The 57,395-nt window shown below is 33.3% G+C and overlaps 2 protein-coding genes and 2 pseudogenes across 2 annotated transcripts; all 4 read left to right on the forward strand.

Annotated features, from left to right (window-relative positions):
• Nucleotides 1-7,316: 7,316 nt before the first annotated feature.
• Nucleotides 7,317-8,240, forward strand: LOC109702510 (olfactory receptor 4A16-like). Its single transcript, XM_020187829.2, has one exon. The coding sequence runs from the start codon at nt 7,317-7,319 to the stop codon at nt 8,238-8,240; it is 924 nt and encodes a 307-aa protein (XP_020043418.2).
• An 8,740-nt stretch (nt 8,241-16,980) lies between these two features.
• On the forward strand, nt 16,981-17,923 carry LOC109678879 (olfactory receptor 4A5-like; annotated as a pseudogene).
• Nucleotides 17,924-26,552: 8,629 nt separating this feature from the next.
• LOC109678877 (olfactory receptor 4A16-like) lies at nt 26,553-27,441 on the forward strand (annotated as a pseudogene).
• Nucleotides 27,442-40,460: 13,019 nt separating this feature from the next.
• Nucleotides 40,461-41,414, forward strand: LOC109678874 (olfactory receptor 4A15-like). Its single transcript, XM_020154281.2, has one exon. It carries the CDS (start codon nt 40,461-40,463, stop codon nt 41,412-41,414), a length of 954 nt encoding a protein of 317 aa, XP_020009870.2.
• Nucleotides 41,415-57,395: the final 15,981 nt, after the last annotated feature.

The raw sequence follows: 57,395 nt of genomic DNA on the forward strand, positions 1-57,395 counted from the left end.
GACTAGAGAGGAAAGGTGTTACTAACTAGTAAATAACTGATTTATCCACTATTAGAAGAGTCATTTAGCTATTTGAACCAAGAAGTATTCTCAAATCTGATGCTAACTTCACTTTCTTCCAAAGCATTTTTGAAAAATATTAGTGTATGGGCTAAGTGCAGTTACTAAATCAGACTCTCTTTAGCCTTACCAGAACTTTTATCGCAGAGGGTTTATTTTATTTTTAATTTAGACATTTAAAATAGCATGTAGTGATACTTTGTTATAATCTTCATTTTTAATGATTGAATGAGCACTGAACTCTTTTTGAATGTTTCTAAACATGAGTTCTCTGTAGCTTTGTTGTTGAGTCAATTGGTGTATGTTTATAAAACGTGGATATTCATGGTCATTGTCAAAACCTGATGAAAGGTGCACTGGTGAAGACTGTCTATGAGAATACTTAAGATCCTCCTTATTTCTGAGTCTACTGTTGCAATAGGTTGTCCTTCTATTCTGATTTATTTCTTTGAATTTCTCTTCTATTTTTCTTAATTAGCCTATCTGAGGATTTGTCAATTTTGTTTGTCCTTTTAAAATATCATTTTTGATTATTAATTTGTTCTTTTGTTCTTGTATTCAGTATTTGATTTATGACTATTCTAAACATTACTATTTCCTTCCTTCTGTTATCTTTGGGTTAATTTGTATTTCATCTCTATCTAATTCCTTTGATGGATACTTGGTAATTTATTTCACATTTTTGGAGGGGTCCAACTAGGGTTCAAACTTAGGCCTTCATGCTTATAAAGTAGGCACTCTATTGCTTGAGCCACCTCTCCAGTATATTTTGCTGCAGTTATTTTGGGGACAGGATCTTATAAATAATTTTCCCAGTTGGGCCTCAAACTACTATCCTGATCTCAGATTCCCAAGTAGCTAAGATTATAGGTATGAGCTACTGGTAGCTGGCTGAGATATTTTTTAAATGTAGGTTTTCATTGCAATAAGCATCCATGACTACTGCTTTAAAAACTTTTTATTAGGACATATTCATTATACAGGGGGGGAGTCATAGTGACAATTCTGATTAAGCTTATAGTGTACATTGGTAAGGCCATCCCCATCCCCTATTCCCCTCAATGCCATCCCTTCAACTTAAAGCAATTTCAATACGTTTCTTTGTTCTATTTCATATAAGTACATGAAGTTCATCCACAATATACTTCACCTTAATTTCCTTTATTCACTCCTCTTCCCACTAGTACCCCCCACATTGTACCTATTATACAGTCCTGTATTTCATTAATATTTAAGCTGATGTTCCAAAGAGTGTCTCAATATATGCCCACTGTGGTTCTTCTTTATTTTGGTCTGTTCAACCTTTTTCATTACTGTCCCATATAATTACCTCCCACTCACCATTTTTCAACAGCTTTCAAAACACTCCATTATATCTTCTACCTTCACATCTTATGTTATGTAATATTATTGATGCTGTATCATTCTCTTTTCCTTTCCCTCTTTCCCTGAGTTTCATATAGCAGTTCCACTATTACAAACATGTTCTATATCTGAGTTTGTACATGATCATGATTGTTTTTCTGTATATGTTTATCTTTGGATCTATTTTCCATGTATGAGATAAAACATGCAACCTTTTTCTTTCTGAACTTAGTTTGCTTCACTTAGCATAATGTCCTCCAATTGTAACCCATTTGCTTTCAAACCACATGTCATTCTATCTTATGGCTGAGTAACACTCCATTACATATATATATATATGTATATATATATATATATATATATATATATATATATATATACACACACATATATATATATCATGTTTCCTTGATCCATTCATCAGTTGTATGGCACCTGGGTTGTTTGCAAAGGTTGGCTATTATGAATAGTGCTGTGATGAACATAGGTGTACAGGTGTTGCTATTGTATCCTGTCTTACATTATTTTGGGTAAATGCCCCAGAGGGGTATCACTGGATCATATGGCAGCTCTATCTTTAGATTTTTGAGGATTCTCCATACTACTTTCCATAGTGGTTGTACTAATTCACATTCCCACCAACAGTCTAGGGATTCCTGTTTTGCCACACCCTCACCAGCATTTGTTGTTGTTATTATCCTTGATTATGGCCATTCTAATTGGGGTCAGATAAATCTAAGTGTTGTTTTGATTTGCATCTCTTTTATAACCAGGGAAGTTGAAGTATTCTTCATGTATTTACTAACCATTTGTAACTCTTCCTTTGAAAATTCCCTGTTTAATTCATGTGTCCATTTCTTCACTGAGGTGTAGATTCTTTGGGGTCTGAGTTTTCTTAATTCTCTATAGATTCTGGATATTAGTCCCTCATCAGATGAGTAGCTAGCAAAGAATTTCTCCCATTCTGTGAACTGTCTCCCATTCTGGTGACTATTTCCTTTGCTGAGCAGAAGCTCTTTCATTTGACACAGTCCCATTTTTTCATTCTTTCTCTTAGATGCTGAGCCTTTTGAATTCTGTTTAGAAAGTTTTCCCTATACCTATCTGTTCCAGTGAATTTCCTACTGCTTCCTGGAGTTTAGAAGTTTCAGGCTTTATATTAAGGTCTTTCTTCCACTTTGAGTTTATTTTGATACAGGGAGAAAGATGTGGATATCCTGTTTTCCCAACAGCATTTGTTGAAGAGGCTGTTTTTTCTCTATTGTGTGTTTTTGGCTCCTTTGTGGATGATCAATTGGCTATAGATGTTTGAGTTTATGTCTGGAACTTTTATTCTGACCCATTGATCTTCCTGTCTGTTTTTTGTGCCAATACCATGATGTTTTTATTGTTATGGCTTTGTAGTATGGTTTGATTTTGGGTATTGTGATGCCTCTAGCATTGGACTTTTTGCTCAGAATTTCTTTGTCTATTCAAGGTCTTTTGTGTTTCCACATATATTTCAAGATTGAAATATAGCATTGAACACGTAGATTTCTTATTTTCACAATGTTGAGTCTGCTGATCAATGACCATGGGAGGTCTTTCTATCATCTGATGTCTTCTTCAATTTGTCTCTTCAATGCTTTATAGTTTTCATTAAAAAGGTCTTTGGTTTCTCCCATTAAATTTATTCCAAGGTACTTTATTGTTTTTGAGGCTATTGTAAATGGGATTGTTTCCCTGATTTCTTTCTCCATCATTTCATTGTTGGTATATTGGTAGGCTACTTACGTTTGTAAATTTTGTATCCTGCTACATTGCTGAAAAAGTTTCTGATTTCTAATAGTTTTTTGGTAACAGTTTTAGGGTCGCAAAGGTATAAGATCATGTCATTTGCAAATACGGATAGTTTGACTTCTCCCTTCCCTATTTGAATCCTTTTGATTTCTTGCTCTTTTCTTATTGCTCTGGCTAGGAATTCTAAAACTATATTGAATAGGACTGGAGAAAGCAGAAAGCCCTGTCTTGTTACTGACTGATTGTTAGAAGAACAGTGCTTCTGTAGAAACAGATATTTGATTAATAATTGTAATTAAGAGATTGAATTAGTGGAATGAAAATAATTACAATTCTACCTGACACAAATTCAAGCCTTGGTAGAAAGTGTCAACTCCAACTGAAAATGCAAGGTGTGATCACTTGTCTTTTCAAGAATTAGAATATCAGCTGTAGGAGACTCTAGTTACAACATTAACTATAGAAGACTCCAGTTACAAGCCTTCTTTTCTTACTCCTTAGAGGTTCTTGGGCAGAATTTGTCCCACAGTCAGCATAAGGCTGTCCTTTGCAAGGATGTGGTTAAGGAAGGGGACAGAGGCTGCTTCCTTTTTTGGCCATTTTAAATATCATATTTAAATTACATATTTCCTAGAGTGAAACTAATACATTATTAGTTAAGATACTGCCATGTAATTTGGCAGTCAGCTAATCTTTCTTTACAAATATTTTTCATCTAGGGATTGTTCAAAGCAAGAAACCTGTTCACAAGAGATTACTCTGTTTGAATTTCTTCTAATTATTCTAATTAACCAATCTAATACAACCTTACAATCTCTTCATGTAAAGTAGTGATGATGTAAAAACTCATAGATTGTATTTACACTTATAAATGGAAGAATTATTTTCCTGGTAGAATGAATCAAGTGGTTTTTGAAAACTAAAATTCTGCCCAAGCTGAAGTAATTGGCCATGTTAGGTTTCACTAATTAGGTCAATTTTTACATAGCCATATAAACATAGAATCTTTGTTTTTCCAGGAGAGAATTTTCCAGCAGGTGAGAATATTCAACTATCTTTACATAGTAAATGTTATTACTTAAATATCTTTATATTTAAAGATACACTATTCTGAAAGATTGAGGTAAAGGGAAGACTATGTGAAATTATGGAAACAGTAGCCAGTTGGAGCTATTTGTATGTCCAGTCATCAACTTTACATAATCATGTGTTCTATGATCACTCATAGTAAAATATCTAATTGCAACAAGTGAAAGAAGCAATGATTTTCCAGGCCAAGGACAAGATCCAAGATGTGACTTCATAAAACAAATGATAGTGTATACTAGGATAAACATTCCTGTGATAGCTATAATCAATGTCATAAATCATGCATGCTCACCAACAGCATCTGAATTGTGGGAATGAAGCTAATAAACTCAGAAATTAGTTAGAACATACAAAGTATAGTTAGGTTTAGTAGTACTCTTTATAGGTGTTTATTTTCTTTTTTCAAAATAATGGCTAATATATCTTACACCTGTAATAAATAAGCAAATAAATTTATAACCATGTTTTCTGGGATATTATAATAGCATAATGTGTTAGCAAAGGGTTTTAATTGCTTGGGATATAGTTGAATAAGAAAATTCAATATTACATAACAAACTATTTGTGATAACATGTAAATAAACAACTGTCTATTATGTTCTGGATGCTATATGTAACTTTAAAATGATTCAAGCAGACATGTTAGTATCCATAGAGAAAACCACCCTGGTTGATGGACTTTATTTACTATAGCTTACAGATATTCATAAAGTTATTATTGTAAAGTACTATATGTGATTTTTGTTATTACTGTGTTATGTATTAAAAAACTCTGTTATTAAGGGCTTCTATTAGTTTATTTGATAAAGAAATATTAACTTAAAAAAAAAGAAATATTAACTTAATAGTTTTAGTTGAAAGTCCCATAATACTATTGTCAGTTTTTATAGTATTATTAAAGATTTAATACTATAATAAACAAACTATAAACAATAGCTCAAATCCTCTTCTTTTAGCCTATTATGTAAATAATTAAACTTGGCAATGGGATATGTATCCTAATCAAAACCTGATTGAGGAGAATAAGCAGCAGAATGTAGGATACAGCATGAAGTGAATTGTATCTAGACTACTTTGTAGTCCTATGTTCTTCCCCAGGTTGTGCCTCTATCACTCTGCAGCTTTCAGAATGACTGATCTTCTGAATCTGTTGAAAGCAGAATGTGAATGAGAGATGTTGAAAGGTCATCACAGTTGGATTGTAAGGACATCTCAGAATCTCTCTGCTTATGTCCTTTTCCAGTACTAAATCCTGGTACATGTAACCCACTTGTCTGATTCCAGTAAAATGTATTTCTTCTGAGGTAAATATTATCCATATTTTCAATGAAACAATTATTTCCTAAGAGATATAATTCTTTCATTTCTTCCAGAGGGGCATTATGAGTTAAAGGTATAATATTCTTGATATTCTGAAGCACATTTTTACTTCCTATTAAACTGACAGAGATACTGGTAATTTATTCTGATGCAATGTTCACTGGGAAACATTCAAAACATTGACATCAGTTATTAATTATTTACATTTTTCAGGTGCACAGAAGTGCTATAGTCATGTTACATGTAATAAAAAAATAACTCAAAGAGTTAGATGCTTGGCTTTCCAATGTAAAATTGATGAAAACATACATAAGGTCACATACCTTCCAAGTGAATGAACCTGGGAGTGTAACAGGACCAGTGTGACTCTAGAGTCTATGCTAATGTTCTGCTTTCACTTTTGGGGGATGCCTTGGGTTCAGTTTCAGTGTATACTGAATGAGGAAGAGAGAGTTTTTATTCGGTCACTGTAGTCAACAAATTTCATTTAACATTAGCTTGGGTATTTTCTTTGGGATAAACTTGGAAATTGCTTATTTTACTAAAAATTGTGAAAAATAAAAAGTCATAATCAGAATAGAAAAAAGTAGGTTTTCACAAATAGTGATATAGATAGAGTAGAAAGTAATCTGAAATTATCTATCTAAATCCATTTATCTTTTTATGTGCAAACTGAAGCACTTAAGTAATTACTTTTAGAAAATGACTCAAACAAGTGGGCTTTTCCCTTGACAATGCTGTTTTGGAATGTACAAATTGAAGTTCTGCTTTTTGAGCACTAGGTCTTAAGACATCTGATATATAAAACATGCCCCACTATTCACTATTTTACATTTCAGTTTGTATTTTCTCCAGCCTTATTACCTAGCTTACACCAAATTATTGAGAAAAAGATAAATGTATTGTTAATGGAATAGCTGTTAAAAGTCATGAGTTCATTCAGTTTAGTTAAAATGTATTTGTTAAAAATCAAGATAACAAATTTATCTGTTATGGAATTAATAAGGCAAGGACACAATGGACAGAATTATAATTCCTGAAAAAAGCTGACAGTCTTAAGAAGTAATAGGTCCAGGTATCAGTGTGCTGAGTAGTTGATGATTCGGTTCAAAATATATTATGTTATTATTCTATGAAAGACTGATCACTTTTTAGGGTATGATGCCATTGAATTCAGTGAAATTTTTATAGATATTTATTTATGTACATCTATTTATTAATTTATTTTGGTGCTACATGGATCATACTAAACAGTTATTCCCCATGAATACTACATAATAAAAGAATTGACTCTATGTCCATTCATATTTAAAATTAACTGCCAACATTACAGATGCTTCTTCAAAACAGTGACCCATTCCCTCTTCCTAATTTATGATAGCTGTTCCAAGGCATGACATATATTAAGATGGTATTAAATGTGTGAGTAACTTAATTTTAGCTAGTCTTCTGTATGAGCTATTTATATATATGGAACCATTAATCTCTAGGTGCAAACAAAATCATTTGAGAATTAGAATAGTCAAAGGAAGGTCTGTTGGAGTCCTTAGAAGATGAACTGAACAGATATTATTGAAGGTGGGTTTACCAGTGTAGAAAATGCTGATGGAATGTGCTCCATAAAAAAATGTATTCATGGTCCTCTTCACCATTTGCTAGCAGGAATTCTTCTGAACTCTCATCTCTAAAGCAAGTATTATAAAATGAGACCCAGGAATAATGTCACGGAATTTGTTCTCCTTGGCCTTACTCAGGATCCTGATCATCAAAAAGCATTATTTGTCATGTTTTTACTCATCTACATTGTGACAATTGTGGGCAACCTGCTCATTGTGGTGACTGTCATTGCCAGCCCTTCCTTGGGCTCCCCTATGTACTTCTTCCTTGCCTATCTGTCACTTATGGATGCTGCTTACTCCACAGCAATTTCTCCAAAGTTGATTATAGACTTGCTGTGTGATGAAAAGACTATTTCCTTCCCAGCTTGCATGGTTCAGCTCTTTATAGAGCATTTATTTGCTGGTGCTGAGGTGTTCCTTCTGGTGATGATGGCCTATGATCGCTATGTGGCCATATGTAAGCCATTGCACTATTTGACAATCATGAACAGACGAGTTTGCATCCTCCTATTGGTGGCGGCCTGGGCTGGAGGTTTTGCACACTCTTTTGTTCAAATTGTCTTTGTGTGCAGTCTCCCTTACTGTGGTCCCAATATCATTGACCACTTTGTCTGTGACATGTACCCTTTGTTGGAACTTTCGTGCACTGACACCTACTTCATAGGCCTCACTGTGATTGCTAATGGTGGAGCAATCTGTATGGTCATTTTTATCCTTCTCTTAGTCTCCTATGGAATCATCTTAAACTCTCTTAAGACTCAGAGTCAAAAAGGGAGGCACAAAGCTCTATCAACCTGCAGTTCACACATCACAGTTGTTGTCCTCTTTTTTGTTCCCTGTATTTTCCTTTATGTTAGACCTGTTTACAACTTTCCCATTGATAAATTCATAAGTGTAGTTTTTACAGTCATCACCCCTATGATGAATCCTTTAATATATACCTTGAGAAATTCAGAGATGAAAAATGCTATGAAACAATTGTGGTGTAGAAAGTTAAGTACAAAGTAGAATAAAATTGTATGTCTCATACTGAGCACAATTGCTATTATTTTTGAATAGGCAAAGATACCGTAAACTCAAACAAAAGATGGAGTTTTCAACTCAATGCATTCTCTAGAAGGCTTCCCTTTATTTTTACAAAGTTTTCAAACAGTAAATTATTTTTTGAAATTTATATCAATCTCATAGAGAACACTGGAAGATGAATTAAAGCTGGAGGTATTTATCCTAGTATATATAAAAATAAAACCTCACCTTGAAGGTTTATGTTTTCCGAATTTATATTGAATGAGACTTTAGATGAAACTGGTTTAAAGACTAGGAAAGAAGATACTTTTAAAAAAGTAATCTTCTGAATTAGTGGGAAATAATTTATTAATACTTAGATGAATTTTTGGCACCAAAAAGTGATTTTTAAATTCTGATGTCTTTATCAGCTCTGTGTGGCTACATTATATATTTTGTCATAAGACTATTTTTAATTTTAAATCATGGCATATGCATTTTTACTTCATGAACTTTGGATGACAGATGGTATTCTATTTGTTTAAAGATATTGGCTGTCTCACACTTATAATCCTGGCCCTTGGGAAGCTGGTGCATGAGCATTGGGATGACAAAGCCAGCCTGATCTGCATATGGAGAACATGTATACAAAACTAAACCAAGCCAAACCAAACCAAGCCAAACCAAATCAAACCAAACCCACCCCAAAACAAAACAAGAGAAATCAAAACAAATTGAGATAATAGATATGAACTGTTTTGTTATATGCAATTTGGTTGATGATGAAAACAGATTTTAGTTCTTGATTACAGCACTACCATGCCTGGCTTATTTGTTGAGATGATGTGTTCATAAATTTATTCCATTGGCTTTTCTTAGAATGTGTTCCTCCTGAACTCTGTCTTCAGTGTATCTATCACTAGAGAAGTGAACCACCCTACCCAGTTCTACCATTATTGTTAAAGTGTTGGCAATATTTAGGAATACTGTGTATTACAAATACTTCATTGTTTAAATATTATGAATTCATACCTTTTTTTGCATATTATTTCATTTGATGGATAGAAATTTCATTTTTAATTTTTATACCTTTATTTTTAAATTGATAAATGAAAATTGTTTATATTTATGATGAACAATATGTTGTTTTGAAAATGTGTACTTTGTGTAATGGTTAAATGAAACTAATTTTCATATGAATTAATAGTACTACACATAACTATTTTTTCTGGTGAGAACATAGTCTATCCTTGGCTATTGTTAGGTATGCATGATGCTTTATTTTTCATATTTATTAGCATATATTCATTGTACAGGGAGGATTCATTGTGACAATTGTGAATAGCCTTACATTGTACATTGGTTAGATAGCCCTCAATCTCCCTTCCTCAATTACCTCTCTACTCCACTTAAAGAAATTGCAGGAGGTTTCTTCATTTTATTTCACATATGGATATGAAGTCCATTAACTGTTTTCCCTCAATTTGATCTCCTCCATTCACCCTTGCTGCTCCTACAAGTATCTCTCCCTCACTGTATCTATTTGACAATTTATTCATTTTTAATTTCAAAGTCAGTGTCTAAAGGGGTTTCTTGATGTATTCCAGCTTGTTAATATATCTTATTTTGATCAGTTTGACCTCTCTTACTCTCCCTTGCCTTTTCCCTGCTATCTCCTACTATTCAACAGCTTTCAGTACATATGGTTATGCTCTCTACCTTCACTGATGTAATCTATTTCGATATTGTTGACTATCGTTCTCTTTTCCACCATGTTTGCAATACCTTTATTTTATTTTAAAGGTATTTTATTTTAAAGAGATATTAACTGGATGAAGTGATTCTTCTTTGTTGACTGTACAAAGGGGTTTAATTATGATGTTTCCATACAAGTGAATAACATACTTTGGTCATGGTTTACTTTGTTACTTTTCTTTTGTTTTTGGTAGTGTTGAGGGTTGAACCCAGGGCCTCATGCATTCTAGGCAAGTGTCCTATCACTTGAGTGACAACTGCACCTATTTGCTTTTATATCTTGTTTCTGAGGTAGGTCTTGATAAATTTGCCTGGGCTGGCATTGAGCTCTTAGTCATCCTGCCTCTGATTCCTGAGTAGGTGAGATTAGTGGTGTAAACCAACATTCCCAGATTATTACTGTGTCTTTTCAAATTTTAATTTATTTTTTATTATTGTTGTAATGGGGCACATTGTGACATTTACAAAATGTCTTACAGTGTATCATAGATTACTCTGTTTTATCCCTATTCTCCATCCCCATTTTCCCTTTCCTCTTTCCAAATTGTCCCAATTCTACTATTACTTTTATTTGAAAAAGTTATCTGTACTCCCATGTAAGTGAAAACCTGTGTTGTTGTGTCTGGCTTATTTAATTTAACATGATGATGTCCAGTTGCATCAACTTTATACAAATGTTATAATTTAATTATTCTCTGTGGTCTCACTTTTTCTCCTGATGGGAGGAAAGTATTGTGATGTTTTTACTTATCTACAAGTTAGGTGACCGGCTCATTACAGTGACTTTTATGACCAGCCCTTTTTGAGCTCCCCAGTGTTCTTCTTCCTTGCCTGTCACTCATGAGTACTTCTTATTCCATTGCCATCTAACTGGAGTTGGTTATAGCTTTATGCTGTGAGAAAAGTACAGTCTCCATTTCTGCAGCCCAATGTCATTAACCACTTTGCCTATGACATGTAACCCTTTTGGGAACTTGTGTGTACTGACACTGACACTACAGTCCTCATTCTTGATGCCAATTGAAGAGCAATCTATATGGTAGTTTTTATCCATATCCTAATTTTTTTGTTTCATTATCCTAAACTCTCTTAAGATTCATAGTCAGAAAGGAAGAGACAAAGCTCTGTTAACTGGTAGCTTCTACATCACTGTCATTGTGTTCTTTATGGTCCCTGAATTTTTATGTATGCTTAATCTGTTTCCAAATTTCCAATTGATAAACATATGACAGTTTTTATATGGTTTTTTCTCCTATGCTGAATATTTTAGTACACATCTTGAGAAACTCACAGATTAAAATTCTGGGGGAAAACTGGTATAAAAAGTTAACTACAGATAGGATAGGAATATTTCTATGCTGATTCTAAGGCAACAAACAGGTTGGAAATCATCCTAAAGGATGATGTAGATTTCACAATGAATTTTTTAGGGATGCCCCTCTTTTTTCACAACCCTCAAAAAGTAAATTTAAATCATTCTTTGAGATTATAATCAATCTAATAAAGAATTTTGGATGACTAATACAAGGCACAGGTTTTTGCATGTTACAAGTGAAGGTGGAACTAAACTTATCTTACAATTTTATCTGAATTTGGATTGAAATAGAACTTAGAAGTAAGTGGTTTATCTTTTTCAAAGCAGTAAAATAAGATACTTTTTATGTTTATCACCCGTATTCTTCGAAGAAATGTACTTAATACTCTGATTTCTGGGAGTAAAAGAGGAGTTCATGAATTGTATTGTACATTATTTTATCTGCATGGGAGATTTATGGACCTGCATTATGCACATTATTTTAGGTTACTTCTTCTTTTCATTAGGTCAATGTCTATGCATTATAAGTTCAGGGTATTTTCATGGCATGTAATATTGTGTTTATCTAATGACACCATCAATGAACAGTTTTGTTAGAGAGAAATTGATTGATGAAACCAGACAGTGCTTTTAGGAAGTCATATTAAACCCAGCTGTAAGCATGTTTTTGTGATATTAGTCAAAAGTTAATGAGCAAATTTTTCTGTTTTGGAAGATATTTCCATTGTACCTTAATTGTGATGAAGAAAGTGACAAAAATGTGTTTTTTGGGCATAAGCATGCTTCTTAAATGTTGTAATCAACTTCAATATTTTAATTATGAACTTAAAGAATGTATTTTTGTATAATAAAATTTCAGTTTTACATTTATATTTAAAAAATAAGCTTGTTATCAATCTGTAGTCATTTTGGGTCATCACAAGTTGGGAAGAAGATAGAAGTATGTTCACTGCAATATGGAAACATTACCTATTCTCTACAGCATTTCCTTTTTTGAGATAAATTTTCCCTTGTATATTAAAGTGCTCAATGTCACAATAAGTTATACATATAGATAAAAAGTTACTAAAATGATGTATATTAACATAACCACTGTCTCATCTATTAACTCTAATTTTTAGTTTTTATTACAGGAGCAGCTAAAACTTACTGATTTAGCATAAATTCCAAAACAATAAAATTTTATTACCTATAGTCCTAATGTTAATTATTCAAAGGCTATAATGCAGTCTCAATTTATGCCACAGTAGCTTAATAAATTGTATCAGATAGTGCTTCAGAATTAAAGGTTTGCTCTTGAATATTTTACTTCTTAACCCATAAAGATAGAAAAATATTTTTAAAAGAACTATATCTCTCATTTGGAGTTGGTGTAGCTAATCCATTTGTTTGGTAACTTCAAAGTGACAAATTTTAGTGTTGCCCAGGGACTGATGAAAATCTTTAGGTGGTTTAGGTAGGTATTTGTGTGACCCTTTATCACAGCACTTATGGTATTAGAGATCCAATATATATCAAAAACTCTTATTTGATTAACAATTGAAATTAAAGTACTGAATTAATACTATGAAGATCATTACATTTTCACCTAACAGATACTCAGTACTTGACAAAATGCCTACTCTCCAAACAAAAGTCCAAAGCTATTGCCTGTATTTCAAGAACAGAACTTTACAAGTGCTCTGGTTGTGATCCTCAGAGGTTCTTGTGCAGTCTGTTTCACAGTCAGTGTAAGACTGTCCTTTGCTAGGGTGTGGTTAGGTAATTGGATGGATGCTGCTTCTTCCATTAGACTACATGTAATATTATTTTTCTTGATTATGTATTTCATAATGTGAAACATACATTATAAAGTCAAGGTACATTAAAAACTTTGCTTTCAAATTACAGATTTTTTCATATAATTTGGCAATCAGCTAGTCTTTCTTTGCATGCATCAAATCATTTTTTACTAGGGATTGTTCAAGGGAAGAAACCTGTTCAGAAGAGATTGCCTTATTTGAATTTGTTCCAAATAGTCTGTTGATCTTACAGTCTTTTTCATTTAAATTAGTTATGATGTAAAAAGTCATAAAGGGTACTTGTACATGCAAATGGAAGAATTTGATAGAATGACCAAAGTGTTTTTGGAAAGCTCAAATTCTGCCCAACCTGCAATATGTAGTGTTCAGAGTTTATGTTTTCCTATTATATCCATCATTGCTTATTGAAGTTTGCAAAATGTCTCAATTTCCTGGCTTGAGACTCAGGGTATATGCATTCATGTTTGTAATTAGGAAGGAAGAGGCCTTACTTAGGAAGATGCTATTCGAATGACAGCAAGAATTAAGAGTTCTGTTTTTTACTTGTGAGAAATCTCATTTATTAGTTTTTCTAAGAAATTAAATACCAGCCTTTACCTTGTTTAATACTGAACCTAATAGGTAGGCACTGAAATGTTTTCATAAATATTTAGTCTAATGATGTTTTTGTTACTTTACTATAACTGACAGAGAATAATAAAACTTTTATAACAATTTTTATTGTTAAAATTCATGTTTGCTTATTTGTGCTGCCAAATAATTTACTTGGCCAAGTTAATTTCCAATAATTAGCTCATTTTTACATAGTCATCAAAATACAGTTTTTTATTTTGTCCATGGTGAAATGTTTCTTCTAGGTGAAAATATTCTGCTATCTCTATACAGTAAACCTTGATATATGTTTTTATTTCTTGGCATCCAGTTTGGACAATTTTATGCTTCTCTGAAGGGCTGTAGTAATTTGAAACTTGTACATAAATATAAAAACTATAGCCAGATGGATTTATTTGTAGATATCCTCATCAGCTTTACATTATCATGTATTCTATGAGCACACATGCACACATAGTTACATAAGACATTGATCTATCCAAGTGAAAGCAGCAATGATTTTCCAGATCCATCACAAGACCCAATTGACAATGATATTAGATGAAATTTCCTGTGATATATTAAAATACAATGTCCTGAACATATCATCTTTTTGGAGGGATGTAAATTGGGCTCATAAAGTCAGTGAAATAGAAATTAAATAGAACATGCAAGATACACTTGGTTTTGATATTATACTTGATAGGTGTTTATTTTCTCGTTGGCCAAGTAACACACAATTCATGTGACACATTTAACAAATAAATTAATGAACTTATTGCCTGTAACATTTTGCATAATGTGTTAACAAAGATATATAATTTCTCTCTAGATATTTAAAGTCAAAAATTCATAATTACATAACAAGTGTGATAAAATGTAAAGGAACAACTGAATATTATGTCCTCGAAGCTTATATGGAATTTTATGTAGGATCTTAAAATGATTCCAGCAAACATGTTAGTATGTATACACATTGGAAACCATGATGGGATGTATGGTATGTCATCTATTCTCACCTAAGGAAACTCATAAAGTTATTATTGTATAGTTCTATGTGTAGTATTTTTGTTATTATTGTGTTATGTTTTGAAAATTCATGTTGTTGAGGACCTATATGTTTTGTAAAAATTATTAACTTAATGGTATTTGTTGAAAGTCTAGTCATAGTATTCATCAGGTTTTTACATATTTAACTCTTAGATTATGAACTATGGCTTAAATACTCAATTTTTCACTTTGATATAAATACTTAAGCTTCCTAATAAGATATGTATTCTGATCAGGGGAATAAACATTGAAGAAGGTAAGATACAGCACAAAGTGAATTGGAGATAAACTACTCTGCAGTTTCATGTTCTTCAACAGGTTGTGCCTTCATCAGTCTGCAACTTTTAAAATGAACAATCTTCTGAATCAGGTGAAAGTAGTAATGTCAATAAATCACATAGTATGCTCATCAGACTAGCTTCTAAAGAAATCTCAAGCTCTCTGCACTTGTTCTCCTCTACTACCAAATCCATATGCATGGAATATTCTTGCTAGCTTCTAGTCAAGATAAATTTCTTAATAGGTAAATATTACTCTTACTAATATTTAATAAAATATATGTTTCTCAATGGATACAATTGTATGTTATGTCACAAAAGGACTTTGTGAGTTAAAATTATAGTATTCTTGATATACTGAAGCATATTTATAATTCTTATTAAGTTGGCCATGATCCTGATGATTTATTCTGATCAAGTGCATATAATGAAATATTAAAATATTAATAATAGCTACCATTTAGTTTTATTTTACCAGTTTCCCAGCATTGCTCTAAGCACTTTGCCTATAATTCAAAATTAGCCCTAAATGGTAGATGGTATTGGTGTCTCTATGGCAAAAATCCTAAATATCAAATGGAAGTTTATTGATTTGTTTAAGGTCATATACATAGTGAAGAAATGAATGCGGGATTGCAACTCAAGCAGTGTGGCTCCAGAGCTCACACAACTGTGGTGCTCTTTTCCTTCAGGAATGCCTGGGCCCTCTCTCAGTGTACAATGACTGAGAAGCAGCATTGTTACTTGATCACTGGAGTCATCACATCCCATTTATTATTGGCTGGTATTTTTAAAGGAGCAGTAATCAACTTGGAAATTGATATTTGACTATAAAGTAGAAAAAAAAGTCAACAGAAAAGAAAACTGTAGGTCTGTACTAATTTTGTTATAGATAGTTTTAATAGGATTCTGAAATAATCTCATTCAACACCTTTATCTTTCCATGTGTAATTGGAGGCATATTTGTAATTACCTTTAAATGACTCAAACTAAATTAGAACTAAAGTTCTAATTTTGAGCACTCGGATCTAGAAAGTCTTATATATAAGCCATGCCACACCATTCTCAAGCTTAACCTACATAATCTAAAAAGAAACCAATGGAATGCTAATGCAGTAATTGTTAACAGTCATGATTTGCTCACTTTAGTTAAAATATTTGCTAAAAATTAGAATAGTGAATTGATGTACATTGTGAGTTTGGTACAAGCAAAGATGCAGTGAACAGAATCATTGAGCCTAAAAAAGCTGATAGAGTCATTAGAAGTAATTGCTCCAGGTGGCAATGTGCTAAACACTTGTGTAGTTATCTGATGATAACCTGCAAAGTCCAGTGTATTAAGTTTTAATGAGCAATTTAAAAAGACTGAACACTCTTTGAGACATGAAAGAGTGACCACCTAATGTGTGGTGGGATGCAATTGAATTCTGAGAGATATTTAAGGGCTATATATTTTTGGTACTACACTGATAATACTGAAAAGTTATATGGAATTAATACTATGAACTATAAATCTTGTTATTTACTTAGAATTGACTGCCATATCTAAAGAGTAAGTTTGCTGAAATAAGAACACATTCCCAGTTCCTCATTGCTGACATCTGTACCAAGGTAGGACATATTTCAATAAGGAGATATTGAATATATGAATAACTCCTGGTTGTTTGGCTCCTTTGTACAGACTATCTACCAAGATGTGGATAAAGAGCCAAAACTACTAAGTACCCCCAAAATCATTTGATTTGAAAAAAATAGTTAAGGGAAGATTAATTGGGGTTTTCAGAAGACAAACTAAATAGATACTAAGTGTTTAATATGGATTCACCACTGTAGAGGATGGTGATGAATATGTGCTCCATGACAGAATGGATTCATGATACTGTTCACAAGTTCACAATTTCCTGGCAGGTCCTGTTCTCCTGAGCTCTGAGTCAAGCTTTAGAGAAGAGTAAATGGGACAGAGTAACAATGTCACTGAACTTGTTCTCCTGGGTCTTACTCACAATGCTGATAGACAAAAAGGATTATTAGTCTTGTTTTTACTCAGCTACATTGTGACAATGGTGGGCAACCTGCTCATTGTGTTACTGTTCTTGCCAGCCCCTCCTTAGACTCCCCAATGTACTTTTTCCTTACCTATGTGTCACTCATGGTTGCCAGGTATTCCACTGCTATTTCACCCAAGATGACCATAGATTTACTTTTTGAGAAAAAGTCCATTTCCTTCCCAGCTTTCATGGGCCAACTCTTTATACCACACTTTTTTGGTGGTGCTAAAGTTTTTCTTCTGGTGATGATGGCTTATGATTGCTATGTCGCTATCTGTAAGTCACTGCACTATCTGACCATCATGAATAGATGAGTTTGCATCCTCTTGTTGGTGGTGTCCTGGGCTGGAGGTTTTGCACACTCTATTATGCAAATTATCTCGTGTGTAGTCTCCCTTTCGGTGGGCCCAATATCATTGATCACTTCATCTGTGACATGTACCCATTGTTAGAACTTTCTTGCACAGACACCTACTTCATAGGCCTTGCTGTGGTTGCCAATGGTGGAGCATTTTGTATGGTGTTCTTTATCCTTGTCCTAATTTCTTATGGCATCATTTTGAACTTTTTGAAAACCCACAGTCTGGAAGAGAGGCATAAAACCCTATCAATATGCAGCTCCTACCTCACAGTGGTTGGCCTCTTTTTTGTTCCCTGTATTTTCATGTATTAGACCTGTTTTCTACTTTCCCATTGATAAATCCATAAGGGTGGTTTTTACAGTTATTACTCCTATGTTTAATCCTTTAATACATACCTGGAGAAATTCAGAGATGAAGCATGCAAGAAAAAACTCTGGTGTAGAAAGTTAACTATAGGTAGAATAAGTGTATATCTCTCATACTGAATACAATTGTTATTATTTTTTGAATCAGCAAACATATAGTAAATTCTAACCAAATAGGAGGTTTTCAACTCAATTCATTCTCTAGAATTCTCTGTTTTTACAAAACCATCAAAGAGAAAATTACCTTTTGAAGTTAGTGCCAATCATGTAGACAACTAGGATATACATGTATTTGTCCTATTCTAAGTAAAAAAATCAAGATCTCCTTGAAGCTATTATTTTAAATTTATATTAAATTAAGACTTAATTTAAAGTCAATTCAATATGAGACTTTAAATGAAACTGTGTTTTTTAATAGAAAACAAACTACTTTTTGAAAACTCATCAATACTCAAATTATTGGCAAATAATTTGTTTAATACTTAGATGAATTTTTGGTACCAAAAGAGTGATTTTAAATATTAATGGTTTTTATTGTATTAGCATGTCACCTTTCTGCAGCTGCACTACACATTTTTGTCTTGATTGCTGACCTTTTTTATATCAATGATATGCATTTTCTATTCATGAAATTGGGATAGCATATATTTTATTTAGTTGAAGGCATTAGCAGGGCCTTACAAACTGGCTGACACCTGTAATTCAGACACTTGGAAAGCAGAGGCATGAGGATTGTGAGTTCAAGTTCAGCCTGTGCTTCATAGTGAGATCCTGAATCCTAAAACACAACACAACACAACACCATGCAACACAACAAAATGAAACATTGACAGTGAACAGTTTTGTTCTATAAGATGTGGTTGATTTTGTGAGAATCTGGATATTTTGTTTTAGAGAACCAACTAATTCTATTTCTAAAGGCATTTTTGTGATTCTCCCTCTAGTTATCACATATCTTTTTGCCATTCTTTGAAGAGTGAGTAACACTTTCTATTTTGTCCTCATGATGCTGAGTAAATAAATGTGTCATTAGGCGTAAGCATTATGTTCCCTGAAAGTTTAATTCAACTCAAATACTTTACTCATATGCTTTAAATGATTTGATTTGGCATAAATAAAATTTTATTTCTTGATGTTATGCAAAACCCCCGTGTTCTTCAGTTGCAGCCATCTTAGAGTATCACTGAAAAGCAAAAGATAGGATTGCTTTCCTTGTGAATGGAACATCTTCTGTGCTTTGTAAGACTTTTCCTTCCTAATGAAGAAAATTATTTCATGTAAATAGTGTATTTAAACATTTGCTTTTATAGATGATTTATAGATGATTGCATTTTCTATAAGTTGTCTTATAAATTGCACTCATGCCAGCGGTGAATAATAGTTCCAGGATATTTGTAATTTTTTCCACTATTTTATTTTCATATTTTTATCCTGGTATTTAATATACTCTTTACTAAGCCTCTTTTTATTGACTCTTGTTTTTTAAAATAAGGAAAATTTACGTTTTAAAAAATAGTTGACATTCATTTGAATTTAAACCCAACATCTTCTTATTAATGTTGTGTAGTATAATAGTACTAATGTACATTTTGGTTTATTTCCACAATTCCCCTTTCTACTTGTTTCCATTACCTTTTCTTCCATGTTGATTTTTGTTTGTTGGTGTCAGGATCTAATTCAGTGCCTGTGTATGTTAATTAGGTCTTGTACATCTGAGCTTCATACTCAGTCTCCATACATTTTTGCTTTGCATTTTTACATTTCAAATTTTTTTCTTCTTCCTGAATATCGTTCTGTAGATTTCTAGAAAGCATGGCTTGGTTAAGCACATTTTGCCTCATTTCAGTAAGGAGTTAAATTAATGGTTAATTCTATATTGATATTTATTTTCATTTTGTACTGACTGACTACGTATTCTTTAAACTTTGGTTTTCACCACTTGCTGTTCAGAAGTAGATTGTCATTCTTAGCATTATTTTCCTTAATGCAGTATACCCTTAATAATAGATTTCCTTTTGTCTTTTGGTTGTGTTGTGCTCACTTATACTTTTGCAAAACTTATTTTAACATTTTATTCTTGAAAATTTAACATCTCATGAATTTAGAGATTATTATCTTTTAACCACTAGAGAAAAATTAATCATACCTTCAAATATTTTACCTGTTCTCTTTCTGAAATTATAGTTAAATTAAATGTATATTCTGGTTTTTTTTAATCAATTAATTGATTGTGCTTAATTACTTGTTATGGAAATCAAATTTTTGGCCTTTGTGTGCTAGGTGAGTCCTGCTCTACCACTGTGCTATGTCTCCAGTCCTTTTAAAAAGTTTTGCACTGTCTTTTTTACTTCTTTAGTACTATTCCCTGAATTTATTTTGTTTCTCTCTTCTTTTGTATGCATATTCTTTTGTAATATTTCTTCCAGTTCACTAAATCTTGATTTGTCTGCTATTAGTCTACTATTAAATACAAACATTGAGTTATTAATTTCAGTTACTGTATATTTTATTGTTTTAATCTTCAAAACTGAATACATTACCATCTTGTGATTTCAGTATATCTACTCTACAGCTCCCTTTATCCATATCATCAATATCTGTTTTTATTGCTGTTGCCTTTAAATCTTGGTTTGTCGCCTATACTTTTTATATTTTTACAGTGCTGGGTTTTGAATGCAGGACATACACCTTGAGCCACTCTACCAGCTGTTTTTTGTGAAGGATCTTTCTGAGATAGGGTCTTGTAAACTATTTGCCAGGCTGGCTTCGAACAGTGACCCTCCTGAGTTGCTAAGATTATAGGCATGAGCCAAAAGTTTTTGGCTTTATTCTTTTAGAATATTTTCTTGAGTGTCAGTCTTTGTGTGGAAAACCTTTTAGAGACAACTAAAGACTTTTTTAAGTGCTTTTTTTTAAAGGGAACATTTTCTGTGTTTTTAGTTGGAAGCTAGGTCTCCAGAAGTTAAAGGACTACATAATCTCAAACCAATCAAGAAATTGGACAATTCAAACTGGGGTTGAATTCCTTTCAGGACTTTTTAAAAACATTTTTGTTAGCATGTAATAGTTGAGTAGGAGGTTTCTTTGTGACATTTCCATACATGAGTACAATATACACCAGTTTGGTTCATCTCCTCCATTGTTCTCCCTCTTCTTCCTTCCCTTTCTTAAAATGACTTCCACAGGTTTCAGTGCTCCATATTCATGCATGTGTAGAAAATACATCATTCATATTCAACCTCCTTTACCTTGTTCATTTACCCTCTCCTTTCCAGTAGTCCCCTCTATTCATTATGACCTGTTTTACATTTCTGTCCTTCATTGTTTAAGTGTCTATTCATTGTTTGGTGGGGTTGTGCTTTGGTATTTCATCTGTAAATGTATTGTGATTGAGTCAGTCTACCTCCCCCTATTACTCTTCCTTACACTTTTCCTCTAACCTGTACTGGTCAACAGTTTTCAATGAATTTTGCTGTATTTTGTTCCTACACAGATGTGATGTATTTCAATATTATTCACTATCTATCATTCTGACCTTCTTTCTCTCCTCCCCTAGTCTCCCCTAACAGTCAAACAATTATTATACTGTCTAACATTGCTACTTCAAGAGAAAAGCCTTCTGTGGCTCTCAAGCATAAACCTAGTTGTTTACAGAGGATGCTTCTCATTGGCAGTTCATGAATTTCATTTGTGTCCCTCAGAATAAAGCATTTATAGAAAGTTCCATCTTGATTTTTACACTGTCATTTGTGGCTTTTAGAATTATTCCATATCTTTGAGAAAAGAGATCTGAATTCAAGGTTTGATTTTCTGATTTTCCTACAAAATATTAAATCTACAGCTCTTCTTTCTTGATGGCTTTAAGTATTCTTAAACACATATATTTTACATTTTGCCAGGTCTTCTGGTTGCTCTTATTTGAAACAAGTGATTTTTTTTAAATTTTAGAGACAATGAATACATATTCTATTGCTAATGTTCTAGTGTGGTGGTAGATACTGGCTACAGAATGTCTCTGTGTAATATAGCATATTTGGAGACAGCACTGAAATCAATTAATAAGTTCAAATTAATATGGGCTGTTGTAGACAACCACTGATACAAAGTCTAAGCACTTATAACACCAAAGATCTAATATATATTTTTACATACTATTACATTTGTTCAGAGTAGCTGAAGGCAAACTATGGTAAATGAGTAGGAGTGGAAAGACTTAGACACTGTTCATTTGTTGGAAAAACATTATTCCTTGTAGGAATAATTATTTGATCATTAATTAAAGTTAAGGTATTGGATTAATAGAGTGATGGTCTTTACAATTCCACCTGATGGAAATTCAGGACTTGATAAAGAGCCTCCACTCCAAATAATAACGCAAAATGTGATTGCTTGTTTTACAAGAATTAGAACATTAACTACTTAGAACCACCAGTTCACGCACTCTGTCTCTGATCCTCAGAGATTCTTGGGCAGTCTGTCTTACAGGCAGCATAAGGCAGTCTTTTGCTGGTTATGTGGTAAGGTAAGGGCACTGGGGTTACTTCCCCCCTTTGGCATGGTTAAAACATTAATTTGGCAGTTAGCTACTCTTTCTTGGCATGATCCAAGCCTTTTTTCCTCTAGGGATTATTCAAGGATATAAACCTGTGCCTGAATCTCAGAGGTTCTTGACCTGAAAGGGCTCAGGAAAGGAGTGAACACACAAGACACAAATCCTGAGAACCAGAAGACTGATGACCAACTGGCGAATTTTTTATTTTTGCATCAGGCTTATAAGCAGTTCAAACCAGAAAGCTATACAATGAAAGAAGAACTTCTATGCCTGGGAAACAATGCCCTCTACCTGAAAAACAGTGCCCTCACTCCAACCTCCCTGGTTTCACAAATGAAACCCGGACCTCCCTCGTTTCACCTAGTTTTGGCTAGTTTCACATATACAAAACCCGGGCCTGGTTGCCAGGGGCATGTCACCCTGTTCCTAATCTTTCACAAACAAATACCGTTAGGTTAATTAATGTTTCTTTTCTCCAGACAAAGGGAGCCACTCCATGTTCCTTCAAAACCCCAGTGAGAGACATGGTGCACTTGCAGACTCTGACCTTGCCAGGATCCTGCTAAGCTGCAACGACCTTGTCAGATTGCGGCTCATGGCTCCCAACAAACCTGCTATAAGAGAGTATGGCATTTGAATTTGTTGCAAATAGTCTACTAAACTCATCAATAATGATGTTACAGTCTCTTTCATTTAAATTAGTGATGATGCCTAAAGTAATAGACTGTATCTGCACAAATACATGCAAGAATTATTTCCCTGTTAAAACGACCCAAATGGTTTTTGAAAAGTCAGATTCTACCCTTCTTGAAGTAGCTCTTCAGTTGGTATCTAGACTTGAGTGTGCTTCCTTTTCTTGTTATATCCATCATTGCTTATAGCAGTTTGTAAGTCTCCATTTCCTGAATGAGTCTGGGTACGTTTTTTAGTTAGGAAGAGGACTTACTTCAAAAGATGCTAATTGAATGACAGAAAGTTTGAAGAGCTCTGCTTTTACTTGTGAGAAATCTCCATTATCAGCTTTTCCAAGAAATCAAATACCAGCCTTTGCATTCTTAGGTACAGAGAATAGGTAGGCATTTAAATATTATCAAAAATCCTCAAAGTAAAAACTTTTGTTGTTTTTCTACAACTGACCAAGTAAAGCAAAACTTGTTTTACCAAAACTGTTTTATCAATTTTAGTGTTGTTAAATTTTTTTGTTTGTTTATTTTTGCTATCAAATAATGAACTGGCCAGCTTAATATCCTTTAATTAGGTCAGTTTTACATAGTCATACAGACATAGTATATTTGTTTTTTCATGAAGAAAGTTTCCTAATAGGCTAGAATATTTAGCTATCTTTATATAGTTAATGCTAATATTTAAATGTCTTTATACCTCAGTCATGTAATTTGGATAATTTTATACTCCTCTGAAAGACTTAATTAAAGGGAAACCAGTGTTGAAACATGGGAACAGTAGCCAGTTGGAGCTACTGGTACATCCACCAATCAGCCTTACATTATCCTGTGTTCTGTGATCACAAATAGTGACATGAGGTATCTAGATACCCTGAATGAAAGAGGCATTAATTTTCCAGACTCAGGACAAGACCCAGGTTGTGAGTTAAAAAGAAAAACTGACAATGGGTATTAAATGAAATTTCTTTGAAAAGTTGAAATATAACTAGCATTCTAAACATCATAGATTCTCAGTGGAGGTATCTGAATTAGATAAATGAAGCAAGCAGAGCACACAAATTAGTTAGATCATACAAAATATATTTGGTTTTAATATTATAATTGATAGGTGTTTATTTTCTCTTTTTTCAGTTAACCAGAAGTATATGCTACACAGATATCAAATAAAAATTGGCTTATAGCTAATTGTGTGATTTGATATTTTCCATATTTTAGCTACAGTTAATTGGTTTAGATATATTTGAATCAGAAAATTAAAAATTACATAGTATATGAAGTATGATAAATTATAAAGCAACAAATGTCTACTGTTTTCTGTAAGCTTGATGTGGGCATTTGTGTAATCCCAGAAAACATGTTAGTACATTTATTAGAGAACCCATGTTTAGGAATGTACCTTATTTACTATAACTTAGAACTATTTATAAAATTATTATTATAAACTACTATATGTAGTATTTTTGTTACTATTATAGTATGCTTTGAAAAGTTCATGCTCTTACACAACTATATTAATACTTGTTCTAGAAAAGTAATGGCTGAAATTGAAAGCATGGTTATAGTCATAAATTTCTGTAACATTAAATTTTAAATGACTCTTTAACCTATGCTTAAATACTCAGTGTTTATTCTATTATATAAATATGCAAGCTGCCCAATAAGATTTGCAAACTGGTCAAAATCAGCACTGGTAATTGGTGGGAATAAACATTGAAAGTATGATAGGTGACAAAGAGAACTGGACATAGAATATTTGGTTGTTCCTTCATCTGTCTGCATCTTCAGAATGAGCTATCTTCTGAATCAGACAAAAGTTGTTATGTGAATAAAACCAGTAGGATGCTTATCACAGCCAGCTCCTAAGGAAATCTCAAGCTCTCTGCACTTGTCCTCCTCCACTACCAAATTCCTATGCATGGAAAATGCTTGCTGGCTTTCAGTCAAGATGTATCTCCTCATAGGTAAATATAACTTTTACTTATGTTTAATAAGAGAGATATTTCCCAATAGGTAAAACTGTATATTATGCCTCAAAATAGCTTTGTGAGTTACAATTATAGTATGCTTGATATCCTGGAGCATGCTTATAATTCTTATTAAATATACCATGATCCTGATGATTTATTCTGACCAAACGCACACAGTGAAATATTAAAAATGTTGGTGACAGTTACTATTTACTTAGATTTTGCAAGTTGCCCAGCAGTGTTGTAGGCACTTTATATGAAATAAAAACAACCCTAACAAATAGATGCTATGGGTGTCCCTATGGTAAAAATCATGACACAGATGTACATGGAGTTGTATAAGGTCATGTATATGGGATGCGAATGACCTGGGAGTGCAACTCAAGTACTGTAACTGCAGGGTTCAGACAACTGTGCTGCTTCTCTCTTTCTCTGGGAATGCCTTGGGTTCCATCTTGGTACACACCAACAGAGAAATTTTGTGTTGTCATTTGGTCACTGTAGCAATCAATCACATTTTCATATTTACTATTGGCTAATAAATAATAGGTATTCAAATTTAAAAAATCAACTTGGAAATTGCTATTTGATTATAAAATATAAAACCAGGAAAAGGTCATCAGAATAATAAGGTAGGATTGCACTAGTAGTTTTATAGGTAGTTGGATTATAAAGGTTTCTGAGATCAACTAATCCAATCACTTTATCTTTTCATGTGTAAACTGAAACATATTTCTAATTACCTTTATACTTTTCCCTTGAATATGCTGTTTTTTTAATGTGGAGACTGAATTTCTATTTTTGAGCACTAGAACTAGGAATTTGTATCTATAAAGGACATGCTTTACTATTACTATTTCTCTTTTCAGCTTCTATTTTCTTTATCTTCACTACACATCTTATCCTGAGTCCTAAAAAACATACTAGCTGCTAATGGAGTAGGTGGTAAAGGTCATGAGTTTGTTTCATTTAGTAAAAATTTTTGCTGAAAATTAGGTTAATGAGAATAAATGTGTTATGAAATTGGTATAAACAAGGATGCAGTTGACAGAATTATAGTTCCTGAAAAAGCTAACAGAGTTATAATGAATAACTTCTCCAGGCAGAAATGTGTAAAAAACTTTTGTAGTTATTTAATATAATTCAAATTCTAGTATTTTGGGACTTAATGAGGAATTCAGAAAAACAAAAGGTCCGTTGGAAAATGAAAGACTGACTACCTAACATGGAGTTTGATACAATTGTTGTCCCTGAGAAGAGGTGTTATTCAGAAGAGGTGTTATTTTTGGTGATACACAAATCATATTGCAAAACTACTCTCAACAAATACTAATAATTCAAAGGACTGATGCTGTGGTTGCTTATACAGGTAATTGTCACAATTAGTCGGTTTGTTGAAAGCAGGAACCCTTTACTTGGTCATTATTGTTGACTTCTGTGTTAAGAAAAGACATATTTTAACTCAGGACTTATTAAATGCATATATAACTGTTTGATGATTGGCTATTCTACTCTATAGACTAGAAACAAACACTGGAGAAGAATAAATGCCACAGAGTAACAATGTCACTGAATTTGTCCTCATGGGCTTCACTGATGGGCAAAAGGCATCATTCACCATGTTTTTACTCATCTACATTGTGACAATGGTGGGCAATCTGCTCATTGTGGTGACTGTCATTGCCAGCTCCTCCTTGGACTCTCCAATGTACTTCTTTCTTGCCTATCTGTCACTCATGGATGCCGTTTATTCCACTGCTACTTCACCCAAGATGACCATAGACTTACTCTGTGATAAAAAGACGATTTCCATCTGTGCCTGCATGAGCCAGCTCTTTATAGAGCATTTATTTGGTGGTGCTGAGGTGTTTCTTCTTGTGGTGATGGCCTATGATCGCTATGTGGCCATCTGTAAGCCACTGCACTATTTGATCATCATGAATCGACAGGTTTGTGTTCTCCTGTTGGTGGTGGCCTGAGTTGGAGGTTTTGTGCACTCTGTTGTTCAACTTGTCTTTGTGTACAGTTTCCTTTCTGTGGCCCTGATGTCATTGACTACTTCATCTGTGATATGTACCCACTATTGGATCTTGCATGCACTGACACCTACTTCATAGGCCTCACTGTGGTTGCCAATGGTGGAGCAATCTGTGTGCTCATTTTTATCCTTCTCCTAATATCCTATGGATTCATCTTAAATTCTCTTAACACTCACAGTCAGGAAGGGAGGCACAAAGCCCTGTCAACCTGCTGCCCATACATCACAGTGCTTATCCTCTTTTTTGCTCCCTGTATTTTCATCTATATAAGACCAGTTTCCAACCTTCCCAGTGATAAATCCTAAGTGTGGTTTTTACAGTCATCAATCCTATGTTGAATCCTTTAATATAAACCTTGAGGAATTCAGAGATGCAAATTGCTATGAGAAATCTCTGACTTAATAAGTTAATTGCAGGCAGAATAAGAATGCAACTTCCACAGTGAGCACATTTTTTTTTCATTTTAAAGCAACAATCAAGATATAATTTCTAACAAAAGATGACCCAACTAATCAAGGAATGCTTCCCTTTATTTTTTGAAAGCCAATCAAACCATACCTTATCCTTTGAATTTAAGGTCAGTCTTACAAAAAGAAACAGGAAAGATGATAAAAAGATACTGGTATTTGTCTTATTGCAAGACCAAAACTAAGCACAGCTTGTAGTTTTATTTATGTTTTACAATTCAGATTGAAATAAGACTAGGAAGAAAATGTTTTGAAAGTAGAAAATGAGCAAATTTGAAACCTCAGTATCACTAAAATTATTGAGATATCCATTTGTCTACTACTTAGATGAATTTTTTAGGAGCAAAGTACTGACTTTTAATATTCATTGTTTTTTCAGCATGGCAACTTTCTAGAGCTATATTATACAGTTTTTCTTAAAATCACTTCCACTGTTAAGTAAATGTGCATGGATTTTCAGTTCATGAGATTAACTGGCAATTAATATTTGCTTGGTTCAAGACATTAAAAATGTTATGTATGGTAGCTTGTGGCTATGATCCCGACACTTCAAAGGCTGAGTTGGGATAATGAATTCCTGTTCAGCCTGTACTATGTAGAGATTTCTAGTGTAGCCTAAAAAATATAGTGAGACCTTGTCTCCATGAATAAAATAAAACAAAACACAGCACACAAAACATATTGAGACCTCTGTAGCTGTCAGTTTTGTGATATGTGATGAACCTCACTGGTTTACCATGTACATTTTTTTGCCATTCTTTGGTGAATAAGTACATTTTGTTTTTACAATATTGAGGTAAAGAAATATATTTCTGTTCATATACATCACATTCTCTAAAAGTTGTATTCAACTTAAATACTTACAGACTTAGCATGATAGTTTTGGTTTAAACATTTTGTTTCTCCATATTATACAAAAACCCAGTGTTCCTCAGTTGCAACTGTCTTGGAGTATCACTAAGTAAGAGAAGATAGAATTGCCGTTCTTACAAATGAAACCTCTCTATGCTTTGTAAGATTTTCTAAGTGAAAGACATACTTTCATGTTAAATAGGATGTTGATATATACACTTTACAGATAACTGAACTTTTCCCTAATACTGTGTTAAAATTTGCACTCACATCAGCACTGTGTAATTATTCTATTGCTATACAACTTGCTAGCTCTATGTTATGTGATGTTTGATATTTTATGAGAATTTAACAGTACAAGACTGCTCTTTTGTGACTTTTGCAAAAAGTATTCTTTTGCAATACATATTGCTATCAAAGCTGTGCATATTGTCATCTTTTTAACAAACGTCTATTTTGTCTAGTCTTCTATGAAATGTATATGTCTTTTCCTAATTTTCCACATTAGACACTATTACACAAATGTTGGTGTTCTTTAGAAATTGTGTGTAATATATATGTTTTGTAAATTCTTCATTATTTTTATAGTATTATTTCATTTGATGGACAGGACCCATTTTGGTACCATTTTTGTATCAGTTTAATGTCTTTTTTAAACTGACAAGTAAATATATATATTTATAAATAGATATCATCTATGTATCTATTTATTATCTATCTATCGATCTATCGATCTATCCATCTATATGAAATACACATACTTTGTGGGATGGCTGAATCAAGAATCAAACTAATTTACATGGGTATTACTTGATATGACCTTACATAGTTGTCAGTTTTTTGTGGTAAGAATACATAATCTACTTCTTTCCAATTTGAAGCATACACTATATTTCAATTAACTCTAGTCACCATTTCTTCTTCTTTATGCTAATTATCTTGACCAAGGCAATTTTTATTTTTATTCATTTTTAACACATATTAATTGTGCAAAGTAAAGCGTATATTTCTATATATGTGTATAATGTATATTGGTCATATTCACGCCTGTATTACTCTTTCTTAGCTAATCTCCCCATTTCTGCTCCTCTTCTCTTTCCAAATTGACCCTCTTCTTATTTTGTGTGTTTTAAAAAAATCTAGATTCCACATATGAGAATGTGGGGAACACATAATACTTGTTTTTTTGACTCTGGCTTATTTCATTTAACATGATGAACTCAGTTCCATCATTTTTCTGAAAATGCATAATTTCATTATATTTATATATACATATATACACATATGTATATATGTGTATATACATTTGTATATCTTTTTCTCTAGCCTCTATCTTTTGATGAGCACCTAAGCTGATTCCTTAAATTGTTTATAAACATTTATATACAGGCTGCTCTATAATAAGTTGACTTCAATTTGAGGGGTATATACTTAGAAGTTGTATTCCTACATAACTGGAATTTTACTGTTAGGTTTTCGAAGAATTTATAGTGACTGGACTAATTTATCTTCCCACTAGCAATAACTAAGTATTCCATTTTCCCACATCATCACTAGCATTTGTTGGTACTTGTTTTCTTTATGATAGCCATTCTGCCTGAGGTGAGGTGGAATCTCAATGTAGTTTTGACTTGCACTTCCCTGATGGCTGAGTATGTTAAACATTTTTATGTGTGTTTATTAGCCATTTCTACTATTCAGTTCCTAACAATATATTTCTTGAATATATTTCATTCTTCTTGTTTAATAGAAAATTTTTGTCCTTTGACCACCATCTCCTCAGCATCCCACTACAGCTCCTAGTTCTCTTCTTACTCTTGACTTCAGCTTTTCGATTTCACATAAATGGAAATTTACAATATTTGTAATTCAGTGCCTGACTTACATAATTTAACATTGTGTTTTATAGGCTCAACCACGATGTCAAATTTGATTGGATTTCATTATTTTATAGTTTACTAATATTCCATGGTATTTATGTACATTTCCTCATCTATTCATCAATAATCAGACTCTTAGATTGAATGCTTATCATTGCTATTGTGAATGTGCTTAAATAAATATGGAAATTCAGACATTTATTAGCGATTTTGATTTCATATCTTGTGGATACTTACCCAGGAGTGGGATTGTTGGAGTGTATAGTCATTTTACTTTTAAATTTTGAGGAAACTCCATATTGTTCTTCACAATGGCCGTATTTATTTACAGTCCAATGGTAAACCTTTTAAAATATCTCTTGGCAATTTGTATGTCTTGCTTTGAGAGATGATTTTTTAGATACTTTGTTCATTTTTAAATCAGATATTTTGTTTTCTTACATTACTGTTACTATTATTTGCTTTTTTGCTCTAAAACTGTTTTTTCAACACATTTCTAAAAAATTCTTCCTCATAATCTACATCCTACTATATCTAATGTCCAAACACTTATTTCTAAACTTTTGATTGATTATTCCCACACAATGGACTTTTATTTTAGTTTTTAAAGATTTTTATATCTGATAAAATGTCTGTCACTGAACACTGTTAAGTAACATTTTCCAAAATTATTACTCTTGTGATATCACAAGCTTGCATAAATGGACTATGATTTTTGACTGATAATGTTCTAAATTTGTATTAATTTGTAAAATAATTTCATGTTGATCACATTGAATTATTCTATTTGGAAACATGAAAGTCTCTCTGTTTAGGGATTTGATATTCTTCATTAAATCTTTGTTTTCATCACACAGTTCTTTCACCTTTTTTGCTTAAATTCATATTTTAAAATTTGTGTTACTTTAATTAAAGGTAACCTTTCCAAGTTACTCTTTAAAAATAATTATTGCTAGTATTCAAGAAGTTAGGTGTTGGTGGCTCACACCCATAATCCTAGCTACTCAAGAGGTGGGGATCAAGAGGACCACAGCTCAAAGCCTGAACAAACAGTTTGCAAGACTCTATCTAAAAAAAAAAAATACAAAAAAGGGCTTGTGGAGTGGATCAAAGTGTAGTCCCTGAGTTCAAATCTCAGCACTGCAAAAAAAAAGTTAAACCCTTAGCTCAGTGACTTTACTTGCCTCATTTGTTTAATATGACAGATTCTCAGTTAACTCTTTTAGATTTGCTAGAAGAAATTGCTATCATTTCAAATAAGGATTTTTCTTACTAATAATTTTTTTGCAATATTTTATGTTGCACATTTCTTTATTGTGGAAGGCATGGGTGTGGATTAACAGATGGAGAAAACCCTGACTTCTTGGGCTCCATGAGGATGTTGGTGGAATTTCCCTATAAAAATGTTCATTAAAAATTCTCATCTCCATCTTTATGTCAGTAACCCAGAGGAACAGACGTTACCTTTCAAAGGAGCAATCACAAACTATTTACAAGGAATTTTCAATGTTAAGGAACTAAAACAATTGGTGAAGTTCCAAGGAATAGTCACAATGGGAAGTTATTACCACCCCTGACTCTGAAGGGGAAAATAGAGGACTTATTTTCTTCAAAATACGGTAATGTTGGCAGGGAAATAAAGGAGAATGATGGAGGAGGTGAACTCAACTATGATATATTGTTAAAACTTTTGTAAATGTCACTTTATACATCCAGTACAACAATAATACACAAATAAAATAAATTTTAAAAAGGAAACAGTAATGGCTATAGCAAGGAAGAGAAAGTACATGACAGTTACTATGGTTTGATATGAAAGATTTAGTGATTTTCAAATCATGCCTCTTAAGGAGAAGTACCAATGAGATAAGTATCTTGATTTCTTTTGTTTTTGGTTTCTGGCCTTCTATTCTTTGCTCCCATTAGCCTATTCTAACCAGCAGTTTGAAGACAAATTTGCTTGGTTGAAGATTTTTCAGGGTCATTTTCCTAAGGTCCCAAAAGAGGACAGAAAACATTGGAGATTCCCGTGTGGAAGAGAAAGTTTTCCTTCCCAGCCAAAAGGAACAGTGAATAGCAGGAGCTAAAAGAGTAGACAGTACAATCTGTAGGAGCAACTTAAATACATCTGTAATAGGTTACCCTTTTTGCTTCTATCATGCACTTTGGAGTTTGGCTAGGAAGTAGAACAGTCCCCAATCCAGAGATCAGGCAAAGACTCTTCAGCTTCATATCAACGCTTGACTTCAATTTATACAGACATCCACTTCAAATGTAAATTGAAATATGTACCACCAAAATTCTTATTTGAAGCAGGAGGGGAAAAGATAAAGTGCTAATGGATCTATAATAAAAAAATAAAACACCTGCCTTAAAAGATTGTCATGTGACCCAAGTCACTGATCATGACTCCTCTTTATTCATTTGATATTCATTTTTGCTTTCTGCCAGTTCCTCAGCTGCACTTTACCAGAGTATTTACTTAGGTGAGTGATGCAAACTTTCATCACTGTAGGATTCAAGTTTCTAAGTTTGCCTCAATTTCTCATTGTCCTTTATTGGGCATGGGCTAATAGTGTTTTATACCTTCATTCATGTGCAGCAACTCAATTATCATTTGGAAGTTAGGATCAAGTACTCAGCTTCTATTCTTTCCACCTATTTCATCAGCATGGGGTTCTTGACTTAATCAATGGATAATTTCCATTTAAAATTTAAAGGAACAATTATTATATTTATTGATAGAACCATTGTTTCTGTGGGCACTAGGACTTTCAAATACACCAAGCACAAACTTCCAAGGACATGAATAAAATGTGTTAAGTGCACTTATGAGTACTAGGTGTAAAACTGGCAAATGTATCATTGACCTCCACATTTTTTATATAGACTTGGTCATTCTGACTATAAGCAAGATGATCTTATGTATAGTTGTTAGTTTTAATTGTAGCTCAAATTTCCATAGTAACTTCTCCTTTTGCTTCAGCACCATTCTCTCAAATTCATGCCTATTGCAACCTGAAGAGATGTAAGTACTGGGGTTTGAGCTCAGAGCCTTGTACTTGCCAGACAAGTGCTCCACCACTTACACCATGTTCCTTGCCATTTTGGATTCAGTTTGTCATTTAGATACAGTCTTGCTTTTGACTGGGGTAGACATTGGATCTTAATCCTTCTGTCTCAGGTTCCCATCACTTAGCTGGATGATAAGCATACACCATCATACTAACAAACTTGTTTGTTGTGACCAGGTTGACCAGAAAAATTGATCCTCCAAATCTTCTCCTCCCAAGTGTCTGGAATTACAGACATGAGGTACCATACCTGGCCCAGACAATTTTTTTAAAGGTATAAACATAACTTACATGAATAAGTTTATATAGTATGCTGACTTCAGGCATAATATTGTAATGTCAGAGTCCAACAAAAATTCTCCAAATGGGGAACAATGGAGGAAATTTTCAGAGTAGGATCTATAATGATGGTTTAATTTAGCTGCTATATCTCTATTTTGACTTGCAACAGTTCTTCAGTACTTTGACTTTTTATTACATTAATATTTTTTACCTCTAAAATAAAATATCTTCTTTAATTATTCTTTTTTTCTGGTTATTCTAAATTTTTGTCCTTTATTGTTGTGCTGGGTTGGGGTACATTGTGGCATTTGCAAAGGCTCTTATAATGTATCAAATATATCATACTTGAATTCAGCCCTCCATCACTATCCTTTATTCTCCTACCCACAATTCCTGGATTAGTTTCAACAGGTATAATTTTTGCATTTACATACATGTGTACACATTTTTTCACCATATTTACCCTCTTACAGTTAGTTCCATTTGCTTTGTAGAATATTGCTGAATCCAAACTTGATAATTTAGATAATTCAATAATCTGAGGTTAAAGTTATGTATGTATGAATAGGCATGCTATATCATTCTCATCTTTGCTTGCATCTAATTTCTGATTTAATTAAGCATGTAGCAGTCCAGGTCATTTACCTTGATTTAGACATCTTTAAGATCATTCCTGCTGCACTGTTCTATGGTGTTGGCCTTTGATACAGTTACATAAATATGAGTTTCTCTCTATGTCTAATCTAGTTTCCATTGCTTTTTACAGATGTCATTCCCTAGGGAACATACCAATAACTCACCTACATCTGAGTATCTATTATCAACAATTTCTTTTGAAATTCAACTCATATATTTTTGTAAGTTTTCGTTGGTTCTTTGTTCTTTTGTAGGGAGTCATGAGTTAAACTGTCATGGTTTTATTCTCTGGTTTCTTCTTATCATGAAACTATACTCATGAAATTATACTCATTTATATTTTCTCTTCATTTTGGGGTCTTGAACTATTAGTTCTATGTAAGTAAAAAGAGTCGTGGATATTTTATATGACTTCTACCACATAGGTGCTCCCTTGTTAGTTTTATCAGGTTAAAATTTTAAGTGGGGGAATAAAGATTATAAAATCTTTAAATTTTTAATTTTCTACTTTCTCAAAACTATAATCTTCTGTACTTATTTCCTCCTTTTTCTTTATCATCAACTCTCATGAGTACTTTTCAATTGTTTGCAATTTCATCTCCCCAAGAATTGATGTATTTTTAGAATGACTTTTTAGATTTTACATACTTTCATCCTTCTCTTGAACACACAATTTGTCAGTTATCAGACTGCTTTCTCTGACGATTTTAAATTGATGTGATTTAGTCTTTTGCAGATGTTTCTCGCTGTGTGCCAGTTTTTTTGGTCTCTTCTTTCTTCTTTGCTCTGTTTTCTTCACCATCTTTTCTAAGTGATGTTTATTTCCCTATTAAGAAGTAATTTGTACTTTATACTTTGAAACACTGAATATTTTACCTGTGATATTATATACTTATGTTATTATTGTTGGAGGATGTGTACAAAGATTTAGGTTTAAGGAACATTCATTTTTACATAAAGGATGCATAAATATCAAGAATCAAATATTCTGAATATTATCTTGTAATAATGTCTTCCAAATTATAGGCTATAATTATTTATTTTCTTATTTCTTTTTAAGAAACTTTTTTTTATTTTCTTCTCAACAAACTTCTCAGTTGTATTTGATATGTGGTTATTATTTGAGTTACAGTGAAACTTTCAGCAAGTTGATTAGCAATGATCTCCTGCAATTCTCTTTAAGATTGTTTACCCTTAACAAAACTTTAAGTTTTTCTTTCACTCCTTCATTATTGGATTCAAAAGTTTCAAGTAGGTACTGATTAATCTGAAACAAAGGATTCTATTCACACAATCTTTGCTTTCAATAAGTGACTTGCTCTTAGATTGCTATATTTTCACTTAATTATCCTAAAGTTGATGTCCATGTGAAGCTTCTGAAAATGTGGAATTCAATGGAAGTATCATGTTAAAGATACCTGATCTCTGGGGCATGATCCCTTAGTGAATTTAATTTGGAGAAAGCAGCTGTGGGGATACTTTGATCAACTTAGTTTTGTGGCAAATATTTTAATTGATTGAATTCCCAGTAATCTCTTCCCTTACATGGAGGATTCTCCCAAGTTATTAATGCTATTATGAAGATGTAAAATAAAAGCCGTTACCAAACAAAGTGAAGAAAATTAATGTAATTATGTGTATGCTTTTAAGAATTTAAAATAGTCTATTTTTAAGAATATTCTGTACTGTGTATTCTCAGTAACAACTCTCATATTTGATGATCTGTTAAGAAATCAACTGTTTTTTTTTCATGAACCCAACTCTGGATAAATGCATAATTTAAACTACAAAATGCTTTTGGAAGCAAGGGAAGGTGTATATGATTTCTGCAGGCTACCAGACCAAACATCTTTATCTTCAGTGAGTGACTATGTTCTCACCTGTCCTTTGCAGTCCCATTTGGACCAATATGGTGGCATTCCTGATTTATCTTCAACTAACTAAGATATCATCCTCCAGGACCATTGATAAAATTTCAGGAAACTGAAGTTGGAACAAGTGACCAAAGAAGAAATAGGAAGCCCAGGTAACATATTATAAAAAACTCTTCACTACTATTACATAAGGCCAAATGAGCTTATCTTGAATCAATTGTATTTCTTTCTTAAGAAGCAGGATTTTTACTTTTGTCACATATTTTGTGCAGAACCAAGAATAAGATTGTCAGCCATTCATTTTATCCATCACATAGAGCATCACATTAGAATAAGTACCATGCCAATAATCTTCTCCAAGTTTTATATTAGGGTTATTTGGATACATACTAAAATAGTGAAAACATGTGGCACAACATAATATAATGGAATTATATACATAATCTCCACAGCATCTTTTAAAAATAATATTAAAGCCAACATTGATATAATTAGGAAAATCTAACAATTATCTATGTTTTTATATATTGTCATCTTGCATATGGTACTTTCGTATATTCTGGTTCTATATAAATGTTTTATTTCTGTTTTCTATTATGGTAAAATATATACAACACATTTTTTTGCAACTACCATTTCTAACCATCTCACACTGAAACTCTGTATGCATTGAACAAATATTCCCCATTCCCTCCTCCTCTCAGGAGATAATTTTTATCTTCATTAATATGACTAAGCTAGGTAGCACATAAAAGTAATATCACAAAATACTTGTCCCTTTGTATTTGAGTCATTTAAATATTTAGTATAAGGTCTTCAACTTATATCCATGCCGTTGCATATATCAGAATTTAATTCCTTTTTTGATGTCAAATTTATCAAGTACAACCCACTTACTTATTCCCTAAATATGCCTAAATGGTAGTCCTTTGACTTAGGAATTAAGAAATGTATTTCCAAACAGACTAAAAATATCACTGAAACTATTTGGTGGTAAGCTTGTATATGTGAACACCACAATTTGTCCATTTGTTAGTTGATGGATATTTGTGTTTTTTTCTCCCCTTGACTACTGTAAATATTACTGGCATAAACATTGGTCTACAAGTATTTCTTATGGTCTCTTTTTTCTATTTCTTACCCTAGGTAAGAAATATATATGTAATTTATAATAATATAAATTAATAACCTATTATTGCAGACAAAATTAGTCAATCAGGGAAGTTTAATTACTTGTTAGATTCATGGGCCTATGTTTGCCTATTAGAAAGGATACTTTAGGTACCAAGTCTATAGAATGTCAAAAAAAATTCCAATATCTGTTTCAATCTCTGGGATAATATTCATATCTAGAGTCTTAAAAATACACTTCATCAAGCTTAACACATTGCCTTCTGCACTCAGTCAAGTCTCTAATTTGCACAAAGATTCCTTAGATTACAGATAATTTGAATGATAAATTTTAAAAATGGGAATGAAGTATGGAGAACGAAAATGAATTGTCCTCCAGTAATGAAAGTGGCAAACGAAAGGGAATCTCTACAATTGTACACAATCATAATCACCCAGTCAAGCCTTCTGTGTAACAGGAATGCTTCTTTGAGTAATTAGGTGAGAGAGATTTGGGTAAATTTGTGTCACTCTATAAAAATATGGTATAAGACTACATGTGGAAACATAAAGTACTAAACAATGTCTTGAATTTACTTGGTGTTTATTTGCAAGACAATTGATTGAGACCTTTATTTACATTATCCTATTAAACCTAGAAGCCACCCTACATCTGAGATACTCTTACGGTGCTCATTTCTACAAATGCTGTTGTGTAACTTATCTTAGGTTACAGTGGTTAAATATAGATTCTGAGGCTCATATTCTAAACCATAATGTAACCTGACATCTCAAAAGCTACACTGAGGCAGGCATCCTCGCTCACCTGTGTGAAATTATAGGTGAAATGAAACTGAAATGACTGCATGTAAGACAGGCAATTTACCCTCCCTAACTATTGCTCTTCTGTATGGTTTCCAAAGTCCATTCAATGGCATGCAGGTTTTAGAGGCAACAGTTTTAGTTTTGTTAAAAGAAACTGATGAGGAAAATGTGATATTTCTTTAAAACTCATCTTATTTTTAAAATGAGAAACCTGATGATAAAATTTGACTTTTTATTTAGGACCTCAGTGTTTGGCTGTGTTTCTGTTTATGGCTTGATCTTTGAAAAAAAGCTATTGCTTATGTAAGAAACAACTTTTACTATAAAATTATATAGAAGCATGTTTATGCATAAAATGTTATTATGTATTTCAGTTGAATTGAAACTTGAATTTTCAGTTTATAATTTCCAATATCCTGCAGATTTAGTGCTTTCTAGTATTTTCTATCTTGTGTATCTTATGTGGTTTTTTTTCTCTTTTACATTGTAGAGTTTAGCATAGTGCAGCTCTATTTAGTTTATGTTCTTTTAACTGCCATTGTGGAATACTATCATAGATTCACATTTTTAGTGTTCACTACATTCACTACATTAAGTAATTTGAGAAGTCTTAGAAGTATGCAAGTGAAATATATTTCATTTATCATAAAATGTAATATTGACAAAGTATAAAATATCATCTATTCAGACAAATCAATAATTTTTAATATTGAGTAATAATCTCCTTAAGAATATATTCAATATTTATTGAATACTTGAAATGCTCTAAACAAACAGGTGTCATAAGTACTCAATAGTCAACAAGAGAGTCTTTCCACCTGAAAGTTATCTGTAAATGCTCAGATAGCTCATGTGAATGGTGAGTGTTCATTTTCTATTATAAATGCAGCTATTGTTTCATAATTGTGAGTAAAGAATTATGTATGTGCATATAGAGCATCATAAGCCCCCTAAGATAGAACTTCCTTTATATAGCTGATTTAATCTATTGCTATACACTAAAGTTTACAATATGAGTTTTGAGTTTTCTTTGAATCAAAAGTCAAAGATTTCTAGAATCTTTGTGCTCATATTGGTGCTACATTACCATCTAGGCACTTTCTGATTGACAACTGATGGAATGTGGAATATTTCAACACTCTGTTCATGCACTCAAAGTTGCAACAAACTTTCTACCAACTTTAAAGCATAGAAAGCCTTTGCTGTCTCTATCTGCCTTCTCATTTATCTCTTATCTTCTTTCTGCACATACTTTCACTCTTCCTTATGTGCTTGAGTATAACTTCACTTTAAAAGTACAGAAAGGAGAATAATGTGACTTTCACAAATACCCATCAGGTAATGTAGACACTGAAATTGAATATATTTAATATAATCCTGCTAATATAAAGTTGCATGTATTAAAAATAAAATTGGCACTGATCACATCTGAAAAGCCCAATAAATGGTTAATTTTACTGAAAAGAATGAATATCTTGTATTCACCATGAACTCAGATAGTCAAGAGCTAATATTAGGAAAATTGATCCATTTAATGATTACTTAATGGTGAGGAACCTTTAGAACAAGTGAAGTGTGCATGATTAATATAAAATGACCTATCAGCAAAAATGTTATCATGTTATTAAGAATAAAATTGTCAATGATAAAAACTCAGAAACTTGTACATCTAAAAATATCATAACATTAATAAGGTATATAGTGTGGAACATGGTTTTCCTAGGCTAGCCAAGTCAAAATAAACTGATATATGTGTGTGTAAATATATATATTTACATTATATAATATTTCTACTATATGATTATTCTAATTAAAATCTTTATTTTTGATATTCTGAATTGATTCATGACTAGTAATAATCAATTCTAAACAAATTGGAAATATGGAGAATGAGTCTTTGCAATGCCTATTTACTTTGAATTGCAGCATTACTCTTTTTTCCTTCAATAAACCTGTTTGCAGTAATTGTCAATTGAATTTGTGTTTGTGTGTGTATATCTGTGTGTGAGTATGTGTTTTCAGAATCAAAGAAATTGCTGTGTGTGTGTATCTGTATGTGTATGTGTATTTTCAGAATGAAAGAAATTGCTTTTTGGGGGATGGAAACAATACATTTATCTTTGCTAATTTGCTCTATGATGGGGTTTGAAACTCGGCTTAATTTTTTAATAAAGTTTAATCAGAATTTCATAATATTTCTGGGTCCTTAATTGTCCATTAATCCTAGATTCTAGGAAATTATAGGAAACTATCAGATAGGCAAATGTCTAAACATTGGCTAAAATTTTATGCTGTGTTTAGTAGGCGTTATTTTATATAAAGATAGGAGTGAAGTCATTACTGATGAGTTTGTTGTCATGTTTGATCCCAGAGGCTCAAAAAAGCTTTAAGGAAAAAAACACCTTCAGAAGAACACATGGAAAATCAGAACAATGTGACTGAGTTTATTCTCCTGGGTCTCACTCAGAATCCTAAGGGGCAAAAACTTCTGTTTGTGACTTTCTTACTCATCTACATTGTGACAGTAATGGGAAACCTTCTCATAATGGTGACAATCATGGCCAGCCAGTCCCTGGACTCCCCCATGTACTTTTTTCTGGCTTATTTGTCATTTATAGATACAGTTTATTCGACTACCATTGCTCCCAAAATGATTGTAGACTTGCTCTTTGAGAAAAAGACCATTTCTTTCCGTGCTTGTATGACTCAAGTTTTTATAGATCATTTGTTTGCTGGTGCCGAAGTCATTCTTCTGTTAGTGATGGCCTATGACCGATACGTGGCCATCTGTAAACCTCTTCATTATTTAACCATCATGAACAAACGGGTATGTGTTCTTATGCTGTTAGTGGCCTGGACTGGAGGCTTTTTTCACTCTCTAGTTCAATTGCTCTTTATTTATCACCTCCCTTTCTGTGGTCCCAATGTCATTGATAATTTTGTGTGTGATATGTATCCACTACTGAAACTTGCTTGCACTAATACATATCTCATTGGACTTTGTATGATAGCCAATGGTGGAGCAATTTGTACTGTTACTTTCTTAATTCTCCTAGTTTCTTATGGGGTCATATTAAGTTCCCTTAAGGCTCATGGTTTGGAAGGGAAACGTAAAGCCTTCTATACCTGTGCATGCCATATCACCGTGGTCATTTTATTCTTTGTCCCCTGTATCTTCCTCTACGCAAGACCCAATTCCACCTTTCCCATTGATAAATCCATGACTGTGTTTTTAACATTCATAACTCCCATGTTGAACCCTTTAATCTACACACTGAGGAATACTGAGGTGAAAAATGCCATGAGGAAACTGTGGAGTAAAAACGTGACTTCAGTTGGAAGAGAGCTGCAGTCCTCATGCAGAACATGATGTTCATTTTGTCACAGTGGCAAGGGATATTTTATTTTTCAGCAACTACATTTGTATTATCATTCTTTTTGGGTTGTTTAGTTCTTTTATTCTGAAAGAAATTTATAAATTAATTTTTATCTAAGTGGAATGTGTTAGTTCTAACCTACAGAATTGCATAGGTTTAATACCTTTTATGTGTAATCATACCATTTTAAGATCTTTTAGTGGGCAATTATTTTTTATTTTATGCCATTTTTTGAAATATTTTTAACAAGATTTTATAGGTTTCAGCATTTAGATCCTATATGTATTGTTTTAGATTTATACTTAAAGTTTTTATTTTATTTGGAGCTATTATACATGGTATTACACTGTTAATTTGGTTTTTGTTTATTCATTGACAATATACAGAAATGCAATTTATTTGTGTGCATTTACCTTATGTACTGTGACATTGCTAACTGCTTTAGTATAAGTATTTTTAAAAAGTCCTTTTTTATTTTAACTTATGTGCACTTTCAGTTTTATAAATTTATTTTTAATTGAGAAAATAATTCTATATGTTTGTAGAGGACAAATCTGATGTTTTGATCAAGGTATATGATTATAAAATGGCCCAATCAACTTAATCAACAATCAGTAACATCTTTCACCTCACCAACTACTTTTGATGAGAATGCTGAAAGTTTGTTCTTACTTGTGAACTATGATATACCATTGATTTGAGAAAAGTCATTGAGATTTTAAACCTAAAAGTTCATTTTTAAAAAAAAGTTGTAATCTAACAGTAATAACATGTTTTGAACAAACTGACTAATTTACAGTTTTCATAATATGTTCATAGCTGAGAATAAACTCATGAGATATTAATTTGTTAACTTATACTGTTATGAAATTAAGATGTCCACAAAACATATGGTTGAATTTGTATATTATGACCAATGTTAAAACAGAAATATTGTTCAACACCTTTCTCTATGTCTAGATCTATTGGCCTACTCTAATAACTAAAGTGCACATTTAAGTCTATCACATCACAATAGAACTATGGAACCTGCCGACATTAAATTTAACTCGTAGCACACAATTACTTATCTTTAAACAATGAATATCAAACATTTCGGGAATACATTGTTTTACTTTGCACAACAAAAGCCTCTCTCATTCTCCATAAACTCTATGCTGTCATTGACTTCAGTGATGAGTCAAAGGTATCTTATCAGTTTGTACTTTCTCTGTAACTCATTAGGAGCTAAAACTGCATCACAAAGATGACTTTTTCTCCTTTTTATTAGTATATAATAGTTATACATTTACATATGTGCTTACAATATATTTTAATGAGATTCACCCTCTCCATCCTTCTCTCTCTTAGAAAAATTTCCGCAGGTTTCATTATTCTGTTTTCATACATGAATACAAAATATAACCACCATATTCACCCTCCTTCACCCTTTATTTAAAATTTCCAACTCACTATCTGCCCACCAGAGAGGACTTGTTTTACTTTCCTGTCCTTCATTTTTTAACATGTTGGTAATTAAAGGGAGCTTTGCATTAGTATTTCAGACATGTGTATATCATGATTTAATCAAATTAACACCCCATTACTTACTCTTTCTTTATTGTTATGCTCCCCTATTATTGAACAACTTTTAGGGCATTGCATTATATTATCGCAATACACTGATGCAATGTTTCAACGTTTTTCACTCTAAAATTATCTTTTTTAAAATCTCTGGCATTCCATGTTTTCTTGTTGAAAAGTTAACTTACAACATATATACTGAAGTAGAAAATTTTTTTTCTTCATCCTTTTCTGAATATATCATGGATTTACATAGTATGCCTAGAAATATTAATGACTTCAATTATTCAATGAATTTTGAATACTAGAAAACAAAAAATTTCATTTGTTCTTTGATGGAAAGAGTACTCTAGGTTTTTTTCATCATGCCCCTTCATTCCTCTCTCTTAGCCTTCTTCCCCTTCTTATTTTCACTTTCCCTTTCACCTTCCTAGTAATCCTCACTTTGTTTTCATGAATTTGTTTCTGGTTTTGTTCCTTTGTTTTACAAATGAGAGAACACATGAAATATTTGTCTTTGTGGGACTGGCTTATTTTGCATAATGTAATGATATTTTTCCATCCAGAAAATCTCTTGATTTCATTTTTCTTATTGGCAAAGTAAAACTCCATTGTGAGATTGCAGGCTGATTCCAAAGTTTTAGTATTGTGAATGGTACTGTAATAAATATGGCTATATAAGCATTTCTATAGTAAGTTGATTTTGCTTCTTTTAGGTATACCCAGAAGTGGTATGGGTAGATGATATGAGGGTTCTTTTTAAATTTTTTTGTGGAACCTCCATACTGAGTGCCATAGCAGCTGAACTAATTTACCTGCCTACCAGCATTGATTAAGAGACCCTCCCGAGGCACATATCCGCAACAGCATTTGTTATTTGTTTTCTTGTTGATAGCCCTTCTGACTGTGATGAGATAGAATCTTAACATAGATTTGATTTACAATTCCTTGAGAGCAAGGATGTTGAACATGTTTTCATGCATTTCCTGTGCATTTATACTTCTTCACTAGAAAATTGTCTGTTCAGTTCATTTGCCCATTTGTTGGTTGAATTATTTGTGCTTTTGGTGTTTTTTGAGTTCTTTATATATAGTTCTTTTTTATATAGTTCTATATATATAGTTCTGTATGCTAGTTCTTTATATATAGTTTTGAATTCTTTATATATAGTTCTGTATGCTAGTATACTGTCAGATAAACATCTGGCAAAGATTTCCTATCATCTTGTAGTGTCTCTCTTCACTCTGTTGATTCTTCTGCTGTGCAGAAGCTTTTTCACTTGATAAAAACTCATTCCTCAACTCTTACTCTTCATCCTGAGTTATTGGAGCCATATTCAGAAAGATCTTCTCTATGTCTATATTTGAAGTATTTCCCCTATGATTTCCTCAACTAGTTTCAAACTTTCAACTTTTACATTTAAGTCTTTATCTATTTTGAACTGAGTTTTGTACAGAGAAAGGAATCCAATATAGAGAATTAGAAACTTCATAATGGTTTCTCATTACCAGCTTGAACAGGTCCCTTGACCTGACTGGGAGTGACTGGGGATTTAGAAAAAAGTCACAAAGGCAGACATATAGAAAAGCTAAGATTGGGAGGGCCCAGCATTTCTTATGAGAGATGCCAGCAACCTGCTCCAACTCCAAGCACATTTATTTATACAGCAAATATAGGAAAGTGGGGTGAAGTTCAGGTTGAATTCTCATGGGTCCAGTCGTGTAGGTGGCAGGAACAGTGTTGTTATTTACTGCAGGTTATTGTGACTACATCAGCATGTCCTGTTTTCCTTGCAAGGCAGCCTTGCTGAACCTTGCCTCCCCTTGTCTGGGTCTGTGACTAATAACAAGAGGCCCTCTGACAGAGGTGTGCTCAGGCCAAGGTCTATTTCCACTGCCTCAGCCTCCCTACTTGCAAGGCAGCCTTGCTGAACCTTGCTCAACTCCTTTGTGCTGGGGCCTTGCCTTCTCAGCACAAAGCACTTTGACATGGTCTTGCTCATGTCAAAGTTTCTTCTCTGTCTATTTAGTTACTGGCCTCCCACAATTGTTGGAATTGGAGAATCTAGTATCTGGATACTAGTGAGAACATAGTTGGGAATCAAAACTTTTCTACCCGAGATATGGCACAGAGAAGAGGAAGGTGGATTCAGGAAGAAAATTCTCTGCATCTCCTTCTCCAAGTCCTTGCCTGGCCTGAATTACACATAAATTAGCCTTCTTTAAAATACTGAAGTTTTGCTTTCCAAGTCAACTCTTTTAGTCCATATATAGTACTTATTTTCCTAAACAGAAATAAACTTTGCTTTCTTATCATAAAATAACTAAAATTTCCAAGCCCATTTATTGAATAACCAATTTCCCATTACCTTACAGTGTTGCCAATTTTACATGTAAAAATCTATATACCAATTATTCTCAAGCCTAGTTTTTTATTTAGTCTTTCTACACATGAGACTACTTAATGTCTATGTTACTATAGAATTACATATTCTACTTGCTTTGTAATAAATTTCCCTAACATTTAATTTACATAAAACACCAGAAGTCACATTTTTATTGTATCAGATGTGTTCTCTGGGACAGAAATTTGTGAGCAACTTAGCTTGGTACAGCTGGCATAAGGTACTTCTTGTAATTCAGTCATAAATTGGGCCTAAAGTCATCTAAAAGTTTCATCACTCACATACATTGTATGTAATGAACAGTAGGAACTAAAATAGCTGGTTCTCCTTGGGCATCTCTGCCTGCTTTTAGGTGGTCTCTTCATATGCTTTTCAAGCATGCTAGTCAGGGTAGTGGGAAATTTTCTACAGTTACGCAGAACTTTGGAATGTATGTGTCCCAAGAGAGTAAGGCAAGCAGAAGTTGAACTGTTTTTTTCAAACTAACATTAGGAGTTGCATAGATTCATTTCTGCCATAGCTCAATAGTCAAGACAGTCATAAAGTCTGTGTTACTTTGAAGTCTCTTGTTGAGAAATGACAAAAGCATGGAAGACCATACAGAACAGGATATGGTTTTATGGAAATGCAATCCACTATAGTCTGCCTTCTTGTCACAATAACACTTATCCACCATAAGCACAATATTCTCATCTTCCATCTCTGCAGACTTTTCTTTGGTTGCTTAACCAAGTGTTACCAACTTAAGACACCAGGCTCAGATAAAAGGTGCAGGATTACTTCATCTAAATCAAGTCCCACTGTGGGTAAGTTCTTGTGGTGTGGTTTCCTGGATGCAACTCCTTGAGTTATTCCTCTCAATTGGAAGATTGGTGAACTAATGATACAAGTCACTATCCCTTCCTTATTCACACCAACAATGTACATTACCTGAGAACAATGAATAATTCCTATAGTACAGAGAGGAGAAAATAGAGATGTATATGCAGTGAATGTTTTACAAAAATATGAAAACTGATTTAGGTATATGTGATCGTTAATTTTGATTGCTAACTTGATTTTATTTAAACATGACTAAGGAATTAGTAAAGCACATTCTGGGTGTGCTTGAGAGGGCATTTCCAGAGCTGATTGGCATGTGCAACAGCAACTGTGTGGAGAAAGACCCACCCTGAATGTGGGCAGCACCATCCGATATGCTGGGGCCCAGAGGAAACAAAAGCAGAAGGATGAAGCCTACTAGTCCAGGCTTGTTTTGTGTCTTTTTCTCTACTTCCTGGCTGCTATGAGCAGACTTATTTACTATGCCTTTCCTCCAAGTTTTGTTTTGCCTTGGGCCTGTAGCAATGGAGAGAGCAACCGTGGACTGAAATCTCTGAAATTATGAGCCAAAATAAATGCTTCTTACTTTTAAAGTGTTTCTCACAGGTATTTTGTCACAAAACTTAAAAACTAACACATTATATGTTGTTTCATTCTTTCCCTATTTCAAAACTCTAATATTAGAAGTGATTTTCTAAAAATCTTATTTCTTCCCTTGGGCATCCAAGTCTATTTTCTAATTTCTCCATTATATTTTTTATCAACTATAGCATGTATTCCTGGGCTAGTAGTTTTTCCAGACTTCTTCTCCCTCCCCTCCTCCTCCTCCTCTTCCTCCTCCTTGTCCTCCTATTCCTCCTCCTTCTTCTTCTTTCATCATCACACTGAAGTTTGAAGTCAGGTCCTCATGCTTGCTAGGCAAATGCTGTACCACTTGAACAATACCTCAAACCCACTTTGCTTTTTAAAGTTATTTTTTCAGATAGGGTCTCACATATTTTTGCCTGGTTCCAGGCTTTTGTACTTATACCACGTTTTATTTATCCACTCATACATTGACAAACAAATAGGCTAATTCTACATCTTTGTTATTGTGAACAGTGTGACAGTAAACATGAGAGTGCAGATATATCTTTAACATACTGATTTATTTTCCTTTGGTTATCCACCACAGAAAGGAACTGCTGGATTGTCTGGCAGTTGTATGCCTTGCCTTTATGAGGAGCTATTATACTCTTTTCGATAACAGATATACTAATTTAATTCTCACTGACCCTGTATGAAAATTCCCCTTTCTCTGTGCCATTGCCAACATTTGCAGTGAGATGGTATCTCATTAAAATTTAGATTTATACTTCCTTGATGATTAGTGATGGTGAGCATTTTTCATATTACTCTTAGCTAATTACAACTCTTCTTTGGAGAACTGCCTGTTCAGATCACTTGTCCATTTTAAAATCAGATTATGCATTGTCGAATTTTTCAGATCCTCCTATATTCTGGATATTGATCTTTGCTGGATGAATAGTTTCAAAATACTTTCCCCCATTCCTTAGGTTGCCTCTTCACTCTTGAATTTTTCCATTCCTGTGCAGAAAACTTTCAGTTAGATACAATCTATTTGTCCACGTCTGCTTTCATTGCTGTATTTCTACTATTTGCTACTGTATTAGTTTCAAAGTTTTAGGGTGCCTTTTGTTTTTTAATGTTTTTATTAGTACAACATTAGTTGTACGGGAGGTGTCATTGTGACCATACATGAATACAATGTATCCTGGTTTGGTTCATCCCCTCCTTTATTCTCCTCTTCCCCTTTCTCCTTCTTAAAATGACATTGACAGGTTTCAATATTCCATGTTGATAAATTTAAAGAAAATACAGTGACAATTTACACCCTCATTTGCCCTCTTCATTTACTCTCCCCCTTCCTTCCACTAGTACCCTTACCTTAACATGACCAATTTCCATGTTTCAGGTCCTTCATTATTTTAGTGTTGTTAATTCATGTTTCAGTGGGGTTTTGCCTCAGTGGTTTACCTGTAAGTACATTGTACTTTAATCACTCTAACCCTGTCTGTTGCTCTTCCTTATCCTTTTCCTCCTACCCTGCATTGTTCAATAGTTTTCAGTAGATTTCACAGTGTATAGTGAGAGAAGGGATATGGTGATGTCCTATTGCAGGTGGGTATTAATTTTCCCCAGAGTGACTTATTAAAGAGATTGCCCTTCCTTCAATGTTTGTTCTTGCTGTTTTGTTAAAATTCGGTGGGATACAATTTGTAGATTTATTTCTGGGTTCTAATCCTATTTCTTTGAACTATTGGTCTTTTAAAAAAAATCTACTACTGTGCTGTTTTGGTTACTATAACTTTGTAGTATGCTATGAAGTCAAGCATAGTGATGGCCACAGCTTTATTCATTAATTAAGCTCACTGTTGCTTTGGTTATTTGAAGGGTATTGTGATTCCATGAGAACTTTAGGACTTTTTCATTAATGTGAAGAATATCATTAGTATTTTCACAGGAATTCCATTAAATCTATAGATTCCTTTGAGTAATATGAATATTTTAACAATATTCTTACAATCCATGAATGTAAAATGTCTTTCCTTTTTATGTGTGTCTTTTTCAATTTTTTTTATCAAACACTTGTTTTTCTCATTTATAGACTTTCCATTTCCTTGCTTAATATTATTTCATGTATTTGACTTTATTTTGTAGTTATTGTAAATTAGATTGCATTTTTGATATGTTTTTGGCAATTCCTTACTTTTGTGAGCTTAACTCATTTAGCTTTCACAGATGTAGGTAAAATGTATAGTATTTGTCTTTCTGAACTGGGCTTATCTGAATTTACATAATGTCCTCTAGTCTCATCTATGTTGTTAAAAATGGAAAGATTTTCATATTCTTAAATTAACATGTATTGATTATTGTATGTAGTTTTTATATCATGCTACTTTAGTAAATTCACTTATCAATTCCAATAGATTTTTGATGGAGCCTTTTGCTTTTTGTCATCTGTAACCAGGCATGATTTGACTTCTTTTGCACTTTGAATGTCTTTTATTTCTTTTGCTTGTCTAACTGCTCCAGCTAGTACCTCCTGAAGTACATTCAATAACATGATATATGTGAGAATTCTTACCATTTTTCAGAACTGTGTTTGACTTACCATGGCCTTTTTTGTATTGAGTCAAATTCCTTCTATACCTAATTTGTTGAGACTGTTTTATCATGAAAGAATGATGAATTTTATTGAATGCTTTATCTCCATCTCTTAAGATAATTATGTGTTTTTCTCCTTCATTCCATTGATGTGATGTACCACATTAGATTTGTATATATCAAACCATCTTGTATCTTGGGGTAAATCTTATTTTTATCAAGGTATATACAATTTTCAAAGTATTACTGAATTGAGTTTGATAGTATTTTGTGTAGATTTTTCATCTATTTTGTCAATGATATTTGCCATGGGTGACACAATGAGTTTTAGTGTGTGCCATTGGGGTGACATCAGTCAGGTCATAGGCTGTGGGGTGGGTAAGTCCTCAGACCCTGGAGTCATGTACTTGGTATTGGGGATCACCAATTTTGGGTGCCATGGGACCTGGATTGGAGTGGTTATCTTTCATTATCTTAATATGTTGGGAACCAAAAGCCACAGCCTGACAAGGTCACTGTGGCTTAGCAGCATTCCAACAAGGTCGGAATCTGCAGGTGCACCATGCCTCTATCAGGGTGTGAAGGAATGCTAAATGGTTTCCCTTGACTAAAAAGAAGTTTACACTTAGCCAAAGACACTGGCAGTAAAAATACAGTATGGCAAAAACAGAAAAGTTATAAATAAGTCAGAGTGTTTTTGATGTTTAAGTCTCTTCCTCTTTTGTACAAAACTTGCTGAGAAAAATAAAACTTTTCCAGTTGGTCATCAGCCTTTTGACCCTCTCGATATGTGTTTTGTCATTCCCTTCCTGATGAGTGAGTCCTTTCATGTCCCGTCTGGTTCATTCCTTCCCTGAGCCATTTCTGATCAAGGGCCTCTGCGATTGCAGTAGGTGGCGGCCCCAAACAGGGACCTGAACAGAAGCATAAGGTAAGGAAGACTCCGGAGGTGTGTGCAAACATAATTTTAGTTTCAGTTCAAGGATACAGAGCAACATCAAGAAAGAAATGGGCCAACAAGTAAGTAAGGAGCAGGTTCTCTTTACAGAAATTTTGTGTTCAATGTTGCGTGGTCAAGGATGTAAAGTGTCTAAAAGTCAGCTAAATATTTTTTGTCTTATGTCCAAGGGTGCACTCGAAATTAATATAATTGTTTTGTGCTTCACTGTGTAAATTTTGTGTATGTCTATGATATGATTAACTTATTAGAGACAAAAAATCTAATCTAAGCTGTGATAACAGTCTTATTAAAAACTAGGACTGACTCAAAACACTATTCCTAAAATTGACTCTTACTTCAGCTATCAATCCACCCAAAATGAGTTCTAAAAGAAATCAGAATGGGACACTTCTCAACGTACTCCTAAAAGTTTTAAAAAATAAATCATCAATGCACTGTGGCCACTTAGTTAATTTTTACATGTTCTTGAAATCTTGAATCTATGCACACTTAAATTGACATTTATGGCACGCCTAATTTTAAAATTTTTACATATGCGTGTATTTAAACATCTTTAGGATGGCTCTTACTACAAAATTAATGTAAAGAAATACAAGGCTTCTGTTCTCCTCTCTGCCCACCTCTTCCGCTACTACTTTTAAGAAAAACCAATTTTTTAAAGGTTATGTCAATCAGATCTAACTAAATTATAGGCATTATTCTGTGGACAGTAACCTCAGTTTTTCATTTCATCATAAATAATTTACATTCAGTTCCTTTATTATTATATCTATTATATTTATAACTATATATAATATATATAATAAATGTTTTATTATATTTATTATTATAGCTATTAACAAATGGTGTCTTTATAGGTTACTTTTTGCATAAGAACAACTTAAAATTGCCTTTCTATATGGGTCTATATAATAAAAATAAAGCTAATTGGAAAAACAATTTTATTTAAATTTAAATTTAAGATTTTTATAAAAGTTACAGCCCTCATTTTTTTGGACAGGCCCTAACCAGAGACTTATTAGATTGGCACTACCCAGAGGCCACCTTTTTTCAATATGTTGATGACTTCTGTGCAGAGCCACAGAGCCCCTCATCTGCAGGCAACCGAGTTCCTTTTAAACTTTATGGCCTCCCAGTGATACAGAGTCTCTAAAAAAAAAAACTCAACTATGCCTCCCATATGTCACCTACCTAAGTGTGGTCTTAAAGAGACAGGCTCACTCTCTGAGTCATAAACAAATCCACCCAATCCTCCATTTCCCATTCTCCCATACCATAAAGCAGCTTAGAGCTTTCTTGGGAGTTTTACAAAATGTGGATCACTGGATACGCAACCTTTGCCAGACTGCTTTTTATGCTCCTGCTAATACTCCTAGTTGTGCCTTGTATAATAAATGCTCTCTCCAGATTCGTATCTCAACAGGTCCAATGGATCAAACTCCAGCTCTTGGTCAAGAAATACTCACCTTGCCTACATAGGAGCCCTCCATCTCATTCCACAGGGGGCCTCTGGAGACTACATGGGTCGACCTATGAAGCAAGTACCCCCTCTCTATCCTCCTGTCATCCCCATTGTCAGCACAAACCAGCTAGATGACTCATCACCCCTCTCCCCAACAGCAGTTGGGTACTTGTCTCAGAGGAGGGATTTATTGGGTCTGATGACCTAAGGAAGATAAATGGGTATCATCACCCCTAGAGAGTCATATCATTCCTACATCCTGAAGAGTTATAGGCCTACATTCCTACACCCTGAGAGGGAGTTATAAACCACATTTCTGCATCTTAATGAAAGGTACAGGGTCTGATAGATCTGCCACAGGGCTCATGAGCAAAATGCTCTCTAGATTGTTTCCCCTCCCCCAATAAATGTACAAGCCACACTGATTCACCTAAGAAAACCTGGAAATCCATGGCCAATAAAAAACCCCCACCTAACTAGAACTGAAACATTCAAAATATCCCAGCCTTCACCTCAGCAAGGAGCTACCAGTTTCTGGGTGCTGCTATTCTTTTCTAGCTGTAGCCTTTCCTTTCTCTCTTATAAATTCTACTTTATATATACATATAAAGTCAAAACAAAACAAAACAAAAAAAAAACCCAGGCATCATTAAGGTGTCATGCATCTTTCCAGTGGCTATGGGTTACTTCCAAGCCTTACAATAATTCTCATTGGGATTGAAAATGCATCAAGCATAATCTATAGGGGGTTTGGTCCCATATAGATTTAAGCATAGATTTGATGTCTTTACATAAAGAAATCTTGGATATCCAAAATAGCAAACTGCCTATTATTTACCCAAGGAAAGTAGCAAATAGAGTGCTGGATGCATTACAAGGGTTTAATCCCTTTGACATATTAAGACACTCATTTTGGATTATGCTTGAAATGGCTTTTCTAATTTTACTTTTCTGTGTTTATTTCCAGTCATCTGCCAAATTGGCATGTACCAGCACTTCAAATTAAAAGTGAACCTTCATCATGTTCAATTAAAAAATATAAAAGAGAGGAGATGTTGGGAACCAAAAGCCACAGTCTGACAAGGTCACTGTGGCCTAGCAGCATTCCAACAAAGTTGGAATCTGCAAGTGCAGATTCCTTCACGATAAGAAGGAATACTAAGGGGTTTCCCTTGACTGAAAATAAGTTTATACTTAGTCAAGGACACTGGCAGTAAAAATACAAGATGACAAAAATAGAAAAGTTGTAAGTAGGTCAGAGTGTTTTTGATGTTTAAATTTCTTCCTCTTTTGTATAAAGCTGGCTGAGAAAAATAAAACTTTTCCAGTTGGTCATCAGCCTTCTGGCCCTCTAGATATGTGTTTTGTCATTCCCTTCCTAATGAGTGAGTCCTTTCATATCTCCTGTTTTGCTCATTCTTTCTCTGACTCCTTTCAGGTCAAGAAACTTTGCTATTGTGGCATTAATGTTCAATTCAGGGAATGTTCATTCTTCCCTAAGTCTCATGTGATTTTGTGACCAAATGTAAAAAAATAATTAGATACCATGCAAAACCCCACTCAATTCTCAGTCTCTAATATTTTATTTTTTGTTTATTTATTTATAGATCAAATTTTGTCCTCCATGTAGGATAGGTTGAGAATCATGAGTTTGAGTTTGAGACTAACCTGGGATGCATAGATAGACCTCTGCTTCCAAAAAAAAAAAAAAACCAAAAATCAAAAAACCAAGCAATCAAAAACAATGTCAAAAGGATGAAACATGGCCCAACAATTTCCAGAGACACTGTATTTTTGATAGGTCTTAACTGAGGTAGACAAGATAGTGCAAATGAAATTGTGAACTATGATTTACAAGTCTTGCCATCCTGGATAAGTGAAGTAAACTATTCTTAACCTTAACTTTTCTATTTATGAATTGGAAATAATATAATTATTTTGTAATTAATATTAAATGGTTTTAAAATCAAATCATGCATACTCAATGTATATTTTCTCTAAATTGTGAAATTAGGGCATATTAGAAGGGCTGTTTGAACTGGGATAATATTGAGCTTTTAACTGACTTACCAAAATTAGTAATAAACAAGTTGGTAATTCTGAATTCCCTGAGGAGGGAGATGAGAAATTCTCAAAAGAATCTGAGAAGTTGACATGTTTCCTATTCTGAAGTGTTTATCAAATCAGTTTTTTATGCCTCCATGAGTTAAGATGAGAAACAGTCTTCTAGTAGCCTGGCCCAAAAGACCAAAAATCATATGTTCTCCCTCATATGTTGACATTAGATCCAGGGCAAACACAATAAGGTGATTGAACTTTGATCACAAGATAAAAGCGAGTGCACATAAAGGAGATATGAGGATAGGTAAGACACCTAAAAAATTAGCTAGCATTTGTGGCCCTCAACGCAGAGAAACTAAAGCAGATACCTTAAAAGCAACTGAGGCCAATAGGAGAAGGGGACCAGGAACTAGAGAAAAAGTTAGATAAAAAAGAATTAACCTAGAAGGTAACACACATGCATAGGAAATTAATGTGAGTCAACTCCCTGTATAGCTATCCTTATCTCAACTAGCAAAAACACTTGTTCCTTCCTATTATTGCTTATACTTTCTCTTCAACAAAATTAGAGAAAAAGGCAGAAAAGGTTCTGCAGGGTATGGAGGGGGTGGTGGGGGAGAGGGAGGGGGCGGAGTGGGTGGTAAAGGAGGGGATGGGGGCAGGGGGGAGAAATGACCCAAGCATTGTATGCACATATGAATAATAAAACAATAAAAATTTTTAAAAAGTCTTAGTTGAAAGGCCATGTTAAGGAAAGATAATGTTACCTATTTAGGTAAGTTGTTACATGGGAGGTGCTGCACAGTAAAGTAAAGAACAAGACTTAAGGGAGATAAACTTATATCTTTATATCTGCTCTTCAGTAACTGCATTCCCTGGAGTACAAATTTAACTTGTCCAAATCTCATTTTTCCTATTTTAAAATAGGAGGAGTAACTTCTGTGACACATACAGTTTTTTTTAAATAAATTAATAAAATAATTTATATCAAGTGTTTCTATGTATTAAGAAAATAATTACTATTAGGATATGATTTTTACATATAATATTAATGGCTAACATTTGGACAGAATTTAGAATTCATCAAGGTATTCATATGATTATGAGAGAAGTAGACTGAATTTCCCTAGTTCTTAAAATTCTCAAAACTTGTACATATTTCTGAGACCATAGAAAAGGGAAAAGAGATATGAGAAATAATGATTGGAAATTTGAGAGGATTTTAAAATTTCTTTGAGTGTCTTCTAAAATGAGAATAATACAGTACTAAAAATATTAACTACAAGTAAATAAAAGTAAATAAAAATTATATCTTTTAGCTTGCAATAAACTATAACATTATAATGCTGATTTACTATCTCTACATTCCATACATTTCTATGCAAAATTTTATCTAACTATGCTTACTTTTTCCCAAAATAATAATTATTTAGTGATTTAGTGTCTTTAATAATTTGGCAAATCACATTTCTATCAAGGAAAAGATTTTGAAGAAATGATTAATTACTGAATGCAAAAAGGGCTGTCTTTCAAAAACACAATGAAATTACATATAGCATTTGTACAAATTGGGTGTTTAGTAGCACTGTTTCTTCTCCACATCCATGTAGTTTGTTTCTTAATGAGAGGGCACCGTTTGGACAGGTGCAGTTTGTTGTTCGGCATGGTTCCTACAGGACAGGAGGATAGCGAAAACACCATTGTTATTAGTGGGAGATGTGGCTTCTGGTATCATACTTGAAAGCAGTCAAACTAAGGACTCCTTTCTTTCCAAGAGTAGACATAAGCTTATTTGGAAAAATATGGGAAATAATTGAACCCTCATCATCCACAAGTTCAAAACCTCTTCACAAGAAATAAGTTGTCTATATTTTAAAGTGATGGGGAACTCAGGTGGATCTTTCAAGATTAGGCAGCTAAAATACTATTCCCCATCTTCATGGGAATAATATAAAAATATAGAGGAATTGCAAAAGGATTGAAGGCAGTGAAGAAGTAGACATCATTTTCTTTTGTAGTATAGGAAAGTAACTGAGTAGTAAAATCAAAAGAAATGTTTATTGGGAAAGGGTTTTAGTGAATAACAACCTTTCTAAGTAAATATGTTTCTTCATATCAGAAAATAATATTTGATGTTCACGTTAAAAATGTAATGATGTTTGGTGACCACTGTCTGATTCTGCCTCATGTGAAAATTATACAATAAATCTGACCTGTGTGTGAATATGTGTATTAAATAATTCACAGTCTCTTTGTAAAGAAGAAAAAATTCATTTTGGTGACTAAAAACATGCAGATAAATGATAGATAAGCATGGTATTCTTTTAAATAATTTGTTGCTTCTGGGTAACAAGCATAGATGCAGCCTAGTAGAAAGGACACTATGATTTTACCAGTCATGTTTACATGTCATCCATTTACCTAATAAGTAATGATATCCCACTCTTTTAAATTTTTCAATAAAAATGAAATAGCTGATATTTTCATCTGCTAACCTAGTAAGTTTAAAGTTAGTGAGCTAGTCTTTCCTTCATTCTCACAGTTGAACCTCAAGCAAACTATCTTCAAATTACCAAAAATATTCAAGAGTTTACAGGTTAAATGCACTTTCTACAATAATTATTTTTGCTATTTATTTCATCATAAAGCTAAGATTGCAAACTACTAAGTAGCACTGAACAGCTTCATTACAGACTCTAAGCCTTACTTATTTCATTTGTTAAAGAGGAGTAAGAATAATGTCAAACTCATTGTTGATATAAGGGTTAAATGTGTCTGGCACTTGATAATCTTAGTCAAGCTAATGTTGACTGTGCTTGTGTCCTTTACACATAAATTTGTCTTAGTAAGTAGAAATCCTTTTTTCAGGTGTTATGAACAAAAAGGAAGTAATTGTTGTCTTATCACTTTTTATATTCCATGTGAATCAAATTCTATTGGATTTACCTTTACAATAGATCTATTTCTACTTCTATCTTAGTCTAAGTCATGATCGCCTTTCAGCTGAATTGTCACAATGAAATCCAAATTAGTCTTGCTCCTTCTCCTGCTCCTCTATAGCTTATTCTTGATACAGTAGCCAGAATGACTCATCTGACAATTAAGTCAGATCAAGCCACTGTGGTGTGCAATACCTTCCAGTACATTCACGATTCATTTAAAATAAATTCACACCCCTTACAATGGTCTACAAAGCTCTGAAAGATCTTCCATCTACTATCCTTGATCACTCCACCTTAGCTATCAGACCCCTTAGATCACTTGTACTAACATGCTGCCTTCTCCCAGATATTCTTTTGCAAATATTTCTATCTGGAGCCTTCTTTTATATATCTTCTTGGCTCCTTATTTGCTATATTCCAGTTTGGTTATTAGGTGTTTCCTCTCAGTGAAGTCTTTTGGGCTACCTTAAGGAAAATGAATGATCCTTGCCCTCAGACTCCATGCTTTGTTTACCCTGATTTATTGGTCTCATAACAGGTACTATAAACTGGCATTATCTATATATTTTTTTTCATATTTGCCATGGTCTC

Source organism: Castor canadensis, chromosome 1 (genome assembly GCF_047511655.1).
Source record: "Castor canadensis chromosome 1, mCasCan1.hap1v2, whole genome shotgun sequence".
In the NCBI taxonomy this organism is placed as follows: domain Eukaryota; kingdom Metazoa; phylum Chordata; class Mammalia; order Rodentia; family Castoridae; genus Castor; species Castor canadensis.

Bases quoted from the DNA above. Each gene is read 5' to 3' on its own strand.
- LOC109702510 (XM_020187829.2), top strand. From the start codon at position 7,317: ATGAGACCCAGGAATAATGTCACGGAATTTGTTCTCCTTGGCCTTACT.
- LOC109678874 (XM_020154281.2), top strand. From the start codon at position 40,461: ATGGAAAATCAGAACAATGTGACTGAGTTTATTCTCCTGGGTCTCACT.